We start from the raw sequence: 72,089 nt of genomic DNA, 5'->3' as shown, positions 1-72,089 counted from the left end.
GGTTACATAGTTTTTAATCTGATATTGAGGCATATAAAATAAAGATTGCTGGTATAACTTTTTATATCTGCATCTCCATCATAGAGCAGGCTCCACCTGATCCCAGTCTTATCTTCATGATCTGTGTCTGTGAATCTTTATTTTCCAATCCCCCTTTGATCCTTGCCAGACCCAAGGGTTTGGTCCTGCTGGTCGTGGCAGTAATGGTCTGAATTTTTATTTCTAATAAGATTCAAAATTTAAAACTTACTTTTATTTTTTATTTGTTCTAATTAGTTATACATGACAGCAGAATGCATTTTGACACATTGTACATAAATGGAGAATAAGTTCTTCATCTGGATGAATATGGTGCAGAGTCACACTGATAGTATAATCCTACATGTATATAGGGTAATAATGTCCATCTCATTCCACTGTCCTTCCCATACCCACACTCCCTTTCCTCCCCTCACTCCCCTCTGCACAATCCGAAGTTCCTTCATTCTTCCCTACCCACCTCCCATTATGGATTAGCATCTGCTTATCAGAGAAAACATTCAGCCTTTGGTGTTTTGTGTTTGACTTGTTTCAATGAGCATGATGTTCTCCAGGTCCATCTATTTACATGCAGATGCCATAATTTCATTTAAAGTCTACTTTATTAGAGTGAACAGATGTTGAAATGTTAGGTGAAGGAAGCTTAAAGATATATGTATTGATTTATTAGTATAAAGGAAACCAGTATGCTGAAGAAAAAAAAAGGGTTCTGAAATCATATTTTATGACAAATAATTGGGTGTTGATTAACTTCCTAACTGCCTCCTTCACATCTTTGTTCCTGAGGCTGTAGATCAGGAAGTTAAGCATAGGGATGACCACTGTGTAAAAGACAGAGGCAACCTTGACGATGAGCCATAAATTTTTGGTGGTGGGGACATAGTAGAGGAAAAGGAAGGTCCCATGGAAGCTAGTAATGGTGGTCAGATGGGAGGCACACGTGGAGAAGGCTTTGTAGCGCCCCCGGTTGAAGGCATTTTCATGACGGTGATAAAAATGAAAACACAGGAAGCAAGAATGATCACCAGGCTGCTTATTTCATTGAATATGGCAACGATGAAAAGGATCTTCTGGTTAACAGAGGGACCAGAGCAGGACACAGCAACGATGGCAGCATGTTCACAGACAAAATTATTTATAAACTTAGTCCCACAAAAAGACAAGGTCAACAAAATGTATGTGAATGTTAAAGAACAGACTATACTCCAAGAGTATGATGTGGCCACCAACAAAGAACACAGCTTCTGGGACATTGCAACTGTGTAGAGGAGAGGATGGCACATGGCCACAAATCAGTCATAGGCCATCACTGCCAACATGAAGGTCTCTGTCACCACAAATATGCATGCAAAGAACTGCAGGATGCAGCCTGGAAAGGAGATTGCCCTGTCTTCCGCCACCAAGTTTTCTAAGAGTTTGGGAGTCACCACGGTAGAGTAGCAGAAATCAATGAAGGACAAGTGACTGAGGAAAAAATACATGGGGGTGTGGAGTTTGGGGTTGACCCTGATGACCAGGATCATGCCTGTGTTGCCCAGCACAGTGACTGTGTAGATGGTCAGGAAGAGCAGGAACAGGGGCACCTGGAGCTCTGGGTATTCTGAAAAGCCCAGGAGGATGAATGTCACTCCAGCAGTCTGGTTTTCTTGGGTTCTGTGAATACAATGGGAAAGTTGAGCTAAAGAAGTGAGACTCAATAATTACAGTAGAAAAGGTTAGGAAGAAACATGGGGAGGTGTAATTAGTCTCAGTTAAAAAGTGTTGCTGAAAACATTAGGTTAATGCTGCTATATCGTTTTAAAAATCAGTGTTTACTTATATCATGTCTTCACAGCAAATAATTTTGAAATTTAAATAGTTGAAAACAAAGACAGGAAGAACAAATATAGAATATATTTTTCTATATTCAATAAATAAGATTCACTATTACAATAGACAGAAGGCTTCCTGAGAAGAGCTTCTAAATTTTTGCCTGAATCTGTGGTTAGTGAACATAATTCCACAGGAAGAACACAGGTAACAGGTTTGTATAGCTTTCTCACTGCCTTACCTTTTAAGATCTGATGGAATTAGCTTAGAACTGTTCAAAAAATTATAAAATGTTAACCTCCTAGTAAAATAACGAATTTAAATTTTTATTAGTCCCTTTGTTTTCCTCTTCACTGTCTTTTGTAACTCCGAGTCACTCCACATTTTAACACATTCTGCAGTTGTGCTGTGGTGCTGTGGTAATATACTAAACATTTCCATTCTTGTTGAACTAGTTATGAAAACTTCAAAAATTTCTTTTTCACAGAATTTTATATTACTCAGTAAAATGTGATTACAGCACAATATAATTTGTACAGTTATAAAATCATGAAAGTTATAATGAATCAAAGTCTATTTGTTTTCCAATATGGTAAATTTCAGAAGATGGGTAAGTAAGAAACAATAGAAACTGTGAAAATACTAGAAATTCATATGTATTTTAAGTCATGGAAAAAATACATTCTGCTATTTTGACTCATGCTTAAAGCCTTGTCAAGTATAAGTATCAGAATACAGACTCATTACCAACAGGACACCATAATTATTCCTCAATGCTATAGTCATTTCAACAACACTCAAAGGAGGAAATTAAAACTGTAAAATTTAAATCACTAGAATGAAAGTAGAAACTTGTGCAATGAATTCAAAGCATATACATCATGGTGTGATGGATAGCAAAAGGGCAACATTATGTTCATTACAACATGAGCAGGTAGTGTGGTTTAAAAACTGTATAGAGTTGTGAAAATCAGACTCAAGGAGTAGCAAATGTCCACAGGGGGGCACATTTGAAAATGAAATGTAGAATTATTTTTTTGTCCCTGAACCCACACAACAGAAAAACTGCAGGATTTCACTTGGGCACTTAATCTAAGTACACAGCTTTCTTCCTGTCATCCTAGGTAGGTAGTTGCCCATCACACTCTCTTCACTTGCACAGGCTCCTTCCTTTAGGAAAGATGTTTCACACAAAGTCTGATTGCTCACCAAACCTTTGCAATGAAGTTATCACATCTTTGCAACAAATGCTAGTCTTATGGATATACATCCCTGCTACAGTTCTATCAATCTAAATATTTTATGGAGCATGGAGAGAATAATTTTCCCCAATGATTTTAATCTCACGGTAGTGACTTAAAGAATTCAAATATGATTATCAATGAAAGCATAGAATTTTAAGTGTTCTGTCTTAACTAAAGTGGCCCAGATCTAGATAGCCAATCTCATAACCACTAGCTTAACACATTCTTCTCTAATGCTATACTTATCAACCTGTCAAATAGCACACATTTGTTTGCACAAAGTATGTTTTCCAATCCTGTTCTCACTTTTATAATGTTCCATTATTGTTCCTCTTTCATTGTAAACTACACTCACTTTTTCTTCTCTCCTGTGCACAGGTAAACACTAAAGTTTTAATTGACACTTATCAATGACTGAAACCTATCATTTATATAGGTGTTACTCTTACCTCCTCAGGGATTGTGGATTTTGTAAAGGTGATTTTTTTATTACTCCGTATTTACCAAAATACTGATTTCATTCATGTACAAATCCATGAGAAAACTAGATGAATTCAGGTTATTCAGTCATGGGGTTTGTCTTAGTGAAATGAATTGGATCTGAGGGCCCTGGTACTGATAAATCACTTTGTCTCCTATGAATACTACTATAACTCAACATTTTCCCACTAAAGGGAAATAAAAGAACTGAGTGAACTCACCTACATACATAAGCTCCTGAGTGGTGCATTTACTGAAGTATCTTTTGCTAAGACCAATAAAATCCAAAAATACTCCGTGTTTAATTAATAGAACAGACCCTAAACGGTAGAGTCCAAAGTTTATTTCACTAAAAGTTTACAATGTCACTTTATGTCCCAACCTTTGAAGGAAACTGAGAGATACCAGATAAATCGCTACACCAAATACTTTATCCGAGTACCAAAAGTGTCACAAATATTTATCATAAACCTTGGGGATCTGGAACTAGAGAATATCACTGAAGTATTGCCAAGGAGGTTCCAATTTGAGCAATTAACTACAACAATCACTGTTCCCTGTGGGATCTTGATTGTGTATTACTTTTTTAAACCCCTGGGGTATTAGTGATATCAACCATATTCATTAGAAACAATAATGACTAGACCTTGACTTCATGTGGATATAAAACACAGACATGCAAAGGGGAAATAGCTATAAAAATAATCCAGAGGTTGCTATAACTAATTTATTTTGAATTTATTCTTCTGTCTTTTATCACAAAGGTTTACTCATGTAGCTCTGTCTGCATGTAGAATTCCCTACATAACTTTTATTGTTAATGCTTCATTTGTTAAATAACAATTCATTTATATTTTTTGTCCACATCATTCATTTTCTTAATAGAAAATAATTTTTGGCCAAAGATGTTTATTTATACTATTTTGTCTGAAATAATTGATTTTTGTTTTTCTAGAACAGGAAAGTCTGTTTATGTAAAGGATAATACACTCACTAATAGACTTTAAATATACTGAATTTTATTGCCATCTCACAAGAGTTATTGAAGGAGTTTTCAGTTTTACCACATATAAGATCATATTATTTCTCTACATTTTGAAAGCATGTTATTTCTTTCTTTTCTCTAATTTTTCTGGATAGGACTTCCAGAATTATTTTGAACAAGAGTGTTGCAAGTGAGCATCCTTCTTTTTTCCTATCTTAGGTAAAATGTTTTTAACTTTTCCCTATTCAGTAATATGTGGTTCTGTTATACCTATAGACTGTGTCAAGGTATGTTCCATTTATACATAATCTCTTAAGAATTTTAATAATGAAGGGATGTTGAATTTCATTGAATGCTTTTTATGCACCTATTAAGTTATTATGGTTGTTTTCCTCATTTTGTTGAGGTTATTTGTTGTAAATATTAACTTGCATATATTGAATCATCCTCAATTCCCTGGGATAATTCCCACTTGATCAAGATAAATGATTGTAGTTTGCCATTGGATTCAGTTTGCAATTTTTGTGGAGAAATTTTGCCTCTCTATGTAGCAGGAACACCTGTTTAGTTTTGTGATTGTTGTTATACCCACTACTGATTTTGATATCAGTATAATAATGGTTCATATAATTAGTTTAAAATAATTTTCCATTCAATTTATTAGAATTATTACAGAAAAATTAATGTTACTTCTTTATAGCTTTGATAAATTAAGCAGCGAAGTGACCCAGTATTGGGATTTCCTTTAAGGGATAATTTTGACTACTGACTCAATTTTGTTAATCATTGTTGGTTTGATTATTTTTTATATTTCTTCAAAGTTCAGTGATAGTAGGTTGTAAGTGCCATGAAGTTATCAATTTCTTCTAGGTTTTCCAATTTTTTGGCATAAAGTTGTTCATAAGAGTTCCTAATGAACCTTTGTATTTCTATGGTATCAGTTATGTCTCTGTCTTTCTTTTTGTTAATGCAAACTTTTTTTAGGTCTTCTCTAGTTTTTTTCTTTAACTCTATACTTCAATTATAATAATCTGCATAAATTTGTTAATCTTTATATGTATCCTCAGAAAATGTTCTGCCACACATCTTCAAAGGGAAAAAAAAAAAAACTCTCACATTTATCCACCCCATATTCAAAAGTTTTATAGAAGAATATCAAACATTCATTTGTAACAAAAAATAGCCTATAACCACCACTTAATCCAATGTTAATGATGTAAATTGTTACTTAAATGCATTGAGCTTTACAGTTAAAATTTCTACTCTTATATTAAAAGTAAAATTTGAGAATTTTATGGAAAAAAATGTGTTTCTTTTCTGTAAATAAGTTACCCATTCCCAAGTATTTACCAAAATGAAAGTGCATCCCGCTTTAAAGGAGTTTTAATGTGTCATTTGCAGCTTTACATTTTTTTCTCACTTGCTTTTCTTTCCCACTAAAAGACAGAAGATTAATTGGATGGCCAAATCACAAATTATATAAGATTAACATCAAAATATAAAACTTACACATTCCAGTTTTTACCCTAGTGGCCCTATTGAATGTACCAAATACTGTATGATGCATGCTCAAAATTTCTAAATAACTCTTTGTGTTTATAAACATTCTTTCTGACAAGATATCAGAACCATATGGCAGGGTAGGTCACCCCAACCATCGCCCCTACTCAGAAACATTAATTTGAAAAAAAGTATCCATGTAAAACATATACTTTAAAAAAATCTAAAGATCCCAGAGTCAGAGATCATGGTGTCTTCTTTTAGCAGAATAATAATAATAATAAAAAAAATCATTGAAGAGATCTTGAAGTGTAGTCTCACCTTGCCTCCATTCTTCTCCCCCAGTCCCAGATACCATAGTATGGAGAAAGGTGCCATATGCTTTAGGGAAGAAAGGGGAGTGTGTGGAGTACTTTGCTTTAGACCTCAGCACTATGTCCAGAGTAAATCTTGGAACTTATTGGAAGTTCATGTTTTCTGATTCCAAATTGCTCCCTCTGGATAGAACCCTTGCACTAGTGACCAACTAGAATTGGTCATCCATATCTGGAATCCCAGAGAGTACAGCAAGGAGAGAAGCAGTGTCTGCTTGGGGGAAGGAGAGGGAAGTTGGATGGAGGTCTTTTATTTGCAATCAAGTACTAGGGCCACAGTAGTAAAACTGACCATTGGGGAAAATCCCATGGTACTTTATCTTAGGCTGCAATCTATTGATGGAGCTCTTAGACCTGTCCCAGCATGAGAAGGACATATGTCACTCTGGTGGGACATATTTGTGTTCTGGTGCATACAATTGCTGGGTAACTACAGAAGTCTTGGTCCCCAAATGGACCTTGGTGCAGGCAGATTGTAATGACCTTGGGTCTACCCAATGGGTATAGGATGCTACTTAAGGGGTATAGCATTTTCCTTTGAGGTGACAAAAGTAGTTTGGAATGAGGCAGCGGTATAAATTGCACAACACAATATATCAGAGAAACCGAATTTTTATATTAAAATAGTTTATTTTAGGCTAAAAGAACTTCACTTCAATAAAAAAGTAACCAGCTTTAAAAAGGTGATGATATTTGCTCCTGTTAAAAACTAAACCTGATTATGAAATTTTATATTTACTTGATGTGCTGTACATTCATCATAAGAGCATTCCTCCACCAAAGGATTGCTAATACTGTGTTCGCCCTTTATTCTGGTGTATATTTTCACCAACAGTCTTGTCATAGGCCCATAGAAACAAAACCAAAAAAGTGTCCCTGTCTAAACCACTGAGAATTTGAGGAAAGAATTATAGATAATTCATACTCAGAAACAAGTAACACATCAGCATTACTTTTAGAACACACAAGGAATTCACATGCTTGAAAAACCACAACTTTATCATTTACAATGTGCATATGCAGGTTCAAATCATAACTTTGAAATTATTAGAGAATTTCTGTATCACATTTGCATAATTAAATATCCATTTATTCATAGTATTTTCAAAATAAATCAGTCTATTCTAAAGGGGTTTGTAAATATCCAGTTATTTTTCTTTTGAGTTTTATTTTATCTAGCATGACAGAAGTCTTATTACTCTTCCAAAATTATAATTTACCACATAACTATCTCCTGTATTTTTTAAAAAATATTAGGATTTTAAATATAAGAACTTGAATAATATGTCAAACATAGTTCATTGTGCTCATATTCCACAGATTTTTTCTCTCTATTCAGAATGATTTTATTAATATTGTGCAATATTGGTTGGAACATTTAAAGAATTTTGTATGATACCAAATTGACAGATCTATACAAGTTAGATAAATTATATGATACTACAGTTTGCTGAAATGCTGTAAATGTTGTTATGTATTGAAAATTGGATTAGTAATTTAGGTTATGCAGTTTGCTATGAAAACTTTATAGTTAAGAAAATTCTATTTTTCATTTGCACATTAAAGGCTCGCAATTCAGGAGACACCAGGAAATGAGTTTAAAAGTTGTTCATAGATTGGAATCATGTTATATTGAAATTTTTCCAAGACTGACTTTCCTATGGAAAATCAACCATGTGACTAAGACAGTCATTTATTTTCACCAACTCAAGGATTTTATCAATTTATGGAAAACATTTACAGATCTAGGACAATTACATTTTTCTGGAACACAGAAGGATATTTTCACATTGAAAAGGTAGCAATAATGTATTAATATTGAAATATTGAGCACAATTCTTTTGTCTTCCTGTATGTGCACTACACCACATCACTTTTCAATTTCAGAATAGGCAGACACACTTGCTCCTGATAATGATTCAACTATTCACTTTGGGTTTAACTGTGATTTCCATTGGTTAATAGTGTGTCCACAAATGTGGCAGAGGGAGACTTGGGCTAGCTTTTGTTTTAGTACCTATTTGTGATTGACACTGGAAGAAAATATTCTTACTACTTCAATGGTTCAAAGAGAATCACAGACACTCAGCAGAATGACCCAGTCACTATGCACATGTGCAGGAGATATAAGTTTTCCCATCAGACCAAAACATATCAAGTTAATCAAGAGAAGTTCTACAGATGTAGGCAAGACTACCTAATCAATCAACCAAAATTGTGTTATATCACTGAAATTTTTATTTTGTTATGCATAGTATATAACATATACACAAATAAATACTGGCATGCATGATAAATTCAGATTTAGAAATACCTATTTATGAAAGGTATAGTTATTTTAATTTTTGATGTCTTATATACAATTACCAAATAACATTTATGCTAACACACACCATAAAACATACAAAATAAAAAATATGCACTTTTGGGGACATAGATATGCATTATGCTTTTATAATGTACCAATGTTCTCTATGTGAGATTGAATAAACATTCCTTTTAAATTTTGTGCCTAAGTGTTGAAGAATTCTTAGTTTACTCTATTGCACTTGATATTTCTCTATGGTAAGGTGTAAAGTTGCAAAAACTCTAAGTTCATTTCTCAAAAATAACTAAAAAAGAATGGAATATTTATTTCAGAAACCAAATGGTAAAGTATTAACAGCATTTTTCCATGACAAACTAGATTAGAGATTTTAATTTCAATAGATAGACTTGATTACTGTACTTTTTATTATTTTACAGCTTATTTTCCAAACTTTCATTTAAACAGACATTGACTTATCAATCAACTGGTGATTATATTAAACATGTACTGCTTGGTTTTTGAAAACAGAACTTTCAAGTTGATAATCATTCCAAGATATCTTGAACCATTCTGCAAGATATTCTTAAACAGACATTACAATATGTGATGTAATTTGTTGTTGATTAATTTCCTGACTGTCTCCTTCACATCTTTGTTCCGAGGCTGTAGATCAGGGGGTTCAACATGGGGATGACCACTGTATAGAAGAGAGAGGCCACCTTAACCATGAGCCAGGAACTTTTGGTGACTGGAACACAATAGAGAAAAAGGATGGTCCCATGGAAGATGGTAATGGCAGTCAGATGGGAGGCACATGTGGAGAAGGCTTTGTGATGACCCCCACCTGAAGGCATCTTCATGACTGTGATAAAAATGAAAACATAGGAAGCAAGAATGATCACCAGGCTGCTTATTTCATTCAAGGTAGCAGACACTAATATGATATTCTGGTTAATATAGGGATCTGAATAGGATACAGCAACAATGGCAGCATGCTCACAAACAAAGTTATTTATGGTATTATTTCCTTGGAAAGATAATTTCAGTAAAAAGTAAGTAAGTGTCAAGGAACAGACTAGCCCCCAAGAGTATGATGCTCCAACTAACAAGTAGCACAGCTTCTGGGACATTGCAACTGTGTAGAGGAGAGGATTGCACAGGGCCACAAATCGGTCATAGACCATCACTGCCAACATGAATGTCTCTGTCACCACAAATATGCATGCAAAGAAGAACTGCAGGATGCAGCCTGGGAAGGAGATGGTTCTGTCTTCCACCACCAAGTTTTCTAAGAGTTTGGGAGAGTAGCAGAAATCAATGAAGGACAAGTGACTGAGGAAAAAGTACATGGGGGTGTGGAGTTTGGGGTTGACCCTGATAACCAGGATCATGCCTGTGTTGCCCAGCACAGTGACTGTGTAGATGGTCAGGAAGAGCATGAACAGGGGCACCTGGAGCTCTGGGTATTCTGAAAAGCCCAGGAGGATGAATGTCACTCCAGCAGTCTGGTTTTCTTGGGTTCTGTGGATACAATGGGAAAGTTGATTCAGAGAAGAAAGTAGACAAATTTGGGTAAGGTGGAATGAAATGAGGAAACACTCAGAGTCTTAGTGGTTGTCCACAATGAGTGTCATGGGTAATATATCTGACAGTTACATTTGTTTACAAGCAAGCCTTCATTAATGCCACAATTATAATGGAGTATGAAACTCATACAATGGAATAATAAGAAAGCAAGTTGAGAGGGGAGAATAGAACTGCAGTTGGCCCTGACATATCTCCAACTAGCAAACTCAGCATCGCCACAGAACATTGACCTGATGGGAAGAGCCAAATGAGCTTTTGCATGAAATGCAAATTAGTGAACTTACTTATTTCCAAGGAAATACTCATCATGAGTTTCATCAATCTCTTCCCTGCCTCGCTTATTCATCTCTGAGAATTTAAACTCTAAAAAGAGAATAAATGACTCATCAAATTAATCAAGCTATTTTTTCCTGTTGTTTCATAGTTATTTCTGAACTTCTTTTCCCAGTGTCATTCCCATGCTCAGACATCCCTTTTCTTCACTTTTCCTATAAAATAATAATTCATAGTTATAGAAAATTATAAATGCTCTTACCTCCTCTTAGTATAATCCATGTATTTAGTGCAATTTCAAGGTGAAACAAACTTAAGTACAATAAGTCCTGACTGATTTTTTTTATGTTGAAACATTTTTCTTTTTTAGGGGGTAAAGGGATATCAGGAATTGAACTCACGGGCATTCAACCACTGAGCCACATCCCCAGCCCTATTTTGTATTTCATTTAGAGATAGCATCTCACTGAGTTGCTTAGCTCCTCCCTTCTGCTGTGTCTTGCTTTGAACTCAAGATCCTCCTGCCTCAGTCTCCCGAGCCACTGGGATTACTGGAGTGCACCACCACACTGGGCATGTTGAAACTCTCCTACCACATCATTCTTAGGTAGTCAGTTCAGTCTACATCAAAACCTCCAAAGATGAGATGTTGCTTCCTGAGGAATTATAGTGGATTTTGTTTGGTTCAGAATTTTTTTTTTCTGGAATTCATTAGATTTGGTAGCCACATAGTCCTTTCAATGTTCTATTCTACTGGTTGCCTCTAGTTTATTCTCTTAATCTCTGGAGAATCAACACAATTTCCTCATTTGCATAATTTGCCATAGCCATGGTCACACTATTTTCTGTCCTTATGAATAATTGTAAACCCTAAAAGTTCATGCAGTATCTATAACATAACATACTTCACTTACATTCTTACTATGTACCATTTTGTCACTGTCTGTTCCACAATAAAATAAAAATCCACAATAGCAAGGATGGAACTCTAGGACATAGCAGGTACCCCATAACATTTGTTGTGTAAGTGGATGTGTGGATATGAAGTGAATCATGCACCATTTTGTCACTGTCTGTTCCACAATAAAATAAAAATCCACAATAGCAAGGATGGAACTCTAGGTCATAGCAGGTACCCTGTAACATTTGTTGAGTAAGTGGATGTGTGGATATGAAGTGAATCAATTATGCACTCTACAAACATACTGTATGTGCATTTAGGTAAAATCTTATAACACTACTAAGGACTTTAAAATTGCCTATTGAATTACAAGTGCACTGTAAACACACAAGCCTCTAAGGCACATCTTGAGTCCTACAAAACAAGTAATTACAGCAAAATCCCATGGGATCTAAGTATGCTAAATTAGTATAAACCAAAAACAGTTATGGAAAAAGGGTCATTGTATTATTTTATATGTCCTGTGTTCCCTCAAATCACTACAACTATGATTTTCTATAATTTAAAATGAATTATTCTAATCCACATTATAACTACTTTTTGAAACCTAAAATAGAAGTAGGCACAAGGGAAAGATCATTCCACATAGAATACTTTGAGTTTCATGCTTTATTAGCTGAAATGAAATATTTTGTAGATATCTGATTTATTATTATCTTATTATCCAAGACAATACACACACACTTGTGTTTCCTGAATAACATCCCTGCAGATTTCCTTCTTCAACTGCTCCTTTTGATTTCCTTCTATCCAATATCCATAATTGGCCTTCCTACTACATTAATTTTTGTCCTGAATCTATTTTAATATAACACAAAGCTCATTGAGTCAAAATTCCATAACTCTGCATACTTTTTCAAATGTTTCACAATATCTATTCTTTCTATCTTTTTTTACATATTCTGAGCAGTCCAAGGCTGAAAGCAAAATCATTGCCATCAAAGACAAATATATGCTGATATTTATATATTCGGCTAACTCCTACCCTCACATCTTTTCCACCCTTCTAGATTTTGACTCACCAATACTTCTGAAATGAGGCTTCAGGTTAAGGTTCACAGCCTCCCATTCAGTCTCAGAAAGTGTGACAATATTCAACAAACTGAAGGCTCAAGGTGCAGATAGCAAATTCTTTCCTTCATTTCTAGTGACATGCACCCTTGATTATTCTTTATTTATTTGCCTTGTATCCATTACTCTATTAAGAATTTTAAACTATAGAATTTAAAAAATATAAGTCTCATCCTCTGAAATGTTTCTTCCGAGAGTCAACCAAAGAATAATGTATGTAATTGCAAATGATTCAATGTACCACAGAATTCTTATCACTTCTTAAAAATAAAGGTTTGAGCATTAAAGAAGTTGTTTGTGATAAAGAAAAACAAAATATTTCCTGGTAATGTAGGTCAGCCTTTTAGAGTGCATACAGTGAAAGAACAGGAAATAAATATTTCTAGCCAGCAGAACTGTATGGTTATCACGGCAGCTAGATTTGTACCTGTGTTTGACCCCTTAAAGATTATAGGAACACATTCTTTTCCTTCTAAAGTAAAATCAAGGAAGAATTTAATCAACCCACCTCAATGCAGAAGAATTTGACTGAATCATTTATTAAAACTTGTTTATAAAGATTAATAGCCTTCTTCAGAAAAAAGCCTTTTTCTGCTCAATCTTTTCAAAATAAACTCAGTGATGACAGAATGAAAGAGAAGATGGAAATTTTATACCTAGCTTCAGTGTGGCACACATATATTCCACCAAGACCTTGGGGATTTTGATCCAGGAGAATAAAACTGAAGTGCTGCCTCAGAAGCCATACCTGGAGCAATTAGAGGAAACAAAGCCCCATGTGATATTTTGTTTGAATGTAATTTCTTCCAAAGATGGAGGAATACTTTCATAATCAATTTAATTTCCATGATCTTATGAAAAATCTGGTTATTGGGCATAACACATTTTGATTTCTTTACCTATTGTGTTTTAAATTTGCAAAAGAAAAATCATGTTAAACAACAATATAGCGATAACTATTCTGAATTTTTTTTTCTGGACTCCAATGTGGGTATATATGTACCCCTGTATATCTGGACACAAAGCTTGTACACAAAGATGAATAGATAAATAAGTCATCATATATATAAACAATGGAATATTACTCAACCATAAAGAAGAATAACTTTATGACATTCACTGGTAAATGGATGGATCTGGAGATGAGTGAAATAGGCCAATCTCAAAAAACTAAAGGTTGAATGTTTTCTCTGATATGTACCGAACAACCTCAAAAAAGAACAAATTTGAATTTCTAACACTTCTCATTTCAAACTTACTAAAAAGCTATAGTAATCTAAATGATGAGGTACTGGAATAAAAACAGATGCATGATCCATAGACTAATGGAATAGAATATAAATCTGAGATATAAACATACATATATATATATATATATATATATATATATATAAGAAAATGGCCAAAGATCATTTAATGTTAACAAAATAATCTTTTAAATGAATGATATTTAGAAAGCCAGATATCTTTATGCAAATAAATTTGAGACTTGCATCATGTTAAAAAAATACTTAAAATGTATCAAGGACTTAAAAAGACCTAAAACTGAAAATGTAGAAAAAATCTTAGAAGAAAAACTTCATGACTTAGTATGTATTAATGATTTCTTGGATATGACATCACAACAATAGGAAAAAAAAAAAAGAAAAATGGAGGAAGGAAAGAAAAATGGAAAATAACAAATGTTGGGAAGGATTTGAAGAAATCAGTCCCTTGAATTATTCATGTGAATATAAAATATTGAAGCCTCTATGGAAATATGTGTGATGGATCATCAAATAACTAAATAGGAAATACCATATGATGTAGTTATTCTGCTTCCAATAAATGCCAAATTAATTAAAATCTGATTCTGTTACAGATTTAGTAACTGATTTTCTTAGCAGCAATATTTGCAATAGCCAAAGGTGAAAAAAACCCAAATGTCCATCAATAGAAGTCAATATAGATGAGTCATGAAAATATCAGGCTAATTTGAAATAAGACACAAAAGGTAAATATTGTATGAATCCACATATATGATACTTTTGAGAGTGAAATTCATATTGACAAAAATCAGAAAAAAGAAAGTGAGAAAATACAATACAGATAGAAGAAGTAAAATATGAAAATAGAAATTGAAGTAGACCTTAGAAGATGGAGGTGCCATGTTCTTGTATAGACATAACTAGTACTGTCAAAATAGTCATACTTTGAACCTAACTTTCCTTTGTTCATATTTGAATATACCACCAGTGTAACTTCACATCATGTTCAACCACAAGAGTGGGATCCTAACTTGAATTAGGTGTACTCCATGTATGTGTAATATGTCAAGATACACTCTCCTGTCATGTATATCTAAAATGAACAAATAAAAGAGATAAAAAATGGTCATACTTCAAAAAGTAATACATAGATTCAATGCAATTCCCATCAAAATACCAATGAAACTCTTCAGAGAACTGAAAAAAAAAATCTAAAATTTATTTGGAAGAATAAGAGACTTAGAATAGTCAAAACAATCCCCATCAAGAAGAATTATACTGGAAACATCACAACACTAGACCTCAAATTATTCTATAGAGATGTAGTACATCATGGTGTTGGCACCACAGCAGACATGAAGACCCATGGAATCAAATAGAAGACACAGAGACAAACCTGCTCAGACACAGTCATCTGATAATTGACAAAACTGCCAGAAACATATGTTGGAGAAAAGAAAGACTTAAACAAATGATGGGGGAAACTGTATACATATACATATACATATCTATATGTAGAAGAATGAAACTAGATTTCTATCTCGCCATGCACAAAAGTCAGCTCAAAGTGGATCAAAGACCAAGAAATTAGACCAGAAACTGCAACTGCTAGAAGAAAATTATGCTCAACACTCCAACATGTTTTCATCGTCATCAATTTCATTAAGAAGACCCATTCAGTGTAAGAAATAAAACCAAGAATCAATGATTGGGACAATATCAGATTGAAAGGTTCTGCACAGCAGAGGAAACAATGACATGCTCAAAGAGAGCTTAAAGAATGGGAGGTCTGTGCTACCTACTTCTCAGAAATCCCATTAATTTCCAGAATATATGAAGAACTCAAAAAATTAACAACAAATAGAAAAACCCAATTAATAAGTGGGCCAAAGAATTAAACAGACACTTCTCAAAAGAAGAAATACAAATGACCAACAAGTACATGAAAAAATGTTCAACATCTCTAGCAATTAGGGAAATGCAAATCAAAACAAGATATTAATTTAAAAGCACTATAAAATAATAGAAGAAAGATAAAAAGAGTAGAGGAAAGAAAACAGGTGCAGAGAAGGAGGACAGGAAAAGAAGAGGTCCTGGGGACTGTATTACAGCAAGTCATGTTCCATGTATGTGTAAATAGCATCAAAATTAACCCTAATATAATGCATAATTAAAACAAACTAATAAAAATGCAAAAAGAAAAGTCAAAATAATATAAAGAAAAACTAGAATACTTTTACTGGTGAATGGTGGGAGGGAGGTGAAGATTTTTTAAATTTTTAAAATTTGTTCTAATTTCTTGTACATGACAGTAGAATACATTTATGCATTTTGATATATCATACATAAATGGAGCATAACTGTTATTTTTAATGGGTAGAGATTCACAGTTTTTGATGTTGGAAAAGTTCTAGAGAGGGTGGTTATGATTGTGCAGCAATATGAGTGCATTTATTGCTCCTGATTCATTCATTCAAAAGTGTTTAAAGTGGTCAATTTTTATTTCTTGGAATTTTAAAGAAAAACAAAAGTTAATACTGACAGTTTAATAATGTGATAAATACTTAAAATGGGAGATTTTTACAAAGCTAAGATTACATGAGTGACCAGTGATGACTGAAAACATGCTCAGAATTATTGCTCATCATAGAAATTCAAACTAAAATCCTAACAAGATATCGCTAATCAATTGGCAGGTTAGTATTGATATCCCATTAGGATTTTAAATTTCACAGTATATTTTAAGTTTTAAAACATCAATTTCTGAGAAGGAAATGAAACAACTGCAGCTCAGATGTACCTGATATGAGGGTAAAGCATATAAAACGTCCTATGAATATCACTACCAAAGGAAGTGAAGTCTTAAAAATCTGTACAAAATTTGTGCACAAATTTTACTTCAATTTTAAAAATATGTAATGAGTGTAGTACTCCTGGATTTAATTGGGAATTTTGTAGTGTCAATGTGTGAGTGATCCAGTCATTAAAGGCTCCCTCTTACCCAATGTCAATAAAGAACTGAAATCTGTAATAGTGTAATACTGGTACCTAAGAGCAATTCTAAGGCAGTCCTCCGTTGCTCCACATTTGAAAGAGAAAGTGTAAAGAAAAGCAATAATTTAAATACAGATAGATAATTGATGGATGGATAGATAGGTAGATGATAGCTACAGATATACAGAAATAAAGAAAGCCAGAAACATATGGAGATTTATATACACTAAAACTACATATACATACTTACATAGATACAGAAATCTTATACTGTTTACATTTTATAGTTCACATTTTGCAAATCTGCTCTTTACTTTCAGGCTATGTAATTAGACATAATGCCTGAACATAATAATTTTTTTTTTTAAGTATTGCAAATGAGAAAAACAAAATGTGAACATTTGAATAGTTTTTCAGGGAAACATAACTAATTATATTAGAAATTAACAAATCAAATGTAGATGTCCCAAGTCCCAGTTACTATTCTTTCTTGTTTCACGTGAAAAAAAAAAAAATAGGAACTTTTTTCTTTCAAGTTTATTTTATTTTGACCTAATGAAAATCAAAAATTGGTTTTAATATCCACAAATACTATCAAGTTGACTCCTATTTGCTACCTAAAACTCAGCAAAACACTAGGGCAGTTGGTAAAATTTGTTTTCATATACTCCAGTGCTAGTACAAAATACACCTACAAGAGTAGCTGAGGTTTGTTTTTTTTTTTTTAACTTTCAAGTGGTAAAACAGAATATCCACTAGGTGGCACAGCCACACCATCATTTGAATAAAGAATCAACTTTTTTTATTTTTTCCAAAATACCAATTTGAAAAGTTTGAAATATTCAGCTGAAACATTATAACCCTTTTCCAATATTTTAAGGACATAGGCAAATTTAAGAACCGGGCATAGCAAGGTCTACTTTAGTAACAGAAACACAGACACTCTCAGAAAAAGTTGATTTTGTTGTTGTTATTCTTTTGTTTGGAAGATATTTTGTTTTGTTTTGTTTTGTTTTGCCTTTATATTCCTGGTCCACAAAAATAAATCTGTTCCTTGAATTTCAGCATTTGTATATATACATATATACATAATTTTATCATTTTCAACATAGTAGTAAGTAGAAAACCAAACTGAATTTTAAATCGTACATGGACTTTGGCTTTAAAATTGAATATGAATAGGTGAAAAGAGTAACCAACATACATTTGTGGTAAGTTATATTTTGAATTTTGTACTGCTTTTACTTAAACTTTAACTCTGTAAAAAGAAAAGCAGGTTAAACAGCTCCAGTGGTGGACTGGGGCATTTGCTCCATCAATTGTACCATTTCTTTTCAGCTCCACATTCTTGTGGCCCTGGTGTTCCTATGATAGAAATTGGTGCACACTAGAAACAGGGCTTCCTCTGATGGTTAAAAACCTGCCACCAACCCCTGAATGTACCTATTTAATTTTTATTGTCAAAGTCAAATAATTGCTGTCAGAAAAATGCAGCTCAGTTTGGGTCCCAAGGCAGCTCAGAACCTTGAATCCAGGAGAGCAAGCACTCTGGGGTGCCCCCATCTTTGTGGCGGGCCAATGACTGCGCCCAGAAAACCACTCTGGACACAGGAACTCACACCAGAGATTTTATTTGGTGGATGACCGCAGTGTCCACTCTCACAGCTGGGGGAGAGAGAGAGAGAGAGAGAGAGAGAGAGAGAGAGAGAGAGAGAGAGAGAGAGAGGGAGAGAGAATGGAAGGGGAGCTTCTCTTAAGTAGTGGAATTTCACTGGTTAAGGAAAATCAGACCAGTTGTCAACAAGGAAGTTCGCGAGCTGACAAGTGGACCAGTGGTTGGCTAGGATGTTCCAAGGCTGCTGATCTGGATTGTAAAATGGGAGGGGGAGAAATGGCTGCAACAAAAGGACAGGGTAGCAGTAAATGATTGCAGCTTTATAATTCCTTTAGACTTCAATGTGTTTAAATTGTAAACAGAAACACATAGAAAACAATTCCATTTGTCATTTGAAAATACTTTGAAGGCTATTCATTCCATTCCCTTTTGTTTTACAGATAGGAGGCCAAATGTCAAAAGATGGTAAAATGACATGATGACATTGATGCTTATTTGTCAATTTTAATTCTTGATTTTTCACTATAAATTTTTACTAGATTCACTTGTTGGCTCCTGGTCATTTACAGCATCACCAACCAAAAAAAAAAAAATTCAAAATTGCTTATGAAATAATAACTACAAATACCCCTGAAGAGTTCTTTTAAATCTATAATATTTCCATTTTATATATTTAGATACCTCCAAGGTTGACTGAAGGAATCAATTATATTCATTCAGTAAGTGCATTTTGCATAATTGCAATGTGCTGCACATTGAAATTTTTGAGTGAAATAGTGAATTAAGCCTAATTCCTTCCCTTACAATCTCACCTGTTAATGATAAAGGAGTAATGGCATGTGGCAATTGTAATGCGATGCAATGTGTTTAATGACAGTGGTATGTGAGCAGTTAGTGGAATCACTTGAGACGGGTACCTCCTGGGGGTGGGAAACTAAACTTCATTGACAGTGTATTTTAATTTATTTAAGTGACAGTATGCAAATAAAAAGAGGATGAAAATATGCATAAGTATCAGCATGAAGATAAAAATCCTTATGCAAATACAAATCTAAAATCAAGGAGCAAGTGAACCAAACTAAATGTTGAGAAGCTAGGCACCTACTTACATGGCATATACATGTGTTATATATACATACACGTGCATATGCTGTATAATATCATCTATATGAAAAGTATTATAGAGGTGAAACAATATGTGGATTATATTAATATATTGAACAGCAATGTTAAATCCAACAGGGTTTTATATATATATATATGAAAAATTCATGAACAAAAGATTCAGTAAAGTTAAAGAATAAGTTAGTGACTTGTAAATTCAGTTCACTGCTAGCAGAGAATATTCTCAATTGTTTGAAGCCTTTGAAATCTACTATGACTTTACATATGATCAAGCAAAGGATCAATGTTGCTAAATTTTTTATGGAAACTACTAAATATGTATGTACTGCTTTTGTTGAGTGCCACATTCTATATGTTAATTAGAATAAATGTGTTAATCATATCATTTAAAACTTCTATAAAACTGAATTGTATTACTTGTTTTATCCATCAATGGAAGAAATATACTAAAGTATCATGTGACAGTAAAGAACTTGTGTATTTCCTTTTATAGTTAGTTCTGGCTGTTTTTTCTTTATCTATTTGAAAGGTCTTTTAATAGGTACATGAAAGATTGAGTTGAAGTCTCCTCCTTGCAGGTAGACTTCTTCCTCATTTTTAAATACTCATTTTTACCTTTAATAATTTCTTTCCTAGTTGTGCCATATGATTAGAGCTGAATGAGATCTCCTTTAGTAAAGTTGTTTTGTATATATTTTTTACCTTCTCTCCAGAAGGTAAAAACATACATATCTTATGACTGAAAAAATTTACTCAGGATTTTTACCCCAGAGAAATATTTGTTTGTTCAACAAAATATTTGACCCAAAATTTTTATAATGGCACCTAAAATCTAACTGAGCATGAGAATTATAAAATAAATAACACCTACGAGAACTATCAAAATCTTTATGCAAACAATATGGTTTATTTAGGCAGTGAATTCTAACAGTAAAAATGAGTGAAAATTGCAGAAAACAGATAAAGGCCATACATATAATACTGAACAAAAGAACCCAACTGCAAAAAAAAAAAAAAAAAAAAGTATTCTCTATTTCTCTATAATTAGTTTTATGTGAAATTCAAAGCAGACAAATATAGCAAATATAGCATGTTATAATTTGAGATAGTAATTTTATTTCAATGAGGAAGGCTGGCAATGAATAGATCACAAGCATGTTTCTATATTTTGATGTCCTGCCTCTTGACTTGTATGCTGGTTACACAGTTGTGCTCTGGTTGTGAAAACTCATGGAACTCTTTGTATGGTTTTGGTATCAGGGTGATACTAGCTTCATACAATGAGTTTGGAATTTTATGTTCCTTTTCTATTTCCTGGAATACTTTGAGTATTGGTACTAGTTCTTTGACGTTCTTGTAGAACTTGTCTGAGAATCCATCTGGTCCTGGGTTTTTCTTGGCTTTTTCTATTGTGTTGCTTGCAATTGATCTGTTTAAATTGTGTATGTCCTCTAGGTTCAGTTTGGGTGGATCATAGGACTCTGGAAACCTGTTGATGTCTTTGAGATTTTCTCTTTTGTTGGAGTATAGATTTTCAAAATAGATTCTAATTATGTTTTGTATTTCAATAGTGTCCATTGTGACATTTCCTTTTTCAGCATGAAGAATTTTAGTAATTTGAGTTTTCTTTCTCCTTCTCTTCATTAACCTGGCTTAGGATTTATCAATTTTGTTTACTTTATCAAAGAACCAACTTTTTGTCAATTTTTTTGAGTTTTTTCTCTTGTTTCAATTTCATTGACTTCAGCTCTGATTTTAATTATTTTCTGTCTTCTATTATGTTTGGTGTTGATCTGTTCTTCTTTTTCTAGGGCATTGAGATGTAATGTTAGGTCATTTAGTTGTTGACTTTTCATTTTTTTAATGTACAAGCTCAATGCACTGAATTTTCCTCTTAGTACTGCTTTCAGAATGTCCCAGAGATACATGTATGATTACACAAATGGTATGACTCTACATTGTGCACAGAGAAATTAAAATTTGTACTGAATTTGTGTACAATGCTTAAAAAATTAAATTTAATTTAAGTAAAAGAAAAATCTAGGGAAAATTCTTTCAGGGGTTAAGGAGAAAGGGAGAAAAAAATCAGGTATGCAGGCTTCATCTCCTTATACCTTCTGCCTTTGTAGAAATCAGATTAGTACTCTCAGCTCCTAGAACTCAACAGACTCCCCACTCTCCACTCCAGTTTTAAAGAATAGAGGACAGATTTTTTTTATTAAAATAAATTAATATCTCACATATTTTGTTTATTCTTTTTTATTTTGTATTTGTTCTAATTAGTTGTACATGACAGTACAATGCATTTATACATTTTGATATATCATACATGAGTGAGGTGCAATTTCTCATTTTTTTGATTGTACTTATGTCTATCTTGATATATTTAAAATAATTTGATTTTCTCTGTATTTCAATACTATTTGTTGTAGATACCAATAGTAATATTTTGTGTTGTTTGTTTCTTGGTTCTCTTTTACTTTTGTGTGTTAGCTAGTAATAATTTCTATGTGTGCTCAGAAATAGTACATCATTTTATTTGGTAGAAAATAATTAGAAAAAAATTGCCACCAAATTGTTTGTTTTATTCCACAGATGCATTATCTTGATCTTAATATGAAAAGTCCTGATTAATCTAACAAAAATTTTCAGTGATTACACAGCTTTAGCTAGTAGTAATATATTACTAGTAGTAATATATTATTTTAGCATAAATGCAAAATCTCTTAATTTTTCCATAATTACAACCTTTGAAGTTCTTTGTTAAAACTTAAAAGAATCCACTTCATTGGAGCTTGCACACAGTAACCTATGACAATTTGTATTTTGTACAAGCTATTATGAGCAGATAGTATATACAAAGAAGCCTGTTTTTCAACACAAATTAAAATTTAACTAGAGTACAGGAAAATGTCCAATCACATGGGAGATGACAAAATTACGTGTTCTCAGAATGTTGTAAATTCTGGCCAATTATTTTTTATAATATATTACCAACACAATTTTAAGTGAAAAATCAAAAGAGACTTTACATATAAGATTATATTTCAAATTTTCTTAAAATTTTATATCACATATAACTATTTTATATATAGCTACATAAATATACATAAAATGCTTGAAATTCAAGAGTAGGTCAATATTAGAAATTAATCAGTATAATACACCAAGTTTTATGAATGAGGAAAAGAAAGAAATATTACATGAACAATGCAGTTGACACAGAAAGAGTATTTGACAAAATCCAACACCATTACTAAATAAAAAAAAAAAAAATCTTGAAAACTCAGCATAGAAGGGAACTTCTTTAACATGATGAAGAGGATTTAGGAAAAACTCAATACTAAAATCAAGTCCAGTACTAAGAAATTAGAAAATTTATACCCAGGATCATGAAAAAAGCAAGTATGTCCACACTCATCATTACTGTTCAGTACTTTGCCAAACATTCTGGTTAGAACAATTACACTTACAATAAATACATTTAATGTTAGAAGAAAGAAGTAAAGCTATCTCTATTCACTGACACAGTTTTTTCAAAAAATATTCCATAAGAAGGACACCAGCTATACAGATTCAATGCAATTCAAATTAAAATCCCAAAGACGTACTTTACAGAAATAGAATGAGCAATCATGAAATTCATCTGGAAGAATAAGAAACCTTGAATAGCTAAAGCAATCCTTCACAGGAAAAAAGAAGCAGGGGGTATTGCAATACCAGAACTTCAACTATACTACAAAGCAATAGTAACAAAAACGGCATGATATTGGTACCAAAATAGACAGGTAGATCAGTGGTACAGAATAGAGGACACGGACACAAACCCAAATAAATATAATTTTCTCATACTAGACAAAGGTGCCAAAAATATGCAATGGAGAAAAGATAGCCTTTTCAACAAATGGTGCTGGGAAAATTGGAAATCCATATGCAACAGAATGAAACTAAATCCATACTCTCACCATGCACGAAACTAAACTCAAAATGGATTAAGGACCTCGGAATCAGACCAGAGACCCTGCATCTTATAGAAGAAAAAGTAGGTCCAGATCTTCAACATGTCGGCTTAGGACCAGACTTCCTCAACAGAACTCCCATAGCACAAGAAATAAAAGCAGCATCAACAACTGGGATAGATTCAAACTAAAAAGCTTTCTCTCAGCAAAGGAAACTATCAGCAATGCGAAGAAAGAGCCTACAGAGTGGGAGAAAATCTTTGCCAATCATTCTTCAGATAGAGCACTAATCTCCAGAATCTATAAAGAACTCAAAAAAATCAAAACCAAGACTACAAATAACCCAATCGACAAATGGTCTAAGGAAATAACAGACACTTCACAGAAGAAGATCTACAAGCAATCAACAAACATATGGAAAAATGTTCAACATCTCTAGTAATAAGAGAAATGCAAATCAAAACCACCCTAAGATTCCATCTCACCCCAATTAGAATGATGATTATCAAGAATACAAACAACAACAGGTGTTGGTGAGGATGTGGGGAAAAAGGTACACTCATACATTGCTGGTGGGGTTGCAAATTAGTGCAGCCACTCCGGAAAGCAGTATGGAGATTCCTTAGAAAACTTGGAATGGAACCACCATTTGACCCAGCTATCCCACTCCTTGGCCCATAGCCAAAGGACTTACAATCAACATACTACAGAGATACAGCCACATCAATGTTCATTGCTGCTCAATTCACCATAGCCAGATTGTGGAACCAACCTAGATGCCCTTCAGTTGGTGAATGGATAAAGAAATTGTGGCATATATATACAATGGAATATTACTCAGCCATTAAGAATGATAACATTATGGCATTTGTAGGCAAATGGATGAAATTGGAGAATATCATGCTAAGTGAGATAAGCCAATCTCAAAAAACCAAAGGAAGAATGATCTCGCTGATAAGTGGATGATGATACATAATGGGGCATGGGAGGGGTTAGTTTTAGGGTTAGAGTTAGGGTTAGGGAGGTGGGCAAGAATGGGAGAAAGAAGGACTGTATAGAGGGAAAAGAGGGATGGGAGGGGTGGAGGGAAGGGAAAAAATAACAGAATGAATCAACCAACATTACCTTATGTAAATTTATGATTAAACAAATGGTATGCCTTTACGCCATGTAGAAACAGAGAAACAACATGTATCCCATTTGTTTACAATAAAAAAAGAAAAGCAGGAAAAGGAAACCAAAAAAAAAAAAAAAAAAAAGAAGGACGAAGGATACCAGGCTAATAAACAAATTCAACAAAACTCTGAGATAGAAGATCAAAGCATAAAAATCTCTTGTTTTTCTCTACTATAGCAGAGAACAATTTAAAATGGAAGTTAAGAAAGCAATTACATTCCTAGTAACATATAAAAATTAAATTCTTAAGGACAGAATTCACTAAGAATATAAAAGGTTTTCCATTGCAAAAGCACAATACTGTATTGAAAGAGAGAGCCTACAGAGTGGGAGAATATCTTTGCCAACCATACCTCAGATAGAGTGCTAATTTCCAGAATCTATAAAGAACTCAAAAAACTCTACACGAAGAATACAAATAATCCAATCAACAAATGGGCTAAGGAAATGAACAGACACTTCACAGAAGAAGATGTACAAGTAATCAACAGATATATGAAAAAATGTTCAACATCCCTAGTAATAAGGGAAATGCAAATCAAAACTACCCTAAGATTTCATCTCACCCCGATTAGAATGGCGATTATCAAGAATACAAGCAACAATAGGTGTTGGCGAGGATGTGGTGAAAAAGGTACACTCATACATTGCTGGTGGGGTTGCAAATTAGTGCAGCCACTCTGGAAAGCAGTGTGGAGATTCCTCAGAAAGCTTGGAATGGAAACACCATTTGACCCAGCTATCCCACTCCTTGGCCTATACCCAAAGGACTTAAAATCAGCATACTACAGAGATACAGCCACATCAATGTTCATTGCTGCTCAATTCACCATAGCCAGATTGTGGAACCAACCTAGATGCCCTTCAGTTGATGAATGGATAAAGAAACTGTGGCATATTTATACAATGGAATATTACTGCGCAATGAAGAATGATAAAATTATGGCATTTGTAGGCAAATGGTCGAAATTGGAGAATATCATGCTAAGTGAGATAAGCCAATCTCAAAAAACTAAAGGACGAATGATCTCGCTGATAAGCGGATGAGGACATATAATGGGGGGTGGGAGGGGCTAGCATTAGGTTTAGGGTTAGGTTTAGAGTTAGGCTAAGGAGAGCAGTAAGAATGAAGGAAAGAAGGACTGTATAGAGGGAAAAGAGGGTTGGGATGGGTGGGGGGGAGGGGAAAAATAAAATAAACATCATTACCCTATGTAAATGTAAAAAAAAAAAATACTGTATTGAAACTAAATAAAGGGAAACAAACCCAATTTTCAAAAACTAAAGACATAATATTGTTAAGTTTGCAATATTACCCAAAGTGAACTACATATTCATTGCAATCCTCCTCAAGATTTTAATGTTCATATGTTTTTCCTTTCTTCCTTTCTTTAATAATGCTGGGGGTCGAACCCAGGCCTCAAACATGCTAGGCACACACCCTGACACTGAACCACATTTCCAGTTCCTTGGTATCCCCTGTTTACTTAGAGAAGCTGTTGTCCATTTCATTTGAAATTGCAAATTTGGAATTGTAAGGGGACTTATATAACAAAAAGAATTTTGGAAAAGAAAGTTGAAGGACTTGTAGGCATGAAATTTAAACCTTACAACAAAATCTCTTGATTAAATGCATAAATGTGACCTGACATTAGGTTAGATGTAGAGACAATGAAATAGATTTTAGAGCCCAGGTAAAAACACACCACAAACAACCTCTCTCTCTCTCTCTCTCTCTCTCTCTCTCTCTCTCTCTCTCTCTCTCTCACTTTCATTCAATTAATTTTTGGAGAGTGTGGGAAATCTATTCAATGAAGAAAGAATATTATTCATAAAATAATACTGAGCAATTAAATTTCCCCAAGCAAAAATGACTTATGGTAGATCCCTACATGACACCATGCAAAATAATGAACTAAAAAGGTGTAGATAACCTAAAATATCTAAAAAGTTATTAAAAAAATCTTAGGGAGGAGGTGGCTCAGCACAGCGCTTGGACTCGGAGCAACCACTGGGGCTCTGGGCGACTGCCTGAGGAGGAGCTGCGTGGCGAGCTGTTTAGACCCAGAACGACCACTTCTGAACACCGGGGGGCTGCCCGGAGTAAGAGGAGAAGCACGACGGGTCGCTTGGTCTAGGAGTGACTGCATCAGAGCCACAGGCAGTTGCCAGAGGAGGAGCTGCGTGGCGAGCAGTTTGAAATCAGAACCACCACTCCTGAACACCAGTGGCCTGCCGGGAGGAGGAGCGCGGCGGGTCGCTTGGTCTAGGAGTGACTGCATCAGAGCCACAGGTGGTTGCCAGAGGAGGAGGTTAGTGGTGAGTTGGTTGGACTAATAGCGACCGCTCCTGAACACCAGTGGCCTGCCTGGAGGAGGAGCATGGTGGGTCACTTGGTCTCGGAGCCTCCGCTCCTGAACACAAGGGGGGCTACCCCGAGGAGGGGGAGGAGGAACAGGGCGGGTCACTTGGACTTGGAGTGACTGCCTAGGGCTACGGGCGGTTGGTGGGAGGAGGAGACACGAAGTGAATTGCTTGGGCTCCTAGTGACTGCGTCGGAAACCCGGCCTCTGTCCGGAGGAGGAGGTGTGTGGCGGGTCTCTGGGTATCAGAGCTATTGTACGGGGCTCCAGGTGTCGGCTCAGAGGAGGGGCCGCATAGCCAGGCGATTAGGTGCAGAGCTGGGTCCCAGGAGCTAGGTGGCTTCTTGCTGGAAGAGCCGCACAGAGACACGCCTAGGGGCGGAGTGAAGTTTCCAGGACTGCGGGCAGAGTCTCTGGGAGAGGCAGCCTAAGGAGACTCGCCTGCGAAGGGTGAGGCTCCCAGGCCCAGGAGGGAGGTCCGGGCCCCTGGGAACGTTGCACAGGAGGACAGCCCAGACCAGGTGATAGTTGTAGATTGAGGGGAACCTCTAGGAGGGGAACTGATATGCAAGACGTCCCCACCGAGTGAATCTTCCCTGCCGGGTGAGGTTTTCCCACAGGGACGGTAAAACCAGAGACACAGGCACAAACAGGACTTGCCTCAGACCGCAGCCTAGTTCCCTGTTGGATGACCATTGGTCAACAAGTGGAGGCACCTCTGCCCACTAGCAGGGAATATACGCCACCAGAGGGTCACCACCCCTAGAGAGGCAGCTTCTTTGTGGAGCTCCGCATTATCAACTTCCTCCAAGACTGCAGTCTACTGAAGAGTGAATACTCTTTCTTCTCAGCAGCACATGGATCCTTCTCTAAAATAGACCATATATTATGCCACAAAGCTAATGTCACCAAATACAAGAAGATAGAGACACTACCTTGTATTCTATCAGATCATAATGGATTGAAGTTAGAAATAAATGGAGTGAAAAACAGAAATTACTCCAACACCTGGAGATTAAACAATATGCTATTAAATGTGAATGGATAACAGAAGATATTAGGAAGGAAATTAAAAAATTCTTAGAGGTAAACAAGAACAAAGAAACATCATATCAAAATCTCTGGGACACTATGAAAGCAGTACTTAGAGGAAGATTTATTTCATGGAGCGCATTTAATAAAAGAAGTAAAACTCAACAAATAAACGACCTAGCACTAAAGCTCAAAGCCCTAGAAAAAGAAGAACAGACCAACACCAAAAGTACTAGAAGACAGGAAATAGTCAAACTCAGAGCTGAAATCAATGAAATTGAAACAAAAGAAATAATACAAAAAATTGACAAAATTAATAGTTGGTTCTTCGAAAAAATAAACAAAATTGATAAATGTTTAGCCACACTAACAAAGAGAAGACGAGAGAAAACCCAAATCACTAAAATTCAGAATGAACAAGGAAATATCACAAGACACAAGTGAAATACAAAACATAATTAGAAGCTATTTTGAAAATCTATACTCCAACAAAAGAGAAAATTTTGAAGACATCAACAGGTTTCTAGAGACATATGAATTGCCTAAAAGAACGAGGAGAACATACACAATTTAAATAGACCAATTTCAAGTAATGAAATAGAAGAAGTCATCAATAACCTACCAACAAATGAAAGTCCAGGACCAGATGGGTTCTCAGCCAAGCTCTACAAAACCTTTAAAGAAGAGCTCATTCCAATACTTTTCAAAGTATTCCATAAAATAGAAGAGGAGGGAATCCTCCCAAACTCATTCTATGAAGCCAATATTACCCTGATACCTAAACCAGACAGAACACATCAAGGAAAGAAAATTTCAGACCAATATCCTTAATGAACATTGATGCAAAAATTCTCAACAAAATTTTAGCAAATTGCATACAAAAACATATTAAAAAGATAGTGCACCATGATCAAGTGGGTTTCATCCCAGGGATGCAAGGTTGGTTCAACATCAGGAAAACAATAAATGTAATTCACCATATCAATAGACTTAAAGTAAAGAATCACATGATTATTTCGATAGATGCAGAAAAAGCATTTGATAAAATACAGCACCCTTCATGCTCAAAACACTAGAAAAAATAGGGATAGTGGAACATTCCTTAACATTGTAAAGGCCATCTACGCTAAGCCCATGGCTAATATCATTCTAAATGGTGAAAAACTGAAAGCATTCCCCCTAAAAACTGGAACAAGGCAGGGATGCACTCTTTCACCACTTCTACTCAATATCGTCCTTGAAACTCTAGCCAGAGCAATTAGACAGACCAAAGAAATTAAAGGGATACGAATAGGAAAAGAAGAACTCAAACTATCCCTATTTGCTGATGATATGATTGTATACTTAGAGGAACCAGGAAATTCCACCAGAAAACTTTTAGATCTCATAAGTGAATTCAGTAAAGTAGCAGGATATAAGATCAATGCACATAAATCTAAGGCATTTTTATACATAAGTGATGAATCTTCAGAAAGAGAAATCAGGAAAACTACCCCATTCACAATAGCTTTGAAAAAAATAAAATACTTGGGAATCAATCTCACAAAAGAGGTAAAAGACCTCTACAATGAGAACTACAGACACTAAAGAAAGAAATTAAAGAAAACCTCAGAAGATGGAAAGATCTCCCATGTTCTTGGATAGGAAGAATTAATATTGTCAAAATGGCCATACTACCAAAAGTGGTATACAGATTCAATGCAATTCCAATTAAAATCCCAATGATGTACCTTACAGAAATAGAGCAAGAAATTATGAAATTCATCTGGAAGAATAAAAAACCCAGAATAGCTAAAGCAATCCATGGCATAAAGAGTGAAGCAGGGGGTATCGCAATACCAGATTTTCAACTCTACTACAAAGCAATAGTAACAAAAACAGCATGGTATTGGTACCAAAATAGAAAGGTGGATCAATGGTACAGAATAGAGGACACAGACACAAACCCAAATAAATACAATTTTCTCATACTAGACAAAGGGGCCAAAAATATGCAATGGAGAAAAGATAGCCTCTTCAATAAATGGTGCTGGGAGAACTGGAAATCCATATGAAACACAATGAAACTAAACCCATACTCTCACCATGCACGAAACTAAACTCAAAATGGATTAAGGACCTCGGAATCAGACCAGAGACCTTGCATCTTATAGAAGAAAAAGTAGGTCCAGAGCTTCAACATGTCGGCTTAGGACCAGACTTTCTCAACAGGACTCCCATAGCACAAGAAATAAAAGCAAGAATTAATAAGTGGAATAGATTCAAACTAAAAAGCTTTCTCTCAGCAAAGGAAACTATCAGCAATGCGAAGAAAGAGCCTACAGAGTGGGAGAAAATCTTTGCCAATCATACTTCAGATAGAGCGCTAATCTCCAGAATCTATAAAGAACTCAAAAAACTCTACACCAAGAATGCAAATAATCCAATTGACAAATGGGCTAAGGAAATGAATAGACACTTCACAGAAGTGATGTACAGGCAATCAACAAACATATGGAAAAATGTTCAATATCTCTAGTAATAAAGAAATGCAAATCAAAACCACCCTAAGATTCTATCTCACCCCAATTAGAATGGCGATTATCAAGAATACAAGCAACAACAGGTGTTGGCGAGGATGTGGGGAGAAAGGTACACTCTTACATTGCTGGTGGGGCTGCAAATTAGTGCAGCCACTCTGGAAAGCAGTGTAGAGACTCCTTAGAAAACTTGGAATGGAACCACCAGTTGACCCAGCTATCCCACTCCTTGGCCTGTACCCCAAAGGACTTAAAATCAGCATATTACAGAGATATAACCACATCAATGTTCATAGCTGCTCAGTTCACAATAGCCAGATTGTGGAACCAACCTAGATGTCCTTCAATTGATGAATGGATAAAGAAAATGTGGTATATATATATACAATGGAATATTACTCAGCCATAAAGAATGATAAAATTACGGCATTTGCAGGCAAATGGATGAAACTGGAGAATATCATGCTAAGTGAGATAAGCCAATCTCAAAAAACCAGTGGACGAATGATATCGCTAATAAGTGGATGATGACACATAATGGGGGGTGAGAGGGGTTAGTGTTAGGGTTAGAGTTAGGGTTAGGGAGGGGGGCAAGAATGGAGGAAGGAAGGACTGTATAGAGGGAAAAGAGGGGTGGGAGAGTCGGGGGGAAGGGGAAAAATAACAGAATGAATCAAACAACATTACCCTATGTAAATGTATGATTACACAAATGGTATGCCTTTACGCCATGTACAAACAGAGAAACAACATGTATCCCATTTGTTTACAATAATAAAAAAAAAAAGCAAAAAAGAAAAATCTTAGAAAAAATATAGGGCTAAATCTTTGTGGTCTTTGACAATGAATTACTCAACTGTAAGAAGAATGAAATTATGGCATTTGTGGGTAAATGGATGGAACTAGAAATTATCATGTAAATGAATAAGCCAATCCCCCCCAAAAACCAAAGGTCAGATGTTCTCCCTGATATGGGGAAGCTAACCCACAATGGGGCAATGTAAAAAAAGCAGAAATTTAGTAGATTCAACAAAGAAGAATAAAGAGAGGAAGAAAAGATGAGAAAAGGAAAGACAATGGAACAAATCTGACATAACTTCTGTATGTACATATATGAATATAGCACAATTAATCTCACCATCATGTACAAAGAAGTTAATGTAAAAAATAACTATGAATAAATGGCAGAAAGATCAGCTGATGGAAGGGAGGAAAGAATGGGGAGAGGGGAGTGGAAGAAGAGGTATTGGAACTGAATTACAACAAGATATATTCCATGCTTTTAAAATTATGTCAAAATGGATTCTACTGTCATGTATAACTAAAATGAACCAATAAATTAGAAAAAGGAAAAAGGAAATTACAAAGCCAACTATTATTAATAAAACAAAGAAACAATATTGTATGATTCCTTTTATATGAAACATCAAAAATGAGAAAGTTCTTAGTAATAGGGAGCAAATCACAGGTTCCTAGCAGTTTAATAAATGGGCAGTTATTAAATAGTTCCAGAGTTTCCATTGGAGTGAGAAAAATCTGTTCAAATACTTAGTGGTGATGATTGTTTAATATTGTTAGAGCAATTTATGCCAATAATATGTATACTATATAACTGAAAGTGCAGAAACAACAAATATTAGGCAGGTAGTCAATGGAATTAGAAGAAAATGCTTTTAGATTCCATTGCTGAGGAATATATCATGAGGAAAAAAAATAAATAAAACAAATGACTTAACCACAGAAAGAATGAAAGTCTGGCATTTGCAACAACTTGGACAGAAATAAAGATCATACATTAAGTGAAATAAGCCAAGCATAGAGTGGAAATTACCACACGATCTCAGTCTAGGTTAAGTCTAAAAAGTTGATGTGGTGTAAATTAAGAGAAGAATGACATTTTACCTGAGTATGGAGGGAAGGAAGGGGAGAAATTAATCAGTTCAGAGGAAGAAGTTCTGACCTGCAGTTGCACAGCAGATGATTATACTTTCTAATAATCACAGTATATTCCTAAAAGCTAGAAGAATTATTTGAATGTTCACCATAAAAATACACATGGTTGAGAAGACAGATATATTTACTGTAATATAAACATTACATAATGTCTACATGTGCTAACGTATCACATTACACCATAAATATGTACAAATTTATTTGTCAGTTAAAAAAGTATACTTCATTTAAATATAAAGAAACAAGGAAACAAAAAAAAAAAACCTTAGGGCTATCTTTCATTAAAAGTACGAGGTTTATGATGGAGTCCTTATATGAAATGTTGGCAGAAAAATGAGCAGCCAAGGACATTGAGAAAAGGAAGGCAGTAGAAGGTGATAACTTTTTTTTTTTAATGATTTATTTTTAAATTTTTTACAGACTGCAAATAAATGGATGGAATTGGAGAATATTCTGCTAAGTGAAGTAAGTCAATCCCAAAAAACCAAAGGCCAAATGTTTTTCCTGATAGGTGGAGAATGATATATAATGGGGGTTGGGTTGTGGGGAGTGAAAGAAGAATGAAGGAACTTTGAATTGTGTAGATGGAAATGAGATGGAGTGGGGGTATGAAAGATGGGGGAATAAGACAGCCATCATTGCCTATGTACATGTATGATTGCACGAATGGTGTGAGTCTATTTCATGTACAACCATGGAGACAAAATTATGCACCCCATTTGTGTACGGTGATAACAATTTTGTTAGATAATAAGAGATCCATGCCAAGTAGTTAACATCCTTCACGAATTACAGTTGAGACAGTTCTATCATTTTTTTCTCTGGATTTTAGAAACTCATTGTCGCCTATTCTATTTTTCTCCTTTGCAAAGGGGTGGGCATTAGGTCTTTTCTTTCCAGGTCATCAGTTTTACCCCTAAACTACATCCACAGTGAAGGAAAGCTGATCTTATCTTAGTTTCCTATAAGGAGTTGGGTGATTGATTGATAGAAGTAGTTTTAGACTTTGAACAAAGTCTTTTTTTAGAAATAGTCACCCTCACCTTGGTAAAATGATCCCAGTGTGGATTTTCAGATCATAGAGACTGCAATAAATTTTTACAGGTTGAATGTCTCCAAGGTAAAGTTGTTTGGAACTCAAACAGGAGCCACACACTGTTCTTTTCATTTTCCCCAGAGTCTATGACAAAGGTACTATAAAGGTGCTATTTGAAGAGGGGCAAAGAATAGCTGCTCAGGTGAATGATGAAGATATCAACTTCTTCCCTTGTTGAAAGTTACCATAAGGCTCTTGAAGTTGCTTTAGAAACAAATGGAACCACTTTGCCTTAGAATTCAGGTAAGTTCTACCTTTAGGATTCCTCAGAATTATTTGAATAGTGGGGTTGAGTAACATATGTTCATTGAATTTATTGCTTGTGTCTGAGTTTGTTTTAACTGTGGATCATTAAATCAAGTACCTAGTGAAACAGGTAAAGGTTAAGTTTTATTTAAGTAACCCACACAGTCATTTTCTGTAGGGCAGTAAGAATTAAAGTTTTATAATTTATTATTAAAATAATAACTAATGATTAATTGTGATGGATATTTACTGAAAGACTTTTAGACAATATACAAAAAATTATGGATACTTTGCTCCATCTATTTGGTGATATAAAGCATTTACTGTAACTACATTTTTATACAATCAATATATGATCATTTATCCTTCAATATTACTTAAGAATTCAAACAGAGCAATGATATTTTTTCATGACTTCAAGGGAGTCAAGGGAACATAACAAGAAGAAAGTCATGATTTACATTTTGGTGAAGACTGGAGAAAATGTTACGAAAATGAAGAATATATCAGTCTTCTGAATGTGTTGTATTTGCTGTAGGCATTTCCTATTTGCATATACATATGAACACCACTTTTTCTGTTGCAATTCAGCTAAACCTGAGCTGTCAAAAATAGGAAAATAGAGAAGATGACATGAATATTCCTCCAGGATGGGTGATGGAGTGAAGAATCTGGTGCCCTCAGCTCTGTTCTGCACATTTGGGCACCAACAAGAGAGCAAGTCAGTCAGGGCTTCAGGGAGAGTCACCTGGGTTTCAACATGTGAGACTACATTTCAGAGTGTGGCTGCCACCCTAAGTCAAAAGACTGGGAAAGGCAGAAGGTTGCAGTGTCAGTTTTGAGTAACCGTTTTGCTAACACAGAGGATACTGTTAGAAATCAGGACCATTTTAAATGACAATATAACTCTGCAATATCTGACAATTACGTATTTACAGTCTTATTTTGGGAGACCAGATAAGGACTGTACTACATGAAAATTTCAGTGAAACCTCAGTAATTTTGGGTTTTGTTCACTTAGCATAATACCTGCCCCCAAATAGGTAATGATTAATTAGTTAGAGTTTATGCAAACTGATAAGCTATTTTTGTTTTTGTTACTTAATAGACAAAAATGTGAGTTTCAGAAAGTTTATGGAGTTTGTCTGAAATTGTTTTAAGTCAAGATTCAACACAGAAATGAAAGTCATGAAATCTTGTTTTATTTTTTTTCTCTTATGTTTATGGTTAAAGGTTAAGGCAATAAAGCTGACACTGACCAAATTATGATTCCCTTAAAGAATTAAGTTATAGCATCTGGTAAGCAACAAAAAGTAAACAATATAAAGAAGTCAGTCTTAAGTACCAAGTAACACAGAATTCTCAGGTATATGTTATATCATGGGGTGTGCTGTTGTCAGTGAAATATTTGGAAATTTTAGGAGAGTTGGTAAGATTAAATGTGTCCTGGTTAGAAATGGCAAAATGAAATGTGCAGTCCCACTATAGCAGAGTCATAAGGAAATCCAAGGAAAGACACCAAGATTTAAACCATTGTTGCTATGTTGATTTCCAAGAACTTGGACAGCACAAAGGCAATATTGCTTGGGGATTTTCAGGTCATGTGGTAGGAAGATCCAAAGGCAGGCAGAGCCCAGGAGTTGGCTAATTCTGGAGAAAGGTCTCTTTGTCTTGTGGTTAGGATGAGAAGACTTTAGTATCAGTGATAAATAGGGAAACAACATGGGGCCATAGCTGTAAATTTATTCTGATGCATTGGGAGTAAAGGTAACAACCATGGTGCCAGCTGCTGGACCCCTCCTCATACATGTCAGAATAACAGGCAAGGTGAGGCCCAAGGACATCCTTAAAGGCCTACTTAAAAAAAAAAAAAAAACTCCTATTGCATTTATTTTTTTTAATTAGCACATTAGAGTTACACATAATACTGACATTCATTTTGACAAAATCACTCATGCATGGAATATAATTTGTTCCATTTTAGTCCCCAGTACCTTCCTCCTGCCTCCCCTTCCCCCATCCCATTCCTCCTCCTCTCCTGGCCTTACCTTCAACTATTTATCCTTTTTGTGAATTGTTACTTTATAGGACCACATAAAGGTGGAGTTCTCAAATGCACACAACACAGTTTGGTCCACCTCATTCCATGTTCCTCCTCTTTACTGTCCCTCCCCCCACCCCTCAACCCTGCTCTCCATTCCTCTGATGTCTCTTCCATTTTCATGATGCTTCCCTGCTTTTCCTCCCCCTCACTTTGCTCTCGCTTCTGCATATGAGAGAAAACAGCCGACCCTTGACTTTCTGAGTCTGACTCATTTCACTTAGCGTGATGGTCTTCCGTTTCATCTACTCACTGGCAATGCCATAATTTCATTTTTCTTTGTAACTGAGTAAAACTCCTTTATGTAAGTATGCCACATTTTCTTTATAAAAGATCTACTTTAACACTTAACATTTATTTATCATTTAATTGAAACACAAAAGGTACAGATCATATTTTAAATCAGGGAGTTAGGAAGTAATACAGTCAGATGAGATTAAGATTGGTGTTGTTACTCAAATAATCCAGGTTTTTTAAAGATAGCTCATAATAACATGACATTATGTGTTTTAAAAGCCTGAAAATGTGAAATTATTCTAGAATATAATTGTTATGCCTTCTTAGTTTTCTATAGAATAACTGAAAATTGAGAATGTAATACTTCCAAGTAATTACAGAGCACAGATTAAAGTTTTGGACTCATGCAACATATGGTGTTTGTATATGATTGGTAAGTATATTAAATGATAGCTCCTTTTAACATTCTCTGCTTTCTAATAAACTGGGTTGAATACATATATGTGATTACCACCTGTAAATAGTTTTGCATTTTGTCTGAAATATCAAAAACAATAATCTGCATTATCAAAGTCCTTAGTTAGTTGTGGGGATAATTTTTTGCTTATCTGTTTTCCAGTTTTTGGGCCTGGAAAGACATTAACCTAATGACATTTGCTCTATGTTTGACAGCACACTTTTGTCTGTTACTTGATAAAGAATATCGGAGAACTACAACCATTAGGTCAGGCAGAATATTGGCCAAAGACCTGAGAAAATACTGAATTGGTCAAACTCATGAAGTAAATTACACATAAGAAAAAGACTACACTGAAATGAAACTTGCAGTCATTTTTACTAAATCAGAAGAATGTAACTTTGGGGAGAAGTTAGAGCTTGACTAAATTATTTTACATTTTTGTTATTAATTTTAAAAGCTTACAGTGCAATAGCTAATTGATTGAAATGTCTCACTTGAACACTCTAAGAGCCCCTCTCCTGATTATTCTGGATAAGGAATGCCAAAAGGTAATTTTCTCACAATTAATACTGACTTTCATACTCTGGTGGGATTGATTTTTTTTCACTTTATATACACAAATTTGAATGGTAACTTTACTGAAAAGGAAAAGAGTTATGGTATTGAAAGTAATATGTAATTGCATTAGTGCTGATCATTTGTCTTATATAGCTGACCTTAGAGAGTGACTGATATGATTAAGTGAATGATCAGCATATTGATTTTCAATAGTTCTTCCTTAGTCCATTGATCCCATTTGAAATTCTACAAATAGTAAGCAAGTTCTTTACCCTAAGCCTTTTTATAGTCACAGAGACATGAACACACTTGAACTTGCATTACTTTGTGACAGTGATAAGGAGGAGGTAAAAATAATGGAAGGAGCAGGAGAGAACCAGCCCAAGATTCCCACACTAGTCATGTAGGGGCTGAAAGGAGTAAGCATTCTCAGGATGGTTGATGAGGAAAAGCTGGACCACTTATGTACACCAGTTAAAATAAGTTATTTTTTGTGTGAGGGGGTAAGATATCATGGTTTTAGTTGAATGTGAAAAACAGTTCTTTACTTATAAATTAAGTAGATCTAGAAGTTTAAACAAATTCGTAAATCAAACATAAGAGAAGTCATGTACATATTCCTCATGATCCCAAATATCCCAAATTGTTGGTTTTCTATGTATATTTTTAAATAGAATATACAGAAGGGAGTTTCTCACTTAAAATATTACCTACATATTATACTTCAAATATTTGTATTTCTGTAGTATTTTAGCTCAATGTTTCATTTTGTAGATATTTCCTCAATAACAAATAGGAGAGCAAATCTCTGATCTGATTTCTTCCCACTAAAAGTGTCAGTTCTATCATCCTATTGGTATTTGATATCCAGTTATGTCTCATAATACATGGGGATAAAACTACTGTTATATGTTCTCCATTATTCTGCAATGCTAGTCTTCATCTCAGCTATCTAAGATATTTAGTAATAATTAGTATTTTCAACAAAGTGAGAAAAGACAATGCAGGAAATTCTTCATAAATAAAAATGAAATTTCCATTTTCTTCAACTTTTAAATCATTTCCAGCATACTCTGCTTCTATCTAGAGGGCAATATGATCTATCAACATATTTAAATGAATTCAAATAATCATAATTCATCTAATTACAGGTGACCACAACCTGCTCTGGATCATGGAATATAAGAATAACATCACAGAATTTATTCTTTTAGGACTTTCTCAGAAAAAGGAAATAGGCATTCTCTGCTTTTTACTGTTTTTACTTTGTTACATTGCAATTTTGAGTGGAAACCTGCTAATCATGATCTCCATCAGCTGTAGTCAGCTCATTAACCAGCCCATGTATTTCTTCCTGAGCTACCTATCACTCTCAGATCTTTGCTACACCTCCACTGTTACCCCCAAGCTCATCATGGACTCACTATTGATGAAGAAGTCCATTTCCTATACTGGATGCATGACACAGCTCTTTTCCATGCACTTCTTTAGGGGCATCGAGGTCTTCATCCTCACGGGGATGGCCTATGTGGCCATCTGCAAGCCCTTGCACTACACAGTCATCATGAGGAGGCAGAAGTGTGATGCCATGATTGCTGCCTCCTGTGCTGGGGGATTTCTGCATTCCTTTGGTCAGTTTCTCTTGGCTGTCTTCTTACCCTACTGTGGCTCCAATGAAATAGATCACTACTTCTGTGATGTATATCCTTTGCTGAAATTGGCCTGCACTGACACAAGGAAGATTGGTTTCTTGGTCATCGCCAATTCTGGACTGATGGGCATGGTGATTTTTGTGGTCTTGCTGATATCTTATGCTGTGATCTTATCTACTGTCAGGTCTTACTCTACAGAGAATCGCCGCAAAGCCCTCACTACCTGCAGTTCACATATTACTGTGGTTGTCCTGTTTTTTGCTCCTTTACTGTTTATCTATATTCGACCAGCAACTACTTTACCAGAAGACAAAGTATTTGCCCTCTTTTGCACTATCATTGCCCCCATGCTTAATCCTCTGATTTACACACTAAGAAACATGGAGATGAAGAATGCCATAAAAAAAGTATGGGGCAGTATCCTGAGAAGTAAAGGAAATAGACTGAGAGACTTCCCTGCATTTCACCACTCAACTTCTTGAAAATGTTATTGCTACCTTGAAACCTTTAAAATGCATAAAGTTTGGCTATCTGTCATCTACCTAGCAAGCTTATGTGTAGGTCGCTATTTCAGAAAATGTTTATGGTTCTCTGGATGTATGTAGGACTCATCTCTGCCGTACTCTTTTTTTTACAGGGTTTTTGTACATATTGCCTCTCTTCTGTTTAATCTGGTGGTTGTGTGATTAACGTTGCTATTTGGCAGCAGAGTAGACAAGTCAGTTTTCAACCCAAATGAACACTGATGATACTTATCATCCAGTATTATGGATGACTGTATTCAAAGAAGCAAGTTTCAACCTCCAAAAGTAATTTAAAAGTAACCCACATTCATACTTACACTCTCTCATACTCAGAGAATATTCTCAAAGATCTGGGACACAACAATATATCCCAAAACCCCCATCTTTTACTCTTATAACCAGCAGCATTCTTGAGATTCTCATGTTTGCCAAGACCAAAGTTTTTTCAAAAGACACCAAGAAAACTCCATGTTTTGTTCTAAGGCACTTCCTCTCCTAACTCTGTTCATATTTAGGTCAATTGTACCTTTCTGGCCAATTCTAGTACCATGTATTGGTACCAATGCATTGTTTGAGCACTCATGTTCTGGATGCAGATCTGATTACTAACCATGGACAAAGTGGTCAACATGATCTTATATAACACAGAGGTATAATAATGACACAACACCTACCATCTTGTGGAGGATTGGCATGTGAAGTGTTAAAGTACTGCCTATAACATAGAACTTGCTTTGTACTCATAATTTATTTTATTTCTCCATGCTGTGCTATGATCAGAAAAGTTACAGTTAGATGATGGCCTTCCTCAGCAAAAACAGGAGCATGTGCATGAAAAAAATAAATTAACGAACACTCATATGTTTTCACTAGGTTTCTACAACAAGTGAAATTAGAAGTTTTCTCTTGAAGTGGCATGCAGAAAATATCACTTGAACTAGATGGGTGCAGTATTGGGTTTTGCTTTTGCCATGCTAAAAGTAAAATGCTTTGCTTAGGACAATTGAACATCATCTGAAGCAAATTGATCTAATATAAGAGATTATTCAAAGTTGGTTGGGATTGTGGAGGAAAGAAGGTCTTACAAAATTTCATAATATTTAATTATTTGCCAGAAATTTATTTTCAGGCAAAAACAGAAGGAACACTAAATAAAATGGCATTTGTTAAGAGTTGCTAAGATGGCTGAAGCATACAAAAAGGAAAACACATGCAATCCTGAGACTCCTGAATAGGCCCGAGCAGCACACAAGGCAAAGACCAGCTTCACTGCTCAAAAGGGGAGAATCTCGTTCTGATGTACAATAATCATTTTGCCTCTCTTTATGAAGTTGTAACTTTATTATTACAAATAAAATTTCAAAATTAAAACATACATTTCTAACTTATTTTTGTTCTTAGAATAAATGTTTTTAAAAGGTATTATTTAAAAACATGGAGCAAAAGTGGGAAGTCCAATCAATAACAAAAATTTCTATCTTTAAGCTGTTTGTACACTGAAGTTCATCCTTTTCACCTCACAGGGACACCTGTTCATCAGTTTTCCTCTCTCTGCTGGATTGTGATAGCTGCCTAAAAACTGAAGGACAAATGGTCTGAGTCTTTGCAGTTTGGGAAATGTCCTGAGTAGCTCTTCCACTGAGGTTATTCATATCCATCTGAACTTGTGGAGAGTAATCAATAATTCTATGGTTACAGAAGTTAATGTATAGAATATAACAGCAGTTTCAGTCAAGTCTGTCCATAGCAATGCAGACTATTTCCAGGGAAATGCAAGTGACTGTTCCCCTGTGTGTGTTTACCAGTTGTGTGGGTCTTTTAGCCAGTCTCAATTCATGTTGGCATTTCTTATCAGACTAAAAATGTGTGGTACTTTGTGTTCCTGCTGAACTAACCATAATATCTCATTGATGTCTACCTGAAATTCTGATTTAAGTAACCTCTTTCACATATTTTATTTGTGTAAGTGTCATATTTTTTTTTCTTTTTAAATTTTACTATTTTGCAAAATAAACTTCTCTGAGACAAAATATCTTTTGTCTCTACTTTGCCGTCCCTCTTTCCTCACTTCTGATTTCTCCTGTTCTCACAGTTTCTAATTTCTGTCATCTCAGGTTTTTTTAAGGGGAAATCTTTCCCTCCACTGTTACCTCTTCTCAGTGACTGAAGCTGCTCTTTATGAAGACTATCGCTGACTTTCATCTTGATATATCAAGGTTTTCATGAAAATGATTCCTCCTATTTCATGAAGGAATTTTACTTGGTATGGGGGTCACACCATACTCTCCTAATTTTCAGGCTGAATTTCCTCTCTCAATTCTATTTCTGGGCTCTTGATCATCGCATCACATTCTCTATAATGGAATGTTGTGAGTGCTGTGTGCTTTAAATTTTGGGAACTCCATACACTCTCATGGTTTGAAGTACTTCCCATGTTAGAGGACTCCAGAATTCTTGTAGCTCCACTCAGATCACTTCTTCCAACTCACACATCCATCACTGCTCACTGACTATTGTAATACCTCCTGTTCATGCTCCTTTCTGAACTTGTCTCTTTGCCTTTTGTTTTGAACTGAACAAGTTCAGTCCAATCAAGGTCTAAGCCCTAGAATGCTGCACATCGTTTGGACACCCCTTGCCTCTCTACTGTCTGGTCCTGCTAATTTCTATCTCATGCATTCTGACCACCAACCTTCATCTGCTCAATTTCCTAAATGTCCTCTTTGTGGCTTGCCCTGGAAGTTTCATCTCCAGGTATATTTCCTTGGCTAGTCAACTCATTTGCTGAGATTTTTACTCAAAGTCAACTATACAATTCTATTCTGTTCAACCAATATTAAAATTTCCAAACACATTCACATTAACACTTGTTCACCATGAACTTATGGTATCTAATATATCATGTGTTATGTAGTTACCTTATTTAGTTTTGTCAATTAAAATAACAAGCTCAATGAAGGCAGAGAATCAGTGATATTTTTTACTCTATAAAGTAATGTTTGACATGTTGTAGTTAATGAATATTCATGAATGCATAAATAGTTAAATAAATACACTGACAAAAATTCCAAACATGAAATATTACCTAAAATAATAGCTTATTCTCATACAAGACATTATATTCATATTCATTCTTTTATTTAATAAAAGTAAAATTTATTATAGAACATTAAGAATATAATGATAACTAGAATATACTCATATTTATGCCCAAACCAATATTTTATGATGCTGTATTCTAAGCAAACAAGCCCTTTTTTAGGGTTCATATTTTGCAAACTCCTATAGATGTTGTTAGCAGCTCATCCAAATTTCAACTAAATTTTTACTACTATCAGAACCCCAAGATTGTTTGTGCAGACAATTCACCAGTCTTCCTAGATTTAGTAGCTGTCTGGCACAACCTTAAGTCAATGGAACCTAAAAAGTAGTTCGTCATAGAATTTTAGGAAATTTTTACTTCCTTATTAACTTCTGTTTCCTTTTCTTTTTCTTCCTTCTTTCCTGTGGTCTTCAACCCTGCAACAGTCATTTTGCAATCATAAGGACAAAAGCCTCTTGAAAAACATGGTACAGCAAGAATTTAGAAGAGATCTTGATCTTGGATTGATGATTCAAACAACTCTTGCAGTGATTGTAAGTGACTGTATCATTATTTCAAATAATCCAACCATCAGAGAGAGTATAGGGTCCTATTTTAGCTACTTAATAGATGAACCAGTCAAGAAACCTCTAGAAGCTTGGGTTGGGTTACCATCAGTAATTTGCTTTAAATGAATAACTTCTCCAGCTCATGAACACTTACATAGTATGGGCAAATTATATAATCTTCACAGTTGATAAGGTCATCAGACTGGAAGAAGAGAGAAGTATTGAATGGGCCCAGAGGAAACACTGGAGGTGAAAACTGGCTGTGAGTGACACAGTTTTACTAATACAGCAACAAATCTTTTGTACTTGGACATAAATAAAATGTTTAAATTAAAGGTATTATATTCCACCTATTTTATGTGTAATTGTGGGGCCATGAAATCATTACACCTATGTTCTTTTACACATTTATTATGGAATTCAAAATTTTTGAGGGATGAAAAGAAATACTACATGTGAAAACAGAATATTTAGAACAAAATATTTGGAGATACACCTTGTTAACAGCACTTGGAAATCCAAGTTGTGGTTCCAGTGGCAGACTTTGATATTTAGAAAATGGAGCCAGAAAAATGGGCAGAACAAACTAACAACATCTATGATGATACACACACACACACACACACACACACACACTTGGAAAATTACAGGCATTGTGGACAAAGTCATAGACTGGACTATCATAAGTAGATCTTATGAATTGAAAAGTTAAACTCCTGATATTCACAAAAAACCTGCCACATCACATGTCCTTGAGTTACAAAAATTCTGGGGTGTCTTAAATGGGGCTCGCTTCAAACCATGAGAGTGTATGCAGTAACAAAAAGTTATAGGACACATGTTCTGCAATATTCCATTATAGAGAATGTGATGAATAATATCTCTGTTTACACTTTATGTATCTATTTATTTTCCATTTTTTTACAAACTGCCCAATATCTCTGTCAAATATATTTAAAATAACTTGATCCATGTTGCTCAGTACATAAGACACAAAACATTTAAGACCTATTTATGCTTGAGACATGTTACCCCCAAGCTCACCATGGACTCGCTATTGACCAAGAAGTCCATTTCCTATACTGGATGCATGACACAGCTCTTTTCCATGCACTTCTTTGGGGGCATCAAGATCTTCATCCTCACGGGGATGGCCTATGACCGCTATGTGGCCATCTGCAAGCCCCTGCACTACACAGTCATCATGGGCAGGCAGAAGTGTAATGCCATGATTGCTGCCTACTGCACTGGGGGATTCCTGCATTCCTTTGGTCAGTTTCTCCTGGCTGTCTTCTTACCCTACTGTGGCCCCAATGAAATAGATCACTACTTCTGTGATGTGTATTCTTTGCTCAAACTGGCCTGCACTGACACAAGCAAGATTGGTTTCTTGGTCATTGCCAATTCTGGACTGATGGGCATGGTGATTTTTGTGGTTGTGCTGATATCTTATGCTGTGATCCTATCTACTGTCAGGTCTTACTCTGCAGAGAATCGCCACAAAGCCATCTCTACCTTGCAGTTCACATATCACTGTGGTTGTCCTTTTTATTTGCTCCTTTACTGTTTATTTATATTCAACCAGCAACTACTTTACCAGAAGACAAAGTATTTGCCCTCTTTTACACTATCATTGCCCCCATGCTCAATCCTCTGATTTACACACTAAGAAACATGGAGATGAAGAATGCCATAAAAAAAGTATGGGGCCGTATCATGAGAAGTAAAGGAAATAGACTGAGAGACTTCCCTGCATTTCACCACCCAGCTTCTTGAAGATGCTATTGCTACCTTGAAACCTTTAAAATGCATAAAGTTTGGCTATCTGTCTTCTACCTAGCAAGCTTAAGTGTAGGTCTCTATTTCAGAAAAAGTTTATTGTTCTCTGGATGTATATAGGACTCATCTCTGCTGTACTTTTCTTTTTTTTTTACAGGGTTCTTTTTTTTTACAGGTTTTTTTGTACATATTGCCTCTCTTCTGTTTCAACTGGTGGTTGTGTGATTAATGTTGATATTTGGCAGCAGAGTAGACAAGGCAGGTTGCAACCCAAATGAACACTGATGATACTTATCATCCAGTATTATGGATGACTGTATTCAATGAAGCAAGTTTCAGCCTCCAAAAGTAATTTAAAAGTAACCCACATTCATACTTTCACTCTCTCATACTCAGAGAATATTCTCAAAGATCTGGGACACAACAATATATCCCTAAACACTCATCTTTTACTCTTATAACCAGCAGCATTCTTGAGATTCTCATGTTTGCCAAGACCAAAGTTTTTTCCAAAGACATCAAGAAAACTCCATGTTTTGTTCTAAGGCACTTTCTCTCCTAACTCTGCTCATATTTAAGTCAATTGCACCTTTCTGGCCTATTCTAGTACCAAGTATTTGTACCGGTGTATTGTTTGAGCACTCATGTTCTGGATGCAGATCTGATTACTAACCATGGACAAAGTGGTCAACATGATCTTATTATAACACAATCCTCCATCTTGTGGAGGATTGGCATGTGATGTGTTAAAGTACTGCCTATAACATAGAACTTGCTTAGTACACATAATTAATTTCATTTCCTCATGCGCCGCTATGATCAGAAAAATTACAGTTAGATGATGGCTTTCCTCAGCAAAACCAGGAGCATGTGCATGAACAAAAAGAAAAAAAAAACTAAGGAACACTCATATGTTTTCACTAGGTTTCTACAACAAGTGAAATTAGAAGTTTTCTCTTGGAAAATATCACTTGAACTAGATGGGTGCACTGTTGGGTTTTGTTTTTGTCATGGTAAAAATAAAATGTTTTGCTTGTGACAATTGAATGTCACCTGAAGCAAATTGATCTAATATAAGGGATTACTCAAAGTTGGTTGGGATTGTGGAGGAAAGAAGGTCTTACAAAATTTCAGTTATATTTAATTAATTGCCAGGAATTTATTTTCAGGCAAAAACAGAAGGAACACTAAATAAAATGGCATTTGTTAAGAGTTGCTAAGATGGTTGAAGCATATAAAAAGGAAAACACATACAATCCTGAGACTTCTGAATAAGTCCGAGCAGCACACAAGGCAAAGATCAGCTTCACTGCTCAAAAGAGGAGGATCACGTTCTGATGTACAATAATCATTTTGCCTCTCTTTATGAAGTCATAACTTTATTATTACAAATAAAATTTCAAAATTAAAACAGACATTTCTATCTTATTTTTATTCTTAGAATAAATGTTTTTAAAAGGTATTATTTAAAAACACGGAGCAAAAGTGGGAAACCCAATCAATAACAGAAATTTCTATCTTTAAGCTGTTTGTACACTGAAGTTCATCCTTTTCACCTCACGGGGACACCTGTTCATCAGTTTTCCTCTCTCTGCTGCATCGTGATAGCTACCTAAAAACTGAAGGACAAATGGTCTGAGTCTTCGCAGTTTGGGAAATGTCCTGAGTAGATCTTCCACTGAGGTTATTCATATCCCTCTGAACTTGTGGAGAGTAATCAATAATTCTGTGGACAAAGAAGATAATGTATAGAATATAACAGCAGTGTCAATCAAGTCTGTCCATAGCAGTGCAGACTATTTCCAGGGAAATGCAAGTGACTGTTCCCCTGTGTGTGTTTACCAGTTGTGTGGGTCTTTTAGCCAGTCTCAATTCATGTTGGCATTTCTTATCAGACTAAAAATGTGTGGTATTTTGTGTTCCTTCTAAACTAACTATGATATCTTATTGATGTCTACCTGAAACTCTGACTTGAATACCCTCTTTCATATATTTTATTTGTATAAGTGTCATAATTATGTTTTCCTTTTAAAATTTACTATTTTGCAAAATAAACTTCTCTGAGACAAAATATCTTTTGTCTCTACTTTGCTGTCCCTCTTTCCTCACTTCTGATTTCTCCTCTTCCATTCTCATGGTTTCTAATTTCTGTCATCTCAGGTTTATTTTAAGGGGAAATCTTCCCCTCCACTTTTACCTCTCCTCAGTGACTGAAGCTGCTCTTTATGAAGACTATCACTGACTGTCATCTTGATATATCAAGGTTTTCATGAAAATGATCCCTCCTATTTCACAAAGGCATTTCACTTGATTATGGGGATTGCACCATACTCTCCTAATTCTTCTGAATTTTCTCTCTCAATTCCCTTTCTGGCCTCTTGATTATCTCATCACATTCTCTATAATGGAATGTTGCAGAGTGCCGTGTCCTTTAAATTTTGGGAACTGCATACACTCTCATGGTTTGAAGTACTCCCAATGTTAGAGGACTCCAGAATTCTTGTAGCTTCACTCAGATCACTTCTTCCAACTCACACATCCATCACTGCTCACTGACTATTGTAATACCTCCTGTTCATGCTCCCTTCTGAGCTTGTCTCTTTGCCTTTTGTTTTAAACTGAACAAGTTCAGTCCCATCAAGGTCTAAGCCCCAGAATGCTGCACATTGTTTGGATGCCCCTTGCCTCTCCACTGTCTGGTCCTGCTAATTTCTATCTCAAGCATTCTGACCACCATCCTTGGTCTGCTCAATTTCCTAAATGTCCTCTTTGTGGCTTGCCCTGGAGGTTTCATCTTCCAGGTATATTTTCTTGGCTAGTCAATTTATTTGCTGAGCTTTTTACTCAAAGTCAACTATACAATTCTATTCTGTTCAACCAATATTAAAATTTCCAAACACATTTACATTAACACTTGTTCACCATGAATTTATAGTATCTAATATATTATGTGTTATATAGTTACTTTATGTAGTTCTGTCAATTAAAACAACAATCTCAATGAAGGCAGAGAATCAGTGATGTTTTACCCTGTAGAGTAATGTTTGGCATGTTGTAAATAGTCATAAATATTCATGAAGGCATAAATAGTTAAATAAATACACTGACAAAAATTTCAAACATGTAATATTACCTAAAATAAGAGCATATTCTCATACAAGACATTATATTTATATTCATTTTATTTAATAAAAGTAACATTTATTATAGAACATTGAGAATATAATGATAACCAGAAAATTACTCATATTTATGCCCAAACCAATATTTTATGACGCAGTTTTCTAAGCAAGCAAACCCTTTTTTAGGGTTCATATTACGCAAACTACTACAGATGTTTTTAGCAGTTCATTCAATTTTCAACCAATTTTTTACTACTATCAGAATCCTGAGTTTGTTTGTGCAGGCAATTCACCAGTCTTCCTTAGACTTAGTAGCTGTCTGGCACACCTGTAAGTCAATGGAACCTAAAAAATAGTTTGTCATAGAATTTTGGGGAATTTTTACTTCCTTATTAACTTTTGTTTCCTTTTCTTTTCTTCCATCTTTCCTGTGGTCCTCAACCCTGCAATAGTCATTTTGCAAACATAAGGACAAAAACCTCATGAAAAACATGGTAGAACAAGAATTTAGAAGAGATTTGATCTTGGATTGATGATTCAAACAACTCTTGCAGTGACTGTAAGTGACTGTATCATTATTTCAAATAATCCAACGATCACAGAGAGCACAGGGTCCTGTTTTGGCTACTTAAGAGATGAACAAGTCAAGAAACCCCTAGAGGCTTGGGTTATCATCTGCATATGGAGCTTCATTACTGTATCAAGTCCATAATTTACCTAATAGATTTCCATGATCTTTTAAGAAAACACTATTTTGTAGGAAATAAGCTATTCTATAAATTGATTTCATCAAGTCTTCTTGTCTACAGTCAACTAAGTTTGAAGTATAAATTTGTGTGTATTAGAGGAGAATCGATTACTTCAGTGTTAATACACCTATTTCCTTACTAACTTTATTATATATAGACTTGAAGGAAAGTAGAAGAAAAACTGAGTCATAAGCAAAGTAAGTTTTACTATTTTTAGATCACAGTCTGATGTTATAACTGTAAAATGAGCCATAAACTGTTCTGGGTTCACAACACCAAAATTGGATAGAAATAATCATTACCCTCACTCACAGAAAGTTCAAGACATATATTGTATGTATATTTCATATATTATGTATATGTATGTGCACATATACATTTTATATATGGATGTGTGTATTCTGTGTAGTGTGTTTGTATATATACTGTGTAGTATGTATGTGTGTGTGGTGCAGGTTCTAAGACTCTTCCTCTTTGTTTCCACTAACTCATTCACTAAAGCCACTGTGATTAGCATATGATCTCATTGAGAGTGGTCCAGAGGACATGTGATGTTGTTGGTGTTTTGTAATTGTCAGGAAGTTAACTTTCCAACAAAAAGATCCATTTATGATAGTACACTATGTGACTCTGGACATAATCCGTATAATGTTCCTAGTATATACACATATACATACCTATAAATTAGATTAGATTAGATTAGATTAGATTAGATTAGATTAGATTAGGTATCATATATGTTGCCATAGTAGTTGCTTTCATTATTGGGATTTCACAGAACTTACATGTGTTTTCCAGAGAAGTTAATCAGGTTAGTCAATAAGAAATTGTATCTAAACCTCTGACTTTGATGTTCAAATCTTTAAAAAACTTTGCAACATTACCTGTCCACTACCAAAGTGCAGGAGTTCTGTTATTAATAGTAACCTAGTGAAAGAAGCACAGGTGTTTGGTTCCTTCAGTATTTGAGGATATCTATTGTTGAGAAGAGGGAAGTACAAATGTCTCTTTGTAACTTGGTGCTTGTCTCTGAAAGTAACTCTAAACTGAGGTAGAAATTTCTTTACTGAGAGCAAGACTGTGTCTTTTCTACCATATTTCATTGGAAGGAAACAGGACATTGACAAACTTTAGTTTGCTCTGCTCATTTTTCTGGCTCCATTCTTAAATATCAAAGTCTGCCCTGGATCCACAACTTGGATTTCCATGTGTTGTTAACAAAGTATATCTCCAAATATTTTGTTCTAAATGTTCTTTTTTCACATGTAGTATTGCTTTTCATCCCTCAAAAATTTTGAACTCCATAATAAATGTGTAAATGAACATAGGTGTAATGATTTCATGGACCCACGATTACACAAAAGATAGGTGGAACACAATACCTTTAATTTAAACATTTTATTTATGTCCCACTACAGAAGATTTGTTGCTGTATTAGTAAAACTGTGTCACTCACAGCCAGTTTTCACCTTCCATGTTTCCTCTGGGCCCATTCAATACTTCTCTCTTCTAGTTGGATGATCTCATCAACTCTGAAGTTTATATAATCTGCCCATATTATGTAAGTGTCCATGTGCTGGACAAATGATTCCTTTAAAGCAAGTTGCTGATGGTAGATGCTTAAGCTTATGAAAATATCACAGGATAATGAATATTACTTCTAAGATTGCACATTTGCAAACATAAATATGTCTTAAGTGCTTTGTGTCTTACTACTGATCAAAACATGGGTCAACATTTTAAATATATTTGACAGAGATATCTGGCACTATGTAAAAGAATGGAAAATAAATAAATACATAAAGTATAAACAGATACAATTTTAAAATACTTAGCAATTAGATTATGTCAATTCTATAACTTTGAGTGTGTATTCAATATACTGTTTAGTCATATGCTGTTAATAAGATTACATTGTTCCTTATGTTCAAAAGTAAATGATAATAAATTGCATGAATTATTGCTAGAGATAATTTTTTTCTGGAATGAATAGAATTTTCTTCCTGATATTCCACAAGATTTTAAGGTTGCAGGAGTAATAAAACATTAATGGATATGAAAGATTCTGATAGGTCAAACATCAGCACAACAGTGCCTGGTTCTAAAGGAAAATATCACTGCCTCTGCATCTTCCCTGGATTTCACCCTAGTTCTGAGGTAGGAGTGACTAAATCAGGAGATCTGTATAGATGCAAAGGCAGCAATTCTGCTGGAAAAAGACAAGTGCCTGGACCAGGGAAGACAATTGGGAGTTGAGAACAAAGACACAGAACTAAGACAGTTTATGAGATTTACAAGACATGGGAGAATAGAATAATTATAATATTAGTAATTACTTAATGCAGAAAATGAATAAGTTGAAAGTCATTAATGGAAACTAAGAGCTAAAAGGATTTCTTTCTCAGATAGGCACATGGAGGTTTAGCATAAATTTTTGTCCATTCAGACATCACTTTTGAACTATTAATGACATAAGTGAATGTTCTCAATTTGTGAGAATAACATATATAGTAAAATAGAGAAAATACTATGATTTGTTCTTAAAAATATTTTAATATATTTTGCAAGAAAAAAAGCATGTGGATTTTTTTTTGTTGTTGCTTTTTGTGACTCACTCTCCTAAACATGAAGGAACAATTTTCTCTTTCATACACTATGAAATCCTAATTGGTAATAATGGAGTTCATTTCAATGTATGCTTTTCCAAACTTTTTTATAATTTTAAGAGCAGAAAATTTCATCATATTTAGAAGCAAATGTGTTAGGAATTTGTAAAATTTCTTTAGAAGACCTCCATATCATTTTATCTCCCTTCTTTTTTCTCTGCTTTTATCCTGATTTTACCATACCTCCAGAATTGTTTTAAATTCCTATAAAGTGTTTCCATATTCTAAAAGTCTTCAGGATCTCAATTATTTTCCTTTTTCATATGATCCTATAATGCAGTCCTTCTCCATAATAGTATCTTCTTATTTTCCTAAGGAGCACTTTTCGATGCAGAAACAAGTTTGATGAAATTTACTTCTGGTGTCTCTAGAAAAATCACTCAGTAGTCTTTTTATATTTACAGGAAGATTTGCTTATTATTACTGTGGATCAACTTGTTTTAACAAATGCATTTATTTTTCAGAACCAAATTCAGTGGAAGGTACAGAGATTTCCTATATATACTTTAAATATGCACAGCACTTTGAAACTGATTTCATTGACTAACAATATGCATATAAAGTTTATTGCATGTCTTTTTATGTCTTGATGACCCACTGCATATTAACATTAAGTAATAATCCTTTGCCTGTATTTATTGTTTGTTTTTTTTTTAAAGGTGGTTCGTCCACTGAAATAATGAATGACAAATCTGATTCCTTCAGATTGGAAGAGCTACAAAGAAGTATACTATAAATAATTTAACTATAAGATAATTTGCATATTTTAAAAATTAATTTGTGTGTTTCTAATGCATTTTTGTCTGTTATTTTTTTTTCTTACATAGTAGCAGGAAAGTTTCTTGGATTAGACCCAATGCCTAGCCATTTGTTTCCTTATTAGGCATAAATAGGCAGAAAAACACATTTTATAAAAAAAAGTTCCTTAGGTTTTATGGGAAATGCTACTCATTTGGGACAATAGGTACAATTCATATAACAATATTTTCAGTATTTGCAATTGACTCCTTCCTTTCACTAGTTATTCTTGTTCTTTCACTGGAAATTCAGGATATTTGAAACCATGGATCTATGGTATAACAATTTCTACTGTGCTGATTTTGTTGTTGTCAAGCTGATTTCTAAATACCACTACATAATGTTTATGTGAATACCCTAAACTTAAAATTAGCATTTTAATAATGTTTCAATATTCCTATCACTACAAAATATGCATCATTTTACTTTCCAAAACCAATGTTTATATTTAAAAAAAAATACCATTTAAATCATATTTACTTTTCTTTTTTTTTTTTTTTTTTTGCAGTGCTGGGGAATGAACCCAGGGCCTTGTGCTTGTGGGGCAAGCACTCTACCAACTGAGCTATATCCCCAGCCCTAAATCTTATTTATAATATAACTTACTGCTCAAGCATCACCTTACCTGCTTTGGCTGAAATGTTTTCTTATGTACACAAGTATACCTGTGTAATCTCAAAAGTTCACAAAAATCAAGATTTCAATATTGTTTTAGGTTCAATTAAAATTGCATTACTCTTTACTTTAAATGCCTATGTCCTATTGTTGTCATTCACTCTGTTTAAGAGCTATGAGTTTCTAGCTACTTAATTGACATCTGGTCTTTTTTCTATTAAAAAAACAGCTGATAATCTTTAAATTAACTATATGTTTCCTTTGAGAACAGAATATGAGACCAAACTTTTCTCATTGCATTTTTCATCTCAGTATTTCTCAAAGTGTATATCAAGGGATTGAACATGGGAGCAATGATTGTGTAAAATAAAGCAAGCACTTTATCCTCAGGGAAAGCAGTAGGGGGCCTAAGGTAGGAAAAGATTGCAGGCCCAAAAAACAAGACTACCACGGAGATATGAGATGCACAGGTAGAGAGGGCTTTGTGTCTTCCTTCTACTGAGTGATTCCTTAAAGTGAGTAAAATAATGGCATAAGAGAGAAATAGTATAACAAATATAACCAGTAAGATCGCTCCTGAACTGACAAGTACAAGGACACCGGTCATGTAGGTATCAGTACAGGCAATTTTTAGCAAAGGAAAAATATCACAAAAGTAGTGATCAATTTCATTTGGACCACAGAAAGGCAAGTGCATTGTCATAGATAATTGAGGAAAAGAATGGGCAGCCCCACCAACCCAGGCAGCTAAAATTAGGAAGTTGCATTTTGTCCTGTTCATGATCATCATGTAGTGGAGAGGTCTGCAGATGGCAACGTAGCGATCAAAGGCCATGGTTGTAATAATGAAGATCTCAATGCTGCCAAAGAAGTGCATGGTAAAGACCTGGAACATACAATAATCATAGGTAATGGTTTTGGTTCCCTGCAGCAGGTCACTAATCAATTTGGGTGTAACACTGGAAGTATAGCAGATATCCAGAAATGATAACTGGCTAAGGAAATAGTACATGGGTTGGTGGAAAAGAGGGCTACATAGAATGGAAATGAGAATCAGAGAGTTTCCTACCAGTAGGGCAACAAAACAGAGTAAGAACAGTAAAAAGCAAAATATTTGCACATTCTTGTCATCAGAAAGCCCCAGAAGAATGAATTCTGAGATGTTTCTCTGGACTTCCATGTATTAAGTTGGGTATGTGTATTTCACAAATAAATTTAATATCTGTGAAAATAAACAAAACAGAAATTTAAGTGATAAATGAAAATCCTGATCCCCATAGTGTAAAATGCACTAATTAACTTGATATCATAGAATCATCATATTAAGTAGTATTGATTTACTGAAAATATGATGTTTCTTATTTATTATGTCTCATTTTTACAAACTTTTTTGTGTAAATTTAAAATTGGTGGTCAAACTAATTGTGCATTTTACTCATTTTTACTTGTAGTTATTTAAAAATATTTCAATCTTATATTGAAAATTAAAAACATGACTCTCATTCACATAATTAGATAAAATAAAAGCTAAATTTGTCCAAGACATTTTTTAAATGATGTGACATTCCTTTTCAAAATAGAAAGTAGCAACTATAGTGAGAAGTATCATTATAGTTAAATGATTTTCTTGCCAGTGATGATGGTAATGAAAACTCTTAAGAAAATTAAATCATAAAATGAAGAAATAAAGGTTATTAAGCAGTCACTGAACAGGAACTAAGTACAGTGGCAGTGCAGAGAAGTAGAAACCAGGAAGAATGAAGAATGAACTCACCAATGCGATCCTACAGCTGATTGTCAGTCTTTCCAAGCCTCGTTTTCCTCATCTGCACCAAGACAACATTGCAGAATTAAGAATGAAATGATGAATCCATGAAGTGTTGTGAAATACCCAAATGTCATGGGAGGGTGATGACAGGTTGGTATTCAGTTCCTACACTTTTTCCTCTTTAAGTTCATAGTGCAGCAGCAAATGAAGTTGGGATGCCCACAAATACTTCAGTAAAGAAATAAATAGAAAATAGCACAGTGTTAACATAATGTGAAATTTAATGAATATGATTGGGTAAACTTCAATATTGACATAGTGTTTGTAAATAATCGTAAGATAGACTACTGAACGTCAGGTTATTTTAGGTCCTTTCTTAAAATTAATCATAATTATGTTTCTTTCATTCGTTCTTTTTCTTTTTCATTCTTTCTTTTTCTCTTCTTTCTTTCTTTCTTCATTTTTCACTTGTTTACACCTTTAAATATATAGGCCAAATAGTCCTTTATTTGGGGGAGTATTAAATAAAATTTTGCAAGAGTAGTTATTTGGTTATAAACATTATAGACTATCTTATATTTAAGGTACAGCTTTCACTACACATTTAATTATTGTTAGTATATCAGAATGTGACATGTTTAAGCTCACCTCAATCAGATCAGCTGAAAGTAGCCTATGGTAAGATAGAATGTATTTTGAAAACTGAGACATTTTTCAGTTTGTAAATATTCAAGCAACTCTTCCTTGATTTGAATATGGAAGGATACAGGTAAGCCTGAGAATGGAACAGAGCAAAAAGCATGGTCATCTTAAAAATTTCTGTAACTACACTTAGACCCCAGTGTCCTGATATGAGTGATCCATGATCCTAGAGGGCTCCCAATCATCATTATGAAGGGTGGTATAATGCTGTTGGACCACCATGAGCTGTACAGACTTAGCCTGGCTTTTCAGGAAATGGATAAGCTTATTGATTATGCAAGGCCCAAAGGATAATGGTGATTAGTGGTCCCCTAAGTGGGAGGAGGTAGGGGAGCCACCCGTATAACCCAGTCCAGAGGAAATTAGAGTGGAGCTCGCTCCGACAACATTCCAGATCTTCTTGTAGGTTTTTGATTTTATCTTGTACAATGCCAGAGCAGTTGGTGTAGAAACAGCACTCTTCACCAAGGAACAGACAAAGCCCTTCTTCCTTCACTGTTGCAGGATGACAGCGGCCAAGGAATCAAGTTGAGCCTGTAGATCTAAGATGGTAGAACTGCAAAGTGCAATGTTAGGAGCTCTGTGTAGCTCTCAAGGAAGTCCACTGTCCAAAGTCATGAGGTCAGAGACCCTAATCTTAATCACTGTTGTCCCATTTTTGCTACTGCACATTACACTCTTTCTTAAATGTCATTTTAAGCAGTTTATATATATTGACTCCTGAGTCTATATGAACATTAGTTAACACAATTTAACATTATATCTAAAACATGAATTAAAGAAAGACTGAGAGAGTTTTTAACTTTCCTTCTGTGTGGCAAAATGTTTTCATGCTTAACCTTTAAACAAATCAGGCTCTCAAAAACTTTTAGAAATACATTTAACAAATTTTACATATACCCTATTGATGACAGGTCCTATATAGAATATTAAATGATAGGTTTACCATTACAGACAAGTTTAATTTGGAGACTAGCAGCTCGATAAGTTTTCTGCTTCAAAGACTTGTATACCTGGAAAATATGAACACATTTAATATACAAAGAATAATGTTTTTAAGTATGTTACTCCATGAAATAACTTTGTAAATTAATCAGATGTCTCTAACAAACATGTTTGAGTAATCCCATGCATGTCAACTCTAATTCACTCATCTTATTGTAAAAGAACCAAGATATCAGACAAGTGTAAAAAAAAAAAGATGTTATACAAGTGTAAACAGTATTTGCCATCTCTTTCCTGTTGAAGAAATGTCCTAGAAAAATTGATATTAGACATTTTATAAACATCAACATTTTATTAGTTTGATTACCTAGAGACTTGTGAGTTAATTGTAAAGACATTTTACTTCTATTAGTTTATCCAATTTAAATTGAACCTTTTTAAATCAATGAATAAAAATATTTGGATCCATTTTTAAATTTTAATTTTGGGAGTGCTCAATTTTGAAACAGACAAAACATGACATTAGACAGCATGACATACAAATAACACAAAATCAAAGGCCTTGTAACTTTATAGGTGAATCTCCATTGCAATGTAACAGATGTTCAAAAACTCTAGTTGAATAAAAAAATAGAAATGATCAAAAAGTCATGAGCTCAAAAAAATGTAGAATTCAAAAAAAAAAAAAAAAAAACACAAGAGTCCTGGAAAAATGATATGGCTGTTAATTACTTTAGTAAAGCACTATAAAATTTACTTTTGCTGGAGTTCAGGTAAGACTCTTTTTGCTTTTTTTTTTCTTTTCTTGGGTTTCAGACCGGTCTCCTACTAAGCATTCTGCCTTCCTCCATTTACATTTCAATGTAAGCCTTGATGGAGATCTGGATCTGAAAGGGGTTAAAATGTTCTAGCAGAAACTTGATGCCTAGGGCATTTTAACCCTTATTCCTGGTTAGTAATCAATTCAGGTTTGGACACAGAAAATTGTGAAACAATTATCTCCCAATACTTGTGGGAACTGGGGCTACTATATCATACTCCTTACTAGGACACATCACTAATGGTTGGGCTGGTTACTCCCTCCACACCAGCATAGGACTAGATGGGCTGGGCCGGGGAATGGAAGCAGAAACAGCTGAGTCAAAGTTGGAGAAGGAGGAGGGATTGAGGGGGAGAAGTAGGAGGCATTTGAGTTTTCAGGAAGAGTATAGAAGTGCAAGAAAGAAGAGACTTGAAGATAAGGAATCCCTTTCCATCTCTCACTCGCTTGCGGAAGCTATGTGCCAATATCTTTGGTAGCCACAATCCACCTTCCCATGGAGCAATCTTTCATCCCTGAACAGGCCAATTTGTGATTGGTAGTCATTCCTTCCCATACTAACATTTTAGCATTTACCGGGAAGGCCATACAGGGAGTGGGGAGGTTAGAGTCAGTGAGTTCTCTCCCAGTATCATAAAATGGCTGCTGGGAAGATTTCCCACCATCCAGAGGCAGCAGCTCTTTGAGGGGAACCTTGGAGCCCCCTTTGGGAGGTCCTGGAGAGAAGCAGTCCTTAAGGGTGGATAATGTAGGGCAGACTCTCAATGGGGTACCCTCCCCTAAACTGATTTCCCTCTTCCTAACAGGTTGTTCTACACGATCCCATGTGGACCAGTCAAATGAGTTTGCTTCAGGCAGCCAAGGGGATGCCTTAGTGAGGGCCTTCCAGGTCTGAAATGCCTGGCTATCTGAGAGTTCCAATCCTCTACTTCTAAGGAGAATCCTAAGGGAGTCAAGGGAGGGGTCAGACTTGGAATTGGACTGTCCTATATTTTATGGGAGTACACTCACCCAGAGTCTGATTGGCCTGTTGGTGACTTCATCTTCCTCACACAGGGCACCAGTTGTTGATCCCTGTCGGGCAGCAAGGTCTGATGTACCTTCTCAGGGCCTGCCTGAGGAGAATACGGGGCCGAGCAGGATGATGAGTGTCGGGGGCAAAGGAAACACACCAGAGCCGGGAGGTCTGTCAGCGCACGAGGCACAGCAGGAATCTTGTTTATTGAGGAAGTCACACAGCTTTTATGTAGGTTGGAGGCTAGGCAGGAACCAATCAGCTTAAAGGTCAGCAAGGCAAGGGGGGTTCACACAGGTGAGGGTCCCATAGGACTATATGGCAAGCATGAGCTGATCTCGTTCACAGAACTGTTGTTAACCAATCCCTGATGGTGGTCCAATTTATCATCTAGCCCACTCGCCAGGGAGTAAGGAGTCAGCCTGAGTTAGTTAACGTGTCATTAGTCCCAAGAAAGATGGATGAAGAAAAAAAGAACAGCTTCATACTCTCCTGAGACTTGTGAGGAGGCCCAAGTGGCACACATGGCAAAGGCCAGCATCCCAGACCAAAGGGGAAGATCTCGTTCTGGTGTACAATAGCATTTTGCCTCTGTTTAAGCAGTTGTAACTTTATTATTAAAAATAAAATTTTAAAATTAAAACATACATTTCTTATTTTTATTCATAGAGTAAATGTCTTAAAGATGAATCATTAAAATATAGGGAACATAAGTGGGAGCCCAATCAATAACAGAAATGTCTATCTTTAAGCTGTTTATTTGTGCACAGGAGCTCATCCCTGTCACCTTGCAGGGACATCTCTTCATCAGTCTTCCTGTCTCTGCTGGATCGCTCATGTCACTCTAAAAACTACAGGAAAAATTGTCTGAGTCCTTTGGGTTTGGGAAATGTACTGAGTAGCTCTTCCATTGAGGTTACTTGTATCCAGCTGAACTTGTGGAGTGTAATTAATAATTCTGTAGACACAGAAGTTAATGTATAGAAAATAATAGCCATGGCAATGCAGTCTTTCCATAGAAATGCAGATTATTTCCAGGGAAATGCAAGTGACTGTTCCCCTGTGTGTGTTTACCAATAGTGTGAGTCTTTTAGCCATTCTTAATTCATGTCGGTAGTCTTATTAGACTAAAAATGTGTAGTACTTTGCGTTCCTGCTGAACTAACCATAATATCTTACTGATTTCTCTCTAAAATTCAGACAAATAAAATCTTCCATAGATTTTATTTTATAAGAGCCATAATTATGTTTTCTTTTTAATATCTACTCTTTTACAAAATAAACTTGTCTGAGACAAAGCATCTTTTCTCTCTATTTTTCCTTCCTGATTTCTCACTTCTGATTTCTCCTTTTCTATTCTCACTGTAACTAGTTTCTGACATGCCATTTTTTATTTTAAGGGGAAGCTTCCCCTCCAGTGTCACCTTTCCTCAGTGACTGAAGATGCTCTTATAAATTTTATCAATGACTTTCATCTTGATATATCCTGGTTTTCACAAAAATTATATCCCTCTTTTTTTACTAAGACATTTACATTTTCATGTGATTTGGGGGTCACACCATACTCCCCTAATTTTCTTGCAAAACATCCAAAATCCTCTCTCAACTACTTTTCTGAGCTCTTAATCATCTCATCACATCCTCTATAATGGAATGTTGCAGAATATGTGTCCTGTAACTTTTTGTTACTGAATACATTCTCATGGTTTAAAGCAATCCCTATTTAAAACACCCCAGAATTTTTGTAACTCAAGGACATGTGATGTGGCATATTTTTGTGATTGTCAGGAATTTAACTTTTAAATTTATAAGATCCACTTATGATAGTCCGATCTATGACTTTGCCCACAATGCCTATAATTTTCCATGTGTATGTATGTGTGTGTGTGTGTGTGTGTGTGTGTGCGCGTGTGTGTGTATCATCATAGATGTTGTTAGAATAGTTGCTCTCATCCTTAGGATTTCAGAGAACTCACTTGTTTTGTCCAGAGAAGTTGATCAGGGATTTGATTGGCAAAAAAGGTATTGTATCTAGGCCTCTGATTTTGACATTCAAATCTTCAAAAACTTTGCCATATTACCTGTCCACTTTTGCAGCAATGTTTAGATTCAGTAATAAAGTAGGGTAGAGGCATTGATTCTTGACATTGGAGAATAAAAGAACATGTTCAAAACCTCATTTCTGCCAGCCACTGGTATGCATATATGCAATTCCAGCAACATGGGAGGCTGAGGCAGGAGGACAGCAAGTTTGAGGTCAGCCTCGGCAACTACACAAGGTGGTCAACATCTTGGTGAAACTTTGTTTCCAAATTAAAAATGGAAAGTACTGGGGATGTAGCTCAGTGGTAAATCACCTCTGGGTTCAATCCAAAAAATACAAATAATTATAAATACTAAAATAAACATATTAGTAAATAATGGTAACAAATAAAATTAAATAATTAATGAAAAGAAATAAAAATAAAACCTCATTTGAGACAATTAGCAGAGCAATCTAAAGTATTTTTATACAGTTTTCTTAACTTCAGAGTTTTTGTAATTTTTTAAATTTGTTTTAATTAGAAATACATGACAATAGAATACATCATACCTCATTCTTTTGGTTGTATATGATGTAGAATAACACTGGTCATGTAGACATACATGTACATAGGCTAATAATTTTTAATTCATTCTATTATCCTTCCTACCCAGTTTCACCTCCCCTTCCTTTATTACCCTCTGTCTAATCCAAGTATCTCTATTCCTCCCAAGCCCCACCACCCTTATTGTGAATTAGCATCCACATATCAGAGAAAACACTTGGCCTTTAATTTTTGGAATTGGTTTATTTTGCTTAGTATGATTTTCTCAAACTCCATCAATTTACCAACAAATGCCATAATTTTATTCTTCTTTAAGACTGAGTAACATTTCATTGCACATACATGTGCCACATTTTCTTTATACATTCATCTCTTGAAGAACCCATAGGTTGGTTCCACAGATTAGATATTGTGAATTGAGCTGCTAAAAACATTAATGTGGCTGCATCACTGCAGTATGCTGATTTTAAGTCCTTTGGGTATAAACCAAGGAGGGATCAAATGGTGGTTCTATTCCAAGTTGTCTGAGGAACCTCCATAATGCTTTCCATAATGGTTGTACCAATTTGCAGTGCCACCAGCAAGCAGTTTATGAGTGTACATTTTCCTTGCATCCTGGGCAACACTTAATTTTGCGTGTATGCCTGATAATTGCCATTCTGACTGGAGTGAGATGAAATCTTAGAGTAGTTTTGATTTGCACTTCTCTAATTGCTAGAAATGAAATGCATTTTTAATATGTTTGTTGATGGATTGTATTTCTTTTTCTGTGAAGTGTCTGTTCAGTTCCTTAACCTATTTATTGATTGGGTTATTTGTTTTTTTGCTGTTGAGTTTTTTGAGTTATTTATATATCCTGGAGATTAATGCTGTATCTGAAGTTCACGTGGCAGAGATTTTCTCCCAATCTATAGACTCTCTTCTCAAATTATTGTTTCCTTTGGCAAGAAGAAGATCTCCTGAGTCCCTGATCTGCTTTGAGTGCCCAGTATTAAAATCCAGTAATGTCTCCCCTAAATCTTGATCACCTTGTTGAAAAGCTGCCTGCTGACTTTTCCTGGTTAACTGCGTGGATCTACCTGGAAAGTGATCCCTCTATTCCATCATCTTACCCCTTCTGCTTCATTAGTAATATCTTAATAGATACAGATAACTCCATACTGTTTTGTGTGATACAATTAGGAAATAACAACAATAGCAAAAAGAATCAGACACATGTTAAATCCTCGACTTCTTATTCAAGTGAAAGGACAGTTTGAATTCATAGTTTTAGTTTTATTGATATGAGATACCTGGTCACTATGAACTTATTCATTGGATGTGTATGGTATCCTAGATGTTTTTAAAATTTCACCTCACTTTTCAAGTTTTTTTTTGTTTTTCATTTTTTAAAATGACAAATAATAATTCTACATATATGGTGCTTTGAATCACATAAAATCATTTAAGTTTTCTTTCCCTGTCGAGCTATTTCTTATTGTATAATCTTCTGTTCAGTTTTCCTCTACATTTTTAGCTATGTTTTAAGAATTTTATTTTTTTAATATCTCTGATCTTGTTTTATTATTTTAAAATGCAAAGTTCTAAGAATCCTATAGGGTATCTGTGTGTGTGTGTGTGTGTGTGTGTACTTGGGTGTGTGTATATGGTTTGTATTACATGGGAGTGAATTAGGTAAGTGTCTCAAGCAGTGAGTAAGAGAGGAATCAAGTTTCATTCCAACAAATGGATTTTATCCAAGCAATGCACACTCAACTTAACATTCCTAATAGTAGCAAGCCACAAATATATTGAAGATTCACTCCCTTGTTCACCTAGAGTCCAATCCCCATGAAATTACTCAATGCAAAGTCCCTTAGCCAAGAAGTCAGTCATCAAGACCGAGGGAATTCTTCTTAGCCAACAGCCTCTCTCAGCTCCTCAGATGTCTTCGGATCTCCTCAGGCATCCAATAAGCCAGAGGTTGGGTGGCAGTTTTTGCCATGGGAAAGGTGGTCAATCGTCTGGCCTCGGTGACAACGGTTGATCAGCAATCAGTGATAAAGTGGACAGCAGCCTGGGCAGTCAAGAGACAAAGTGACATGGAGTCCTCTGGTCATGGTGCTGCTGACAGTTTGCTCCAGAAGTCCAGGGGTTTAAGTAGTGATTTTCAGCCCAGTCATGCTCTGGTCTTCATTGATAAAGACTGGAACACAACTAGACTAGGAGTCACCACTCAAATCGTAGATAAGGGTTCATATTAGCATTGTTCAGGGATGTCATCCTGCCACACAGCAAGTTTGTCACCAGGTGCCTTTATTTTAGTTTTACAAGTCCAGACAAATACCAAATACAGCTTAGTATTACTATATAACACACAACTATAGCAATTCCTATCATTTCCTTGTCTCATTAAAGTCACATATACTCTTCAAATAATAGCACAATCAAAAGCAAAATTAACTCTGAAGTGGATAAAATACATTTAAAGATTTCTTGCCAGAAGAAAGTGAAACCAGAATTGAGGACAGGCAGTTAGTGTGCTCACTTCTTGGGACTTCAGAACATCAGTCATGGCCCCCTTCTCCCTCCCAGGAGAAGTCTGTATTATTACCTTTAAATAAAACCTGCTTAATATGCTTGCCTTGGCATGCTTCTCTGATGTTATACTTCAACACCTGAGGAAGCAGAACTCATGTAATGAGATGTAATGTTCAGGCTTATTGAACACCTGAGGACATCCAAAGACATCTCTCTGAGGAACTGAGAGAGGCTGTGGCTGAGAAGAATCCCCTTGGTCTTGCTGACTGACTTCTTGGCTAAGAGACGTTGCATTGAGTAAGTCCATGGGGATTGGATCTTCAATGTTTTTGTGACTTGCTATTATTAGGAATGTTAAGTCGAGTGTGCATTGCTTGGATAAAATCCACTTGTTGGAATGAAACTTGATTCCTCTCTTACTCACTGCTTGTAACAACTCATCACCAGTAAATGGCAGTATCATAAGTAATATTATTTATAATAAATATTTAAAATATATTTCTTATAAAAATATATAACCTCCCATTGTCAAAAAGAGATTCCTAATAGCCCTTCAGTCTCAATGAGATTGAATAAATCAGGAATGATTCTTTTATGAGACCATTAAATATTATACATAAACATGAACCTTTAAAATATATTCTAAATAAAAATTTTCGAACAGTAGTGTAGAAGGAGGTTGACATTTTTCACATCAGAAGGATTTCCTTATATTACAGATTCACTAAAAAAATTATTCCTACTTGTATTGAAGGAATATTTAAAGATAGGTGGTCAGTGTAGGTAAGTAATTGGGTCAGATATAGAGAAGATGAAGAGGACTCTAGGGAACTGAAATGTTAATGCCTCCAGGGCCCTTCCTTCACCCTTACTCCTGCTCCAACCTGTTACTAAGGTAACCTGTCCAAGAATTGTTCCTCCCTGCAGGGAGTTGTAAAAGTTCTTAATTAGCCTTCAGGGCTGCTCCTCTCCTGCCTGGATCACTCCACCTTTGGCCCTTCCTCCTTGCCCATTTGCTTCTCACCTTTTGACCATTATGCTGATATCTCCTGGACCTAGTTATTACACAGTAAGGAGGCAATAAGGGAGAAGAGAGCAGGAGAACAAAAAAAAAAAAAAAAACTAAAATGTATAAAAGGTATCCCACTTTTTGGGATACCAGGACACCAGCTATGACTCCCTTCTTCCTCCTAGGGGAAGTGTGTATTACTATTTTTTTTAAATAAACTTGCTTTCTATACTTGCCTTGGCACTTCTCAGGTATTTAATCTTCACATCTGGGAAACAGAACTCCTCATTGATAACCATTAGTATCAGTATCACAGGAAAGACAATATATGATGAGACTCCAAGTTTTAAATATTAAACAACATACACAGCATTCCAAATATGCATTTTCAATGAGTTATTGTAATGCAAGTATAAAATATAGTTTTGTTGTGACCATAAAAAAAAAAGAAAAAGAAAAGAAATCAGGTATGTCTGCTTCAGGGTAACATTTTTTGTTCACAGTAGGAGATTATATGTTATATACATTTAATTTGGTACCTATTACTAAATGCATACCCTATTAGAAGGGTATCAAAAATAACAAAGTGCTCATAAAATCTGAGTTGGACAGGAGATTGGAGAATGATCTAGTTTAAAAAAGTATTTCAGTAAAATTCGAAAACATTCTTTTTCTTTTAGGGCTTTAGAGTTTTACATTGTAGTTGTGTTCATGATACTTCTAAATACATTAAAATTAATTTCAGTTCAAAATTTCCCCTTTTCCCTCACTCTCTTTACTCCAGAACTTGCTCCCCTTTCCCATTCTCTTTCTTGTACTTTATTCTGTCTTCTTTTTGATCATCTATTAACTTATATTTGATTGGTTCTTTATGTTCTTCTATTCTTCCCTCCCCCTTTCCTTTATTTTCCTGCATGGGAGAGAAAACACTTGACCTCTGAGTTTCTGAGTTTGGCTAATTTCACTCAGCATGATATTCTCCACTTCATAAACAATGTGTTATATTCTTGATGCATTAAAAATAAAGTTCTGAAAACCCTTACCTTAGAAGGTCTATTCATACTGGCATAAAATTTGACCTTAACAATTGTGTTCTGGTGTAGGCAGGAGGCACTGTTGTATTCCCAGGGCAGCATTATGACCCAGAGAGTTGATCAAGATGGTGAGTCAGTTGGATATCTTAGAAATGCAGTGTTCTTTGAACACATTACACACCACCACATTGCCATTACCTAAAGGTTCACTTGCCTTCATGAGATTTTCCACATGTACTTAACCAAAAGTCAATATCAAATAAATAAACTAAATTTCATAGATACATAAGAAAGATGTACATTAGAATGAATCAACATAAGGGTGCCATTTTAATCAGCCTTTTCACTACTGTGACTAAAAGATCTAACCAGAACAATTTTAGAAGAGGAAGAATTTATTAGAGGGCTCAGTTTCAGATGTCTCAGTCCACAGAAGGCCAGGGCTTCCGTTCCTCAGGGTTTGAGGTGAGGCAGAACATCATGGCAGAAATGTGTGGCAGAGGGAACCCACTCACATGATGATCAGGAAATAAAGGGACTCCACTCACCAGATGCAAATATATACTCCAAGGCCAAGTTTCCAGTACCTCACCTCTTCTAGTTATCACTCAGGTAATTCTTTCAGGGGATTAATTCACTGATTGGGTTAAGGCTTTCACAACCCAATCATTTCTTCTCTGAACTTTCTTGCATTGTCTCATATGTGAGCTTTTAGGGGACATCTCACATTCAAACCATACCAGGGGCTTTATCGCTTCATCATTTCTATATTTCTTATGGATATAATGCAATGGTGTTCCATACCCTTCTACGCTCAATGACCACTGAGAGAGGATGTTTGAATTCTACTGTATCCATGGCAACATCATCACCACTGTGAACCTGAAGTATTTTCCTGGAACACCCCAATAGGTACTATTTTTATTTACTTCTCATCTCCCTCTCTACCAGTATTTCTTACCCATGGAGTAGTGCCCATGTCCATCTGCCACTGCTGTGCATGTTTCTTATTTCCATCTTTTTCCCTTAGATTGTAGTGCTCTCAGAGAAGTCTTTCAAATTTCTGTCTTCCATAAAGTCCTGCTGTTGATTAGATACTGACTGTGGCATTGATACAACTAATTTCCTACAACTATTAAGTATAGCTATGTTATTTCCAAGTGCAATTATTTCTTGCTTTGCTAATTCTTATGCAAATTAGATATATTCAGTTGCCCATTTTTCTTCTCTAGGCACTTTGGAAGTCACTTATTTAAATGAGAATTAAAAATCCTTCTCTAATTCTGTCTGAACAAGAATCACTTCAAACTTGCAATTAGAAGCTTTGGTTCTCATACACATTTTAGAAGAGAAGATAAGTCAGTTCCACATTTACCCATTTCTTAAACCCACAATCACACAGGATTCTGGATGTGAAGACTTCTTTTTTGCCATCCTGGGGAGGAGTCTTTATACACAAATGATGCTGAACATAGTAATCTGGAGGAAGACTGTTCTCTAGAGCGTCACTTCCCTCCCAATTAATAAACATAAACAAATGTGATAATGAATTAAACTTCAATTTGTCTTAGATTGTGGGAAAAAAAGGTGACCTATTGTATTTAATGGTGCTAATGTTATCTGTGCCATTTTTAATATAGTAAGAAATGATAGTTGTAGAGTCCTGGTTATTATTTTTAGTACCATTCTTCAATAGAAATTGAAGGGCCTCTTGATGAAATGAGTGATTTTAAGTCTGGGGTACAAATTATAAGATCTATTGAACAGTATGTGGTAGCACAAAGTAGGGAGTTATAAAATGCACATACATTAATGAACATATACAAAAAGGAAACTGGAATCAATGGATAGAATCCATCAAAATCAAACTATAAGTGAGTAACACAATATTGAAATATAGCCTAAACCATAAAATAAATATCCATGAGTGCCCAAGTATATAAAATATTGAGTAACTAACTAAATAAGAAAACATAAAACACATCCCATGAAAAGCTTCCAAATGATTTTACAAGTTTTACTACTTTAGGTACTTCATATAAGTAGAATCATACAGCATTAGACTTTTTGTGAATGGCTAATTTTTCTTAACATAATGTTCTCAAGCTTTACCCATGTGTAGCAAGTATTGGGACATCCTTTTAATACTGAATAACATTTCATGGTATGTGTATATCACATTTTTAAATTCATTCATTTGCTGTAGAATTCTTGAATTGTTTGTGTGTGTTGGCTATTGAAAATAATGCGACTAAATGTACATGATTGTACATGTATATCTCTTAAAGTCCATGAGTTCAGTTCTGTGTTTACACATAAAAATGGAATGGTGGGTCATCTAGTAGTTCTAATTTTTTAAGGAGAAATGTCTTTCATATAAGTCAATCATTTTATATCCCTAGGAAGAGGGCACAAATGTTTCTATTTTTACACATTTTTTCCAATTCTTCTTATTCTTTATTTTAAATAGTAGCCACCTGAACGGATTCAATGTTCTATTTCTCCATGCTGTTGATTTACATCTCCCTATGAACAGAGATGTTGAGCATTATTTCTTCTGCTTATTAGCCATTTCTTTATCTTCTTTGGAGAAGTGTCTACCTAGTACTTGGATTATTTTTAAAAATTGAATTTTATTTGATGTTTAGCCATAGGTGTTTACATATGTGTGTGTATATATATATATTTCTGGATATTATCTGTGATCACATATGACTGCATGCATTTCTCCCATTTCATGAGTTCCCTTTTCATTTTATTGATTATACCCTTTGTTGTAAAGAAATTCAATATTTAGATGCAGACCAATTTATCTATTTTTCTTCTGTTACCTGTATATTTGGTGTTTTATATGAGAAATTATATGAGGGGATAGCGGTATCCTGTGGTGGTGCTTCATTATGTTCTTTTCTGATATTTTTAGAGTTTTAATTCTGACATTTTTTATCTATTTCAAGTTGATTTTGTATGGTATAACATAATGGTCCAGCTTTCATGTCTGACACAAGGAAATTTAATTTTCCCAACATCATATATGGAAAATTATCCCTTTCCCATCAAATGATCTAAGCACTTTGATGGAAATGATTTGGTGATATCTGAGAGGTGTTATTTCTGAGCTCTTTAATTTTTTACATTGGTAATATGTCTCTTTTGTGTTGTGATACATTGTTTTGAATACTATAATTTCAATTTCTTCTTATTAACATATATTAAATTGTAAAAATTTGTGGAATCCACTATGCTATTTCTACAAAAGCAACACTGTGAGTTGACAATAATCACATACCCTCCATTTACCCTCATCCCCAGTGTCACCTCCACTGACCCCCATCTCGTTCCTAAGGAAACATCTTTAGGATATATAATTTTTTTCTGAATAAAATATACATATGAGAGAGAATGTACAGTATTTGTCTTTCTATGTGTGGATTATTATTTGTTGGTTTGTTTTTGTTTTTGGCCCTGGGGATTAAATGCAAGGGCACCTAACCATTGACCTACATCCCCAGTCCTTCTTATTTATTTTTTATTTTGAGATAGGATCTTGCATAGGGCCTCACTAAATTACTGAGGCTGGTCTTGAACTTGGAATACTCGCCTCAGTCTCTCAAGTCACTGAAATGATAGGTATGAGATTCCAGTCTAGCCTGTCTGGATAATTTTACTTTTGCTTAATTGAAAATCTTCTTTTTCCATCCACTTTTCCTCCAACTAAAGGGATTTAATTTTTTTTTTTTTTTATGTCAGAATAGCACTCCACAGTGTATATGTACCACATTTCTTTTATCCTTTCACCTGGTTATGGAAATGGAGGATGACTCTAAACATTAACTATTGCAAATAGTGCTGAAATAAGCATGCATGCGCAGGTTTCACTTTTGTATACTGACTTCATTTTCTTTGAGTACACACCCAGGAGAGGGAGAGCGGTATCCTGCAGTGACTCTATTTCTAGTTTTTTGATGAGTCTCCATACTTTTCTCCATAGTCCCACAACAATTTACATTCTCACAAACAATATATGAGGGTTCCTTTTTTTTCTACATCCTTAGTAGGATTTGTTATTTGTGTGTGTGTGTTAATAATGTTGATCCTACTAGGAATAAAAAGTATTTCACTGGAGTTTTCATTTGCATCTCCCCGATGCTTAATGATACTGAGTATTTTCCCTATATTATTATAACTAGTTTTCTAGATTTACTGTCATTCCTCCCTTTCTTTCTCTCTCTTACAGTCTTATTTTTTAGTTAAGTGATTTACTTCAAGTCTTTTTATTTCTTTCATATTCTTTTTTATTTATCTGTTAGGGATTTTTGCTTTGTGGCTATCATAAGGCCTGCTAATAATCTTATGATGGTACCAAGGTATTTGAAATCATGTAAACAAAACCAGATCATAAAGACAAGATTAGAAATCAAAACAAGAGAAAATACACTAATAAAATACTAAATATTTGTACTCTGTTCTTCCTCCCCAAATCATGAAGTACTGATGTCCTCTTTAATATCTTTATATTATTATTGTATTTTGGTTTTGCCTATTTCTAACATACTATCATTATTTATTTTATTGTTTTATCTTCATAGTACAGATATGAGTAATTAATGCAGCATATTTAAAATAATATAAATTTGGGAATTTGTACAGTTATTCTTGCTCATGAATTTTGTACCTTCTGGTTTCTTCCTTTAAAGCACTGACTTCTTTTCCTTTCAGTTTGAGAAACTCCATGAACTCCAATTAGCAGTTCTGGTAGAACATGTGTCATGGGAATATATTCTCCGAACTTCTGTTTGCCTAGGATTGTTCATTTTTAAAGGATAGTCTTGCTGGGTACAGTGTTCTGGATTGGCAGCTTTTTGTTGTTGTTTTTCTGTGTGCTTTTTTTGTTTGTTTGTTTAAAGACCTCTCCTGGCCTTGAAAGACCTGCTGATAAGTCTTCTATTAGGTCAATTTAGGCACTTTTAGGAGTTTTTTTGTTTCTTCCCTATTGCTGCCTTGAACCTTCTTATCTTTTGTCTTCAAGAACTTGATTGTATGATATCACAGATTAGATATGGTTGAATTAAGTCTGGCTGGTGACCTTTGGTCTTCCTGTACCTGAGTAAGCTGTCTACCATCTGGCATTCTCAAGTTCATCTTGAACCCTAATAGCTTAAATATTGGCTCTTTTACCTTTGGCTCAAAGGTTCCATAAACTTTGTTCCTTCCTCTCCATTCTGTTTTCCCTTTTGCTTCTCTGAATGTATATTTTCAAATCATCTCTCTTTGATCTTATAATTCTTTGTTCTGTTTGATATATTCTGCTATTGATGCTACCATATTTTTATTTTCACATGGTATGTTTTTAGCTAAAGGATTTTTATTGCTTTTAAGTTGCTTTAATCTGTGGTATAGTATTGAAACATTTTTCTATGTTCTCTTGAAGCTTGATGGGGTTTCCTCTCGATGCAGTGTTCCTTTGTGTTGGGATAGGGGTAATGTGGAAAACTTTCTTTCCTGATTTAAAAAAAATGTGTTATTTCTTATTATTATACTACAATCAAACACTGTGGTCTTCACTTGACTTTGATATCTGTTTTCTGTTTTTTAGATACTTCACAGATAGGGGTTTATGTCCTCTATTTGTCCATGTTTAGGTGGTGCATGTATATGCTGTGAAACCATCATTAATCAGGCTCAAGTTGTTTTTCCACCTCATAGGAAATTCTCCTTAAGTTCACAAATAGACCAGGAAAGAGAAAGCAATGTAGCAAAAGAGTACTTTCTTACTCACTTCATCTATTTCAAGACTGGTGGAATTGATTTTCTTCATGTTCAACAACTGAGACTTGGAGGACAAAAACAAGAAAATAAAAGATTTTTAAAAACCACCAATATTTTGGTCATTGTCCTCCAGTGCCAGGGTCCAGCCCTAGCAGGAGTCCATGGGTTCCACACTGGTAAATGGGGCGCGGGGAGACAGCGTCAGCGATGGATGGAGAATGAAAGACACAGACTCTAGTTCTGGTGCAATCAATCCCACTTTATTCTGGGGAAGGCTGGGTTTATATACATTTTTTTTCAAGCTATAATGGCAGTCTTGTGGTTAATATTAAAGAAGTTTCCAAAGCATAGGCAGAAATTGTTTTTAACAAGGAACAGAAAAATTATGAGAAAACAGTAACCTTACAGATTATCCTTACCTAATCACAATTATTTTAAAAACATCTAACTACGTCGATGAGCTAATACAATGTTTATTTCCTTACTATCTAAACTCTATGTGACCTAAGATTATTCTTATTATTCTCGCAGTTAAAGTGATAGACAAGTAATCTCATGTGACCATGTCTACAAGGTACATCTGGTTAATATCTAAATTGCTGAGTTAAAGGCTACAGGAGGGCAGCGGTCTCAATGGTTCTCGTGGCCAAGTTTTTTTTTTTTTACTGAATAGATAACCTTGTCTTATGTAGCTCTTTTTTTTTTTTCCAGAACAGGGCATTGTGCACCAATGTTTATTATAGGGGTGACCTATTCTTTGTAGGAAGGAAGGAATGTTGTGAAACCTTATTCTTTTACCCCACCACCATCGTTAGAATTTAACCAGCCTGTTGGAGACAAAGGCAGATCTATAATCATTTTCTCCAGAGGCTTTCAGGGACTCATTGCATGGTTGTAAAATTATTTTTAAGTTTGTTAGTGGTAAAGACCCACTGTTTTTCAGATTGTAGGTAATATTTTCTGGAATTTTTGTTGTATTCCCCTCATCCCCTTAAGCAATCCGTTCAGACTGAAATAAATAATATATTATCAGAAAAACACAGCAGAGAAA

The 72,089-nt window shown here is 35.0% G+C and overlaps 3 protein-coding genes and 2 pseudogenes across 3 annotated transcripts; 2 read left to right on the top strand and 3 right to left on the bottom strand.

Annotated features, from left to right (window-relative positions):
* Positions 1-705: 705 nt before the first annotated feature.
* LOC124975460 (olfactory receptor 5D13-like) lies at positions 706-6,389 on the bottom strand (annotated as a pseudogene).
* A 2,994-nt stretch (positions 6,390-9,383) lies between these two features.
* LOC124975459 (olfactory receptor 5D13-like) lies at positions 9,384-10,632 on the bottom strand. Its single transcript, XM_047538166.1, has 2 exons — positions 10,611-10,632; positions 9,384-10,345 (listed from the first exon to the last, which is right to left on the bottom strand). The coding sequence occupies exons 1-2, from the start codon at positions 10,630-10,632 to the stop codon at positions 9,384-9,386; spliced, it is 984 nt and encodes a 327-aa protein (XP_047394122.1).
* Positions 10,633-36,551: 25,919 nt separating this feature from the next.
* On the top strand, positions 36,552-39,446 carry LOC124975458 (olfactory receptor 4P4-like). The gene is made up of 2 exons (XM_047538165.1): positions 36,552-36,727; positions 38,464-39,446. The coding sequence occupies exons 1-2, from the start codon at positions 36,721-36,723 to the stop codon at positions 39,444-39,446; spliced, it is 990 nt and encodes a 329-aa protein (XP_047394121.1). The 5' UTR covers positions 36,552-36,720.
* Positions 39,447-43,055: 3,609 nt separating this feature from the next.
* LOC124975457 (olfactory receptor 4P4-like) lies at positions 43,056-44,915 on the top strand (annotated as a pseudogene).
* Positions 44,916-53,112: 8,197 nt separating this feature from the next.
* On the bottom strand, positions 53,113-54,048 carry LOC124975473 (olfactory receptor 4P4-like). Its single transcript, XM_047538176.1, has one exon. The coding sequence runs from the start codon at positions 54,046-54,048 to the stop codon at positions 53,113-53,115; it is 936 nt and encodes a 311-aa protein (XP_047394132.1).
* Positions 54,049-72,089: the final 18,041 nt, after the last annotated feature.

This window comes from Sciurus carolinensis, unplaced genomic scaffold, assembly GCF_902686445.1.
Source record: "Sciurus carolinensis unplaced genomic scaffold, mSciCar1.2, whole genome shotgun sequence".
Classification (NCBI taxonomy): domain Eukaryota; kingdom Metazoa; phylum Chordata; class Mammalia; order Rodentia; family Sciuridae; genus Sciurus; species Sciurus carolinensis.
The sequence above is the reverse complement of the archived record's forward strand: the minus strand, read 5'-3'. Positions and strand labels throughout refer to the sequence as shown.

Coding starts and splice junctions, on each gene's coding strand:
- LOC124975459 (XM_047538166.1), bottom strand. CDS start 10,632: ATGAGTATTTCCTTGGAAATAA. Junction 10,346..10,610: donor GAGTATTTCCTTGGAAATAA/GTAAGTTCACTA, acceptor ACAACCACTAAG/ACTCTGAGTGTTTCCTCATT.
- LOC124975473 (XM_047538176.1), bottom strand. CDS start 54,048: ATGGAAGTCCAGAGAAACATCTCAGAATTCATTCTTCTGGGGCTTTCT.